This window comes from Arvicola amphibius, chromosome 4 (genome assembly GCF_903992535.2).
Source record: "Arvicola amphibius chromosome 4, mArvAmp1.2, whole genome shotgun sequence".
NCBI classification, from domain to species: Eukaryota; Metazoa; Chordata; class Mammalia; order Rodentia; family Cricetidae; genus Arvicola; species Arvicola amphibius.
The window spans coordinates 73631957-73704045 of NC_052050.1; the positions used below are offsets into that span (position 1 = coordinate 73631957).

Genomic DNA, 72089 nt, shown 5'->3' on the forward strand with positions numbered 1-72089 from the left:
GTGGCACACAAATAATTCCAGCATTCTGGAGGTAGCGGCAAAGAGATAAAAAGTTCAAGGTCATCCTCGTGATAAATATAAGGCCATTCTAGACGATATGGGACTCTGTGTTAAAAATTTAATAAATGAATACATAAACAAATGAGTTTAGTATTTCAAACGTGTACACATGACTCTTGTCTTAATACTGAGATAAGGGAGGATTTCCTTGGAAAATGCCTTTTATATTTAACAATACCCCTTGTCATTGCTTAACCCAGACATAATTGTTCCCTGTCCCTTTAATTTCTTTTAGCTATGCTAAATTTGACTTCACATTCTAGGCTTGCAGAATATACATCTGCTAAATTACTTTTATACCCCTTTCTGCTAAATATTTAGTAGAAAAGTAGAGAAAGGAAAAAAAAAAAACCTTTATGGTTTTAGCCTCAAATCCTGCCAGAAAAGCCTGGCATCACAACCATCAGATATTAACTACTTAGAACTCTTTCATATTTACCCTTCACGTGACCAAGGGCATTTTTGATTAACTGAAGGTTGGGAGTGTGGAATAAGGGGCCTGAAGATGTGTGCTGGGAAACAGCAGGGCCGGACCCACCCCCCGACCCCACCCCCTCTCACCCCCATCCCTCACCCTCCTACCCCACACCTCCCCCCCAGCTTGCCTCTCCTGCGGGATGAGTGAGCCAGGCTGGAGGAGGAAGTGCCTGAGAAATAAGAAGTGGTAAAGGTGTGGTGGCCACATAAGAAGGAACCCTGAGACGTGGCGAGGTGCCAGAAGCCAGGGTTTCCTTTCACATCTGCTACCCAGCTGGCTTCTGATATCCCTTACCGCAGGCTGGGGGAGGGCTGGCCACATGACAGAGTCTGGACTGTGTCTAGGGTGACTGCCCAGTGTCTCTGTCATGGGGTGGGAAATCAGCATGCTGGGGGCTTCCTGAAGGTCTGTGCAGGGGTGGAGCAGCCAGCAGCCAGGCGTGTTAGGCTCAGATGTTCATGTGCTATTTCTTTCTTTTCTTTTTATTTTGGTTTTGGCTTTTTTTGTTTGGTTGGTTGATTTGACTTGTTTGTTTTGGGTTTTTTGTTTGTTTGTTTGTTTGTTTGTTTCCTTGTTTGGGGGGTGGGGAATGGGATTTTTGAGATAGGATTCCTCTGTATAGCTTTGGCTGTCCTGGAACTCACTCTGTAGACCAGGCTGGGCTCTAATTTACAGAGATCTACCTGCCTCTGCTTCCCGAGTGCTGGGATTAAAGGGCACTGCCATGGCCCAGCTTCACGTGCTATTTCTATTTCAAAAGACTTATTAGCTGGGCAGTGATGGTATGAGCCTTTAATCCTAGCACTCACGTGAGTTCGAGGCTGGCTTGGTCTATAGAGCAAGTTCCAGGACAGGCTCCAAAACTACACAGAGAAACCCTGTCGAACAAACAAACAAACAAAGATTTATTTATTTATAGTTATGCATGTGTTTTATGTATATAAGTACTCTGTCTGCATGTATGCTTACATGCCAGAAAAGGGAATTAGATCCCATTACAGATGGTTGTGAGCCACCATATGGTTGCTGGAGATTGAACTCAGGACCTCTATGAGAACGGTCAGTGCTCTTAACTGCTGAGCCAACTCTCCAGCCCCCAGAATTTCTAACAAGACGGAGCACTGGCTCCCACCATCTCTGACTGAAAGATTGGTCACTCTTTTTGTTAGTATTGATTTTTGTACATAGCATAGCTGGCCTGAAACTCACTATGTAGGCTAAGCTGGTCTCAAATGTGCAGTCATCCTCCGGCCTCAGCTTCCTGAGTGTTAGGAGTACAAACATGAGCTACAAGCACTCCTTCTTAACAGACATATTCTGAAGGTAAGGAAGAACCTAAGAGCCACGGGAGTGTTCACCATCATCACCGTTAATGTCTGGTCGATGGTTTTCTCAGTCTCCACCATTACTCAGTCAGCAACATCACAAAGTAATGAGCAACCATTGTCCTGTTCTCCTTGCTCCATTTCTACTGAGGAGAAGGGGCCACAGTTCCAGATCCCAGTTCTCTCTCTCTCTCTCTCTCTCTCTCTCTCTCTCTCTCTCTCTCTCTCTCTCTCTCTCTCTCTCTCTCTCTCTCTCTCTCTCTCTGTGTGTGTGTGTGTGTGTGTGTGTGTGTGTGTGGTTTCTCTGTAACTTGGAGCCTGTCCTGGAACTAGCCCTTGTAGACCATGCTGGCTTCAAACTCACAGAGATCCACCTGCCTCTGCCTCCCGAGTGCTGGGATTAAAGGCGTGGGCTACACGGCCCAGCCACATCCCGGGTCTAATCTATAGTGTGACACCATTCCTGGCCGTCATAATTGCACACAATATATCCACTTGTTGGGCCATCAGTGACTGAAAGCTCCAGGAAGTGGGCTCAGGAGGGATGCTAAGATGGACTGCTGGCATAAGGAGGTTATTCGGAGAGTCATGGACATCATAGAAAAACAGAGGAGAGTCCAATAGGCAGAAATGAGGGGATATCTTCTTAACAGTTCTTGGGAAAGGAGGTGGCTTCACACGGTGGGTCCAGAACTGATTTCTAAGCAACAGGTAGGAAAGAAACACAATGTAGGGCCACACATACCTGCTTTGACATAAACTCACTTCCCCAGGTAAGCAATCCTTGCGCATGGGAGTCCATTAACTAACGACTCGCAGACAGTGCCTGTTGGAGGATGACTGTCTGGGCTGGGTCCTTAGGTTGCCATCATTGTATTTAACCTGATGTACTCAAAAGATTTACATTTAAAAGTGGATTGGATTGTGTACCTCAAAAGACAGGCTGGGATCCCAACCCTAAAGACCTCAGAATATGACCTTATTTGGCAGAGGGTTATAGCAGACATAATTTGTTGGGCTGAGGTCATACTGGAGTACAGTAGCCTCTTGATCAAAAATACCCAAAGTCTTTGAGAAAAGGAGAATGAAGACTGCTGTGGGAAGCTCTTCTATACATGTGTTGCTTCTATTGGTTAATGAATAAAGGTCTGTGATAGGACAGAATAGAGGTAGCTATGAATGCTGGGAGAAAGTAGGTGGAGTCAATGACACACTTTGTAGCCACCACAGGAGACAAATGTGCCGGAAACTTGCTGGTAAACACAAGCCTTGTAGTAAAATATAAAATAATAGAAATGGGTTAATTTAAGTTGTAAGAGCTAGCTAGTAATATGCTTAAGCTGTTGGCCAAATGGTATTGCAAATAATATAGTTTCTGTGTGATTATTTTGGGTCTGGGCAGCAGGGAACGAATGAGCAGCCTCTGATAACAGAAGGCTAGCCTTAAATTTGCTGTGTAGCCCAGGCTAATCCTGATCTCCTAATCCTTCTGCCTCCACTTGTCAAGTGCATATATGAGAAATGTGAGCAGACACATCTGTCAACACATCTGCTTTTAATCAGATGTTTTTTTTTCATTTCCTGTACCACATCTATATTTAATATCCTTAGAACTTTAATTTAAGCCTTTTTTTCTATTGAACACTTGAATGTCTTTATGATTGGTTGCACACTCTACTGGTATTTTATTTAAATAAGTCTGCTCAACTAGATTGATTTCCCCTGCAATTTTTCTACTATTAGAAGAGGCACTTTAATAAGACCATTTATGAAGAATTCTCCACACAAATATTAAAACAGAATTTTATCAAGCATTGAGCTCTAACGTTCCGTTTATAGGAAATGAAACCATCCAAAAAAATCCAAAGTGGGAGGCATTTTAAAGAACTTATCTGGTCTCTTCAATAAGCCAGTGTCGTGGAAATTTGGGGGGTGTCACTGTTATAAATAATAAGAAGAAACATTTTTAAAAACCCCAACACAATCTATTGGTCTTGCTTCATACTGGCATTGAGGAATGGGTTAGGAAAGATGACTGACGGGAAACTGGAGAGGGGAGAGAACACAAGAAGTCTCAGTAAGGACCCGTACTGAGGCCAGTAAGATTGCACAGCAGGCAGAAGCACTAGAATTCTACCCGAGTTCAAGCCTCAGATGAACTCCCAAGAGTTGTCTGACCTTCACGTGCATACTATACAATGCATGAGCCTATCATCTCACACACATACACATATACACATATACACCACAATAATGATAACATTCATCGTAATAGTTCAGACTAAAGAATTACCAAAAGAGTCATATCTCAGTGGGCATGTACAATGCCATGAGTTCAATCCCCAACACTGAACACACAAAAAAATCATTATCATTTTATGACTACTTTCAGAGAGATACAGTGAGTGATTATGTAAAAATGTGTTCTAATATTTTAGAGCTACAATAACCCTAGACTTAAAAAAAAATGGGCTTCATTTTAAGAAGCATCCTACTCCCTAAAAATGTATCTATGGCTTACTTTTTAATAATGCAAAAATGGAATCAAGTTTAGTAAACATTTTCTAATTAACCAAAAGTTAAATGACAGAATGCAGGCAACAAGTAAGTTTAGTATCATTTCAATGCCCTCTAGTCCCTGCCTGAAAATATTGCTTCGATTACTTTCTTAACTTTAGTTTTTATTTTATTTTATGTATGTAGATAGTTTGCGTTCATGTATTTCTGCTGGTGCCCGCAGAGGCCCGAAGGTGTCAGATGCCTGGAACTGGAGCTACAGACGGTTTTGAGTCACCATGTGAAGGCTAAGACGAGAACTCAGGTCCTCTAGAAGAACAGCCAATGATTTAATTGCTAAGCTATCTCTCCAGCCTAAATTCTTTTTTAAAAAATCTATGTATGTCTGTGTATTTATGATGCATGTATATATATGCATCTGTACAGGCATATACAAGCAAGACATACATGTCAGGGGACAACTTCTTGTGTCAGTCCTCCCTTCTGCCATGTTTTGAGATGGGGTTCCTTATTATTGGCTGCTGTGCACCCCAGACAAGCTGGCCCTTGAGGTTCTAAGAATTCTCTTGTATCCCCTATATCACCCAAGAAATACTGTGAGTAGCAGAAGCATTCTACTGCCTGTGGCATTTATGTGAGTTCTGAGGATGCAAATGCAGGTCTTCATGCTTGCATAGCAAGCAATATACCCTCTGAACCATCTCTTAAGTCTGATTGTTTTCCATCTTTCCCAAACAGTTATCATTATTTTGTGTAAACTACTACCCACCTTGATTCTTGGGCTATCAGCAACATCAATACTGTGTATGGTTTGATGTTTTTAAATAAGACAAAATTATTTCAGACTTTAAAAAAAATGAGTCAAGAAGTAGCATGCATAGGTCGAGTAGCTATGCACACCTTTAATCCCTTCCAGCACTGAGTTCAAGTGCAACTAGGTGTGTGTATTGAATTCCTAGGCTGCCAGGGCCACATAGTGAGAATCTGTCCAAAGCACACAAAATAGAAACAGTATGACCAACGACACTCTCATTTATGATTACATTTATTTACTGGTCAATACATACTGCGGAGAATGAGTTACTAAAACAGACTTTGGACAAGATAACTATACAGTTAGAGAATTATTTTTAATTTTTTCTATACTTCTCTATTGTGTGAATTTTGTGATGAGTATGCATTAGTGTATTAGTTAAAACAGTAAATCAAGATAGTATTTAAGTAAAAAATTAATTGACTACTATCAGGACAATCATCCTTGTCTCTAAACATTTACTTGTGATAGTTGTGATTTGCCTTAAGATAATGCTTGGAGAGAAACTTACTGGTTTAGTGTTCAGCATTTCTTCAGAAGTCATCTCAGGTCATCCTTTCGAAATCATGTTGACGGATGATTGCTTCCCATACTCTCCCAGGCCACACTTCTTTGACTCAAAATCTTTTTGTAAGTTAAAATACTAAGCCGGGCAGTGGTGGCACACACTTTAAACCCAGCACTCAGAGGTAGGCAGTCTCTGTGAGCTCATGCCCAGCCTAGTCTATAGAATTCCAGGACAGCCAAGGCTATGCAGAGAAACCCTGAAGAAGAAAGAAAGAAAGAAAGAGAGAGAGAGAGAGAGAGAGAGAGAGAGAGAGAGAGAGAGAGAGAGAGAGAAAGAGAGAAAGTTAAAATACTAAACTCGCAGTATGAAACCTTTTAGACACACCCACATGGTAGAGACTCAATCCTACCAGCAGAGCTTCCTGTACAGCTAGAAATGTGAGTTAGAAGTAACAGTTTGACCTTCTCCCCATCCAATTATCCTGTAGATGCAGGCTGTGAACCCAATGCCCAGCAGAAGCACATGGTGGATATTAGTCTCCTGACGAAGACATGGGGGGACTGACCATGCATTCTCTACCCAGTAAAAGCAGGAAGAGTTCCTGTTTTAGTTACCTTTCCAGTGCTGTGAAGCATGACCAAGGCGACTTTTAGAACAAAGACTTTGCTCGGGGCTTACAGTTTCAGGGGATTAGGGTATCATGGTTGGGGGCAGGGCAGTAGGAAGGAGGGCAAGGCATGGAATGGTAGCTGAAAGCTCCCATCTGATCTACAAGCAGAAGGCAGAGAGAGCTAATTGGGAATGGCATAGGTTTTTAAAACCTCCACATCCTCCCATATGACACACCTCCTCCCAGAGTGACACACTCATCCAAGAATGTCACACCTCCTAATCCTTTCCAACAGTTTCACTGTCTGAGGATGAAGGATTTAAATGTATGAGTCTATGGGAGCCCTTTTGCCTAAACCACCACAGTTCCAAGGATCATTGGTACAAGTATGGCAACCAGCAGTCTCAAAACATCCCAAAGCACTGGACAGGGAGGCTAGTCATCACTGACTTAATCACCTGCCCCCATTTGGAGGGGCATAGTGGGTTTCTTAGCCTCTATGCTCAGAGAAAACAAGGAAAGGGGAGGCAGGACTAGAAACCACTTCTCCCTCCCCACAAGTGACCCGCGAACAAGGCCAAGCGGCATTAAGACAGCAGAGAAGACATGGCTGTCAATGTACCCAGTCTTCCTCCCGCGGTGTAAGCAGCCCCCACTGCTGCTGAGTCTTCACCTATACATACAAGATAGAAGTGGTCTGACAAGATGCTAATTGGAACTTGCTCTGCTGCTATCCTCATTCCCTAGTGCCTTCAAGGCCAGGCAGAGAGCTGATTCACATTCATGTATGAAGACAGAGGGGCAGGGAGCTGATTCTATATTTCTGATTGAAGGCTGGGGGACAGGGAGCTGGTCCTACACCCATGCATGAAGTCAGAGGGGCAGAAGACTCTTCCTCTACCCTTGCATGCAGGATGTAACCCTTGGAGAAAGAGGGGAAGTGTTAGTGACCACTCAAAATGGTCACTACTACTGATGGGAATGTTCACTTAGCCTTGCTATCTGCAAAATGGCAGAACGAGGCCTGGTGATCACAGCTTCAAAACAAAGCCAACCTGCGTTTCTACCCTGTATCCTCTCCACTATTACAGACATGTTGTCTGCTGTGGGAAAAAAATACATAAATTCAGATCTCAGAATCTTATATACATTTTTCAGGATTTTACCAAAAACCAATCACCATAACAAAAATCAGGATAGCCACAATTCAAATTATGGAAAATATGCAAAAACTACTGATATAAATCAAATACTGGAATCTTCCAGCAACGGTTTCTCATCAGTTGTCATTTTAAAAAGTAATGTTTAAATGATTGCAAAGTCTCTTGAAACAAATGAACAAAAATATGTGAGCCTCTTTCCGTTTCTTCAATGAGTCAGTGTTCGTTCAACAGCCTGTTGCTTAGTTTTCATGTATTTGTACAATTTGTAACTGCAGTTTTATTGCATAATGGGCAAAGGACACACATTCTGGGATTTCAACTTCCTGTTCATATTAAAACTTGTTTTGTGACTTAATTCATGAACTATCCTGGAGGCTGTCCCATTAGGTGACAGAAGAAAGGGCTGTTGGACATCAACTCCATTTGGTTGACAGTCTAGTTTAACTCTGATGCCCCTCTGTTGGTTTGTGAAGGGTGGAGGGGAAGGACTCAGGGTTATCTATTCATTGGTCAGTGGATGCTGAAGCCCCACACAGTTGTATTGAAGTTTGTATCTCTCAAAATCTTCCCATCAAAATGGCCATACTACCAACGTGCTTTACAGATTCAATGTAATCTCATCAAAATTCTAATGTACTCCTCTCAGAGCTATAAAAAAACCCAAACAGACAAACTTAAAATGCAAATGCAAGCACAAAAGATCCTGAACAGACAAAGATGTCTTAAGCCAAAAGGACCAAAACTGGACACATCACTATGCCTGATCTTGAAACAGAACAGTAACCAAGACAAAGCAGAGTTAGCATAAAAACTCATGCAAACTGGATGTAATAGAGTTTCCAGAAATTATTTCATGAATCTAAAGCCAACTGGTGGTTGACAAAGGTACCAAAAAATCATATAAGGAGAAAGACCAGCATCTTCAATAAATAGAAGCTGGAAAATGGGGTATCCATATATAGAAAATTGAACTTTATTTTTAGAGAAGGTCTCAAATAGATCTGACTGACCTCAAACTCTCTATGCGCCTGAAGATTGGGCTTCTCCAGGGGAGCCTCCACTCCCCAGTGCTGTGAAGATAGTTGAGTACCAGGACACCTGCTGGAAGAACAAAGAGGTTAAACACTCTGTTCCTCATGTTATATTTAAAAACAAGCAACCAACCAAACAAATAACCTGAAAATGGATCCAAGAGCTCAATGTCAGTCATGAAACCATAAAAAATAAGACAAGAGAAGCAATTCAAGGTGTTTGTATGAGTCCTATTTGTTTTAAATAAAAGATACACTCTTACATGACACAGTGGCCGTCCCATACACAGGTTTCCTTTCTATCACTTCAATTACATAAAGTCAAGCACAATTTGAAGACATTAAATGAACTAGCCCATGAACTATAATATATAATATAATAGCTCATAATTTCTTGCTTGTACACTATTCTGAATAGGATGATGAGTAGGGGGTTTCGTACCTTCCTATTGATGTGAGTCCCCCTCATTGCCCAGCATCATCATGGTGTATGTGCCATATGGGATGTAAGAACTGACTACGACAGTATTTCAGGGCTTGTCTGTACCACCCAGAGTGACCCCACATCCTCAGTGTCCACCAGCATTTCTCTGCAGAGGAAGGCTACTGTATATTATTCACAAATGTGTTCACCCATTCTGTGGACTCTTTATTTTACTTACTTACATTGTTCATTAAAACATTCATTTTGGTTCCTTTTTCCACTTCCCATTTCTTATACTTCAAATATTTTATTATTTATTTTTTAATTTATTCTCTGGCAATTTCATAGTTGAATACAAGATATTGGAATCCTATTTACTTCCCTTCCTCCAACTCCTCTGAGGCTCCTCCCAACGTCATGTCTTTGGGTTTGTTTGGTTATTTTTCATTTGGTTTGGCTTTTGAGACGGGTTCTTTGCGTAGCCCTGGCTGTCCTAGAATTGGCTCTGCAGAACAGATTTCAAATTCAGAAATCTGCCTGCTTGTCTCTGCCTCCTTAGTGCTGGGATTAAAAGTGCATGTCACCACACCACACCACTGGTTTATTTTTAATTAACCCAGACACCAATTACTATCGTCCATTTGAACATGCATATGGAGCCATCCATTGGAGAACCCGCACTCTACCAGGGGCCACACCCACTGAAGAAAATTGACTCTCCTTCCCTAAGGACCCCTTAGATGCTGAAAAGTTCCTCAACTAGGCAAGGGCTTCAGGGGTCTCTCCCCAGCCATGCTGGCTTGATCTTTTGCAGGTCTTATCAGACAGCTACAGTTGCTGTGTCTCAGAAGTGTAATAGCCTTGTCTTATTTGGAAGACACTGTTTTGCCGCAGAATCTACCCCAACCTCCGGTTCTTACAAGCCCCTCCCCCTATGCACGCAAACACTTCCATGCTGTTGTCTGAGCTTTGGGGAGAAGGGCTCTGATAAAGATGTCACTTATTCTTGGAGTGTTAACCAAATGTGAGTCTCTGTATGAATCACCAAGCACCGACTAAAGAAGCTGTGCTGAGAAGGTGCACTAGTCTACAATATAAGGAAATACGTTTAGATGACATCTTGATACTAAGTCCCTTTGGAAGAATAGCTGTAGGCTCTCCCCCAGGGCCTGGGAGACCCCCCAGTCACGGGTTCCTGGCCAGGTTTACTGTACTGCCCTCTTCACATTCTTGATAGCATCCTATGATACACTCAAGGTTTACATTTCGATAAAGTCCAACTTAACTATTATTTCAATTGTTCGTGTTTCCAGTATTATCGCCAAGAACCACTTCAGATTCAAAAATACTGAAATTCGTGCTTATGCTTGACCTTACTTAAAAATTTAAATCCTTCCTGGCTTGGCACATGAAAATTAAAAGTCAAGTGAAGGCTTTAATAAATGTTGGGTAGATCAGGGATGCTACAAAATAAACGTGAATTTTCTATTTTAAAAAGCAGGAGTCTGCGAGGGCAGGAGAGACGCTCAGAGAGGGGATCGTGTACAGTCTGGAAGTTCCAGTTCCTCAGTCTTCACAACGATGAACAATAGATATCCGCAGAATCTGCTCCATCACCGCTCCCCCTCTGCCCCCCAACCTCCTACCCCCACCCCACCCGGCTCAGGCTCAGAGATTCCAAACTCCAGTCTTACAGATAGTTGATGAGATCTGTCAGGACTCTGAGGGCCAGGCTCCCTCTCACTCCTTTCTTCCCAGTCTGAACCAGGCCTCCTGACGTCTGTACCAGTGAGTACCTACATCGGCCTCAAGCTTTCCACAGCTGTCTCTCGGGGCCTTCCCGCACTGTAGTCTCGAAGGCTAAACGGGAGGCCTGAGTTTCAAGATGGCTCCTGAGGAATCAGTCCAATCAAAACCCACAGCTGTGTTTGACGCCTGTGAGAGCTGAGGGCGTGTCCTGCAGAAGGACAGCCCCCCCCTCCCCTGGCTTCCTCGGGAAGCAATTTTTACTTCCTCTACTTCACCAGGAAACTGCAGAGCTGAGACCCCTGGCTTCCCATTACTTCTCCACATCACATGACTTTTATCACATGACCTTTTCCCTCCCACTTCCAGGGAGCCTTTCCCTTTCCTGGTGGGCTTCTGAAACTCAGTATTTCCTTCTTTGGGATAAAGTTTGACTTTTTTTCCTGTTGGAATTAGCCCCATCACAGGCTCACAAAGAGACAGACTCTGGTTGACCATCTAACCCAAAAGTCCCTCCATACTTGATAGTTACTTAAATCAGCTGAAAACCTAACAACACACAAAGAGACAGCCCTGTACCTGAATACTTAGAGCAGCTTGGCTGAGTTTCTTGAACTTGGAAGCTCCAACAGCAAATGAAGCAATAAGCTTTAGTTACCTCACACGTGAAGCAAATGTATTCATCTATAAAGTCAGCCGTGCTGGGCATGGTCATGCAAACCTGCTATTCTGGCACTGAAGGCTCTGAGGCAGGAGGATCACAAGTTAGAGACTAGCCTAACAGTACAGGAAGAGACCATATCAAAACAGTAAAAGCCCAGGGATGGACAAATGGCTCAGCGGATAAGAGCACTTGCTGTTCTCACAAGAGACACTGATTCTATTCTCAGCACCTACATGAGGTGAGTCTCATTTCCAGGGGATCCCACAATCTTTACCTGGCCACCTTGGGCAGGCACACATACCCCACATACACATAAATAGAAATTCAAAAATTTCAACACCCCCCTCAAAAACAAGAACCACGAAGAAAAGAAGGCCTTTCTCTTCTCCTCCTTTCTTTTTCTTCTCCTACCTGTCCCAACTTGCTCTTCTCTGTCTTTCACTTTGGTCATTCTTTCAATGAGTAAGACTGTGTTTGTGTGTGTGTGTGTGTGTGTGTGTGTGTGTGTGTGTATGTGGGGGGGTGTGTGTCTGTGGGAGCACGTGTTGAATGGGGAAGGTGGTTTTGTGGAAAATCTCTGTACTTTCCACTTACTTTTGCTGTGAGCGTTAAATTGTTCTTAAAAAACAAAATCTGCTAAAAAAATGTGACTGGGTCATCATCAAATTATTTTTCGGCTCCTGCAGGTGCAGAAGCTGGTGAGGACCGCCAGCCTGTATCAGCATTCTGCAAAGTAGGGGTCACCTTCGAGCATTTCCCCACAGCACAGTGGGGATTTTCTTCCTTGCTTTTAAAAAAAATGGTTTTTGTGTGGTGAATATTGAGTCCTTTGAAAGTCCAGAGACAGAGTCAGCTAACAGCTGTGCCCCAGCTTCCTGGGGAGCCTCAAAAGCTTGGGAACATGGAAGACTTTCCCAATACTACTTCCATGAAGCCAGACCTGGGACAGGCCTGCTGTCACTGATGTCATACCCTTAGTGCACCTGTCCTCACCCACTGTTGATATTGTCCTTCTCATGTTGTGCATTTGACGTTCTTCTGCAGGACTTAGTTGAGACCTCATGAAAGCACTCCTTCCCTGGTGTTCTCCCCTCCCAGGCCCCCTAGGTCAGTGGATTTTAGTCCAAGGCACACACAGGAATCACCTAAATGGAAACACTCAAGACACCAGCAACTGACATCTGATATCCCAATTAGTGAGTCAGTGGGCAGTTTTCAGCTCTCCAGCTGACCAGGCTGAGCAGTCAAAGCTGCAAACTCCACATCTTACTGAGCCCTTAACACATCCCCAAACTTCTCTGCTCTCCTCCAGCTAATCACAAAAGCAAAGCAAGATGGATATTAAAAAAATGAGAGAATCATAAATATAAAACATGGAAAAATGAAAATAAAATACCATTTAAAAAGTCAAGTTAGAGATCATCACCACTTCAAAGCCTCACAACTAGAAGCTCTGCTCCTGCTGGACCCAAAGTAGTTTGGGCCAAGTTTCGTTATTCCATATTTCCTCCTCTGCCTCCTTCTTAGGCTCTGAGGACCACACAGCCTATAGCTCAGCCTCTCCCCTCCCTTCCTGTCTGAAAATCTCTTTTAATTGCTAATACAAAATGCTATGTAAATAATCAACTTTCCCCTCCTGCCCCATTACCTAAACCAAGCTTGCTATCTTAAAACCATGCTGCTGAAGCAAAGTCTGATATTCTAACACAGTGTGTACTAGGCACAGATGTAAATCTTTACTATATTAAAGTCTTATGGTTTCCAAGAGTAGAACTCCTCTCAAACAGATGTGCTCCCTGGTCCCTTGTCCTCCAGCCCCTGAGAGACTCTCTGCCCATCTCTCCAGTCTCACTTCTCCCCATCCTCCTCCCTCCCTTGATGGCAGACAGACAGAATCTTTAGTCCTGGGGCACAGCTTCCTCTCTGAATACTCCAGCTTCTTCCAGTTCAGCAGCCTCTATATTTGGTAGATTCCTTTCAGGAGACACTCACTTGACTACACATGCCTTTGCTTTCATCTCTAATGCACTCTGTCCTAGGGACAATCCCTGAGAATGGGCTAAAGCTGTTCCCTCTCATATAGAGACTCACTCAGCAGACAGTTCTAGCAGCCACAACCACAGGGTGTGATTGGTTCACAGTGGGGACACTAGATTCTGCTAAGGTCTCTATTTATTCCTCATGCCAGTTTCCTAGTCCCAAAGGACATGATTGGGAAGCCAAGTGCCATCACGACATCCCCCTCTCGGAATGAATAAACAGAATAATGGACCAGAACTGATGTCCCTTTAAATCTATTCTCAGGAACTAGACTTTAGAAAGGGACCCTAGTCCCAGCCCTAAGAAGGGCAAGTAGCACCTGCTTAAATTGTGGTAATTTTTAGCCAAATTTCCAAAGTTGTATGAACCCACCCATAGTAAGATGTCTAGGCTAAAGGAACTGGTGAACTTGAAAAAAAAAACTGTAAGCAGTTGACAAAATGAAGAAACAATAGTTTTTATTAGTGAAAGTGTATACAGCTAAAGTCAAACAGCTACACCATATCTCAACTTCATTACTCTCAAAATTATGCTCATAGCTCATAGAAGGATGGTTCTGTTGCATCATAAGATATGTGAAGTTTCATAAAGTGTAAATATATAGTCAAGTCAACATGAAGGTGCCATACCATGCTTTTCATCCCAGCTCCTGGGATGTGGAGGCAAAAGGATCTGTGAGATACTGAGGCCAGCCTGGTCAAACATAGGGAGTTCCAGCCAATTTGGGACTACACAGTGAGACCATGTTCTAAAAAAAAAATTAAAAACTAAAGTATATTTGTTAAGCATTGTAATGAACTATTCCACAGTAGATTATAGGTAACAGAATAAATGATATCTTGAAAGTTCAAGATTAAAAGAAAATTCAATAAAATCAACAAGACTGATTTATCTATAGGAATAGTTACAAAATTCATCTTGGATCTTTCTATCAATCCTCTCAATTGATGATTTTTACCTATAGCATAACAAAAACACAGACAGCAACTATATCAAAGGGAAACATGATTATTTTAAAGATGTATCAGACAACATACAAAATAGATTCATGGTTGTAATAATGTGAAAATACTTGACTCGGCTCTAACTCGACATTGGCTATTACTACATCTGCTAGGGCGGGAATGTGCACTCTGGAATGTTTTCCACTGCTCAAAGACTTCTCAGTCACCTCTCATTGCAATGACCCCTGTCCACCAGGGTAAGTGTGGACATGATAACAGAAAACAGACGGAGAAAACAGACATAGAAGTTACCTTATTGTTACTATTGACAGTATTGGAGCCCATGGATAAGACATGTCTTCCACTGAGTCCCACGGACTGTCACAGAATGTCACTAGTCACCATGTTCTTGAGTTCAGGCAAGTTTTGGAAATGCTAGGCGGGACAGCCAGACAGATTTCCAGACCCCTTCATGTCTATCATGCATCTCTAGGAAGACTGAAGAGCAGAGTAGGCATCACAATCAGAGCCCTGCAGCCATAGGCAGGAATCAGGAAGGAGGCAGGAGAGTTCAGGGACTGATGGCCCCCTCTGGTGACCTCATGAATGTAGAACTATCTTGAACAAATCTAGAAAAGCTACAAATCCAGGCTCTCATTGCAAAAGGACTATTTTAATGTGTAGTTGCCTCAAATTTAAGAAAAAGAAAATTAAGAAACATCACTGTATACCAAAGAAACCCTGTCCTGAAAAACCAAAAAGAAACAAAAAACCAGAAGTTTAAGCATAATCTTTTTAGAGCATAATAGGAAAGCCCCATTAGGCAAATCCAGAATGCTACTTCCTGCTATGTGACCTACCCCGCAAAATCCCCAATGAGACACATATTCATTTCCTATAATGTAGATTGAGATCCACCCCTGCTCTCCTATGGACTGAGTGTCTCTAACTGGAGTCAGGGCTTATTCAAACTGAAATAGAAATTGATACACTCCTTTTTTTCCTTTTTTTTTCTTTTTTTTATTAAAAATTTCTGCCTCCTCCCTGTCTCCGATGGAGGGGGGAGGAACTTGACACACTCTTGTAATTCTGCTCTTCTCAACAACCAGACTGACAGTGAATATACCAACACAACAGCCTTTGTTAACTCAGCAAAACCAAATACTTCAATGATTGTGACAAACTGATCCACTAGGATAAATATTTTGTCTTTCTTAAATAAATTTAAAAATAAATGACCTGGAGACAATTAGAAATTTAGAACTCTGAAACCAGTGCTAGTCCCAACTCTGTCTCACCTGGAGTAGGAGTTCTCTCAGGCAGAGCCTGTGTCCTGCTCCCCCTTCCCCTTCATCTCTGCATCGCCTCCTTCCAGCTCCTGATTCAGAGCCCAGTGGTGAGAATAGGAGCACTGGGCACCGAGTCAGCCTGCAGGGGAAACAGCACTGATGACCTCAGTCCCTTGGTCCACTATTTTCTTCCCTGATGTCTGCCTGGTCCATACTCACCATGGTAACCTTTCCTGACATGAAACACCCATCCTTATCCTAAGATCAATCCCATAATAAATGTATCATATTTCCAGAGCTATGAGAAAGCACAACCAACTCTAATGGTGACATTAGGCTCCCTTCTATTTATCTATGAGGGAATTAAAAGCTATATGTTCTCATGATTTTATGCCTTGGGGAGGGAAGGGAAAGAGACATTTCCAACTACAATAAAATAGATAAAACATGATCATGAAATACTTCGAAATTCAGGATGCCCCTCCCCTCACTTTTTTTCTTGAACTTTTCAATTCTAATTCTCTCTTAATGGTATTAATAATCAAGGCAGGAATCTATTTCCTGTACTACTGATGTCTATGTTGACTAAAGGAAACACAGAATTCTAAAATGTTCATGTTTGAGAGAATGTACTTCAATGAGTGAGAGACAGAGGCAACGCTGATACAAGAATTCGGATGGCCATTTGAAATACTTCTGCTGAGAATTCTCTGTTTAGTTCAGTACCCCATCTTTAAAATTTGGTTATTTAGAATTTTACTGTCTAATTTCTTGAGTTCTTTATATATTTTGGAGATCAGTCCTTTGTCTGATGTGGGGTTGGTGAAGATCTTTTCCCATTCAGTAGGCTGCCTTTTTGTCTTATTAACTGTGTCCTTTGCTGCACAGAAGCTTCTCAGTTTCAGGAGGTCCCATTTATTTATTGTTGCTCTTAGTGTCTGTGCTACTGGGGTTATATTCAGGAAGTGGTCCCCTGTGCCCATGCATTGAAGACTACTTCCCACTTTCTCTTCTATCAGGTTCAGTGTGGTCAGATTTATATTGAGGTCTTTAATCCATTTGGACTTGAGTTTCGTGCATGGTGATAGATATGGATATACTTTCATTCTTCTACAGGTTGCCATCCAGTTATGCCAGCACCATTTGTTGAGGAGGCTTTCTTTTTGTGGATTAATATCCGGGTCCTCAATTTGATTCCATTGGTCAATGTCTCTGTTTTTATGCCAATAGCAAGCTGTTTTCATTACTGTAGCTCTGTAATAGAACTTGATGTCAGGGAGACCAACATCAGAGCACTGGACTGAGCTCCCAAGGTCCAGTTGAAGAGTAGAAGGAATGAAAATACGAGCAAAGCGGTCAAGACCATGAAAGGTTCATCCACTGAAAAAGTATACCTGAGCTAATGGGCACTCACCAACTCCAGCTGGACTGGGAAGGAACAAGCATAGGACTAAACTAGTCCCACTGAATGTGGTTGACAGTTATACGGCTAGGGCAGACTGAGGGGCCACTGGCAGTGGCACTGGGATTTATCTCTACTGCATGTGCTGGCTTTTGGGGATCTTATTCTCTTTGGATGTATACCTTGCTCAGCATAGATGTAGTAGGGAGAGCCTTGGACCTTCCATAAGGCAATGCTACTTACCCTCTCTTAGGATTAGAGGGGGGTAGGGTGGGAGGGTGTGTGGAGGGAATGAGAGGAGGGGAGAAAGTAGGAATTTGGATTGGTATTTTTTAAAAAAAAATCTAATAAAAAAGAATTAGGATGGTGTGAACCGTGAGTTTGAGTATTAACAGCGGAGGGTCACCCTCTCCACTGCTGGATGAACGGACACAGAAAATAGCCCTGCAGCTGGAAAGGCTGTTTGCGCTGTCAAATCCAGTTGCTGTCTTTGAAGTCTCAGGTAGAGGGCCCCTCAGAGTGCCACTGGGATTCAATCTGTAGGATAAGGACTATCTTCAATTATGTATACATTGTCTTCAGCTCGGGACCGGAAAACCACTGAGTTTTGCAAAGCTCCAATCTTAGAGAAACGAAATGTTACCAGGCTGCAGAGAAAGAGAGAGAGATGTTGAAGAAAGAAAAAGAGGTTACCTTTCCGGTCTAAGCAGAACTTTCAATCATGATGTAATGCTCAGGACTCCAGGAGCCCCATTCACGAAAACTCTAACCACACAGGACCCTCCTATCCTATTATGTCATAGAAAAGTTTGTTTAATAGATAGCTGAAGAATAGTTTTTTAAAACGAGAGAGAGAGAGAGAGAGAGAGAGAGAGAGAGAGAGAGAGAGAGAGAGAAGTAGCTCATATTGGAATCCTTCAAGATACTAATGTAATAAAACACAAAAGTTGGAGATCAAGACAGAGAGATATCTTGGCATCAAAATGAGGTACCTAAGCAGAATGTTCATTTTGGAACTGGGCTAGATGACTTGTGTGTTTACTTTGCACTGTGATGCTTTAGAAAGACTAAGGAGAGCTTGGTTGCCTGAGTGAGATCCCCAGAGCTCACAGAAAAGGCAGAAGGAAAGAACCAGCTCCATAGTGTTGTCCTCTGACCTCCACAGGTGCCACACATTGCCCCTCTCCACATACATACACATCATGCTCACAGTGATACAAAGTTTCCTTTGTTTAAAAAGAAAGAGTTTTGAAACTTGCATAGCATCTAGCCCTCTCACATTAAGCATGGAGTAGAAAACATGTCAAGTCACAAAGCAGCTGTAGCTGCTGCTCTGGGGCACAATTTCAAGACCACTGTATGCCACACATGTGCAGACACAGCCTTCACACAAGCAGCAGGAACTGCACTGGAAGAAATTTGGGGAGAGCACAGCAGGTCTTTGCCTTCCCCTATCCTGACAGCTGTGGGAGGGGCTTCACTTGGAGAGCTCATTCTATACCCATGATCATCAGGGTGGGCACAGTGTGCTGATATTTGAGCTTCTAGAACTCATGGAGGAGCAAATCAGAGAAGAAAACAGACTAACTCGGGGGTGATGCTTTGACAGTGGGGTTTTGTCATTTGTGACCATTTCTACCACTGAAATGTAGAACCAAAATGAGTGTCTCCAATCGGCCACATAGGAACGAACACCTGTGCTGAGAATTCCAAAGGACAAGAGAGAGCAAGCTCCACTCTGCCTGGACAGTCACAGATGAAGGGAAACAGTGTAGGGTCAGGACACTCGTGAGTCATCTTGATATAGCTGACAGAAAATGTCATGGAAAAATGCCTAGAATCTTTTATGTATTGGTTAGTGGGGTTTTGTGGCTTGCTTTCTTGCTTTTTATTTATATTTTATTTATTTATTTATTCATTCATTCATTTACTTATATTCATTTGGTTGTGACAGGGTCTCACTATATTTCCCTGGCTATTTTGTGACTTCTTCAAAGACTAGACTGACTTGAAATCATAGAGACCCACTTGCTTCTGCCTGCTGTGTTGGTATTAAAGGGGTGAGCCACTACACCTGGCCTTATTTATTTATTTTTAGACAGTGTTGCTAGAAGTCTGGGCTGGAATTAAACTTATAGCCCTCCTGTGTTTACTTACTGAGTGTTGAAGTAACAGGTGTGTGCCCCCTCCCCTGAATTCTCCCCTCTTCTTTATGTCCTGCATTTTTTCCAATATTTTCTTTTAAATTAAAAGTGATTAAAAAGTAACTTAGGGGACTGAAGAGTTGATCAGCAGTTAAGGATGCTCGTTGTACAAACCAAAAAAACCAGAGTTCAGATGTTGCCTTAGGTAACAGGTAGAACATCTCCTGCATGCCTGTAACCCAGCACTGAGGGGGAGAGAGACAGGAGGATCGCTGGGGCTCTGGCTGTTGCCAAAGCAAGCAATGTGAACTACAGGTCCCAGGGGTGCTCTCTATCAAAGGAGAGAGGGAGAGAGAGAGGAGGACACTCACTGCCCTACTCTGGCCTCCATGTATGTGTGCTTGCACACACTCATCCCTGTCCTCCCCATGTCCCTGTCCTGTTTCTGCCCCCCTCTACCTATCCTACCCTTATCTTTCTCTCTCACATTCAAAATAAAAAATGTAAATTAAATGTTTAAAAAAAAGATGCCTTACCAATACAGGAACAAAAATTATGAACTAAAATAATGCTGTGTTTTTCCAACTCTAAGGAATGGTCCCTTTCCATTTTCAGAATCCATTAGATTGTTTTATATTATTTCATTTACCAGTTAGATTTATAAGCATGGGCTGCTGAGGTTGAGGCCAGTGTAGTGTGACCTCATATTTATGAACCTGTTTGTTTTTAATCTATAGGATGAGACTAATTATTGTTCCTACCTTATAGATTTATTACTGTGAAGGGAAGGAGTGACTGATAAGAAGAGCTAACTGTATCAGGAATTCTAATGGACTGGTTCAAGAACCAGTCTATGGCTTGACTCTTATGCTTAACATAGACCCAGGTAAGTCTATGGATGGCAGCCTGAAGGACATGGAGTTCTGGCTGAAATACATAGCCCTGTGTCCAGCCAATCTTTAGCCAACTGAAAAAAATTAGATGGCTATAGACTAGGGCAGATAACACTGGAAAGAATAAAAGAGCCCCAAGTATAGTAAACAAGACAAGAACAGTGAAGCCCGGCAAGGCAGACACCAGTATACTGAGTGGAGGGCACTGATGTGGAGACACTGGCCATACTCAGTTCTGGTGCACGCCCGGCAGACTCAGAAACAACCTTCCTCTAAATCTTATGACCCCTTGCGTCTTCCCCAAACAACTCACCACCTAAGCATGTCATCCCAGCACACTTCCTCAAAAACACCCAAGAGGACTTTTGTACTAGATTACATGATTATATTTTGTCAGTTTATAATAAAATAAATACTCAATGAAAGAAGGCACTGAAGGAAACAAGAGTGGATCAAAGTAACTCCTTCCGTACCAGCTCCAGGAATCAAAGCCTACAATTAATTCAATGCCTACCTATAAGAGATTAGAATCAACAGGTCTTCTGTTTCTGTCGTACCATAAATGCAGGGAAATACAGAATGCAGATAACATCTTTGAGAAATGAGGATAACAAGAAAGGGACTCATTAAAATTTATTTTGGGATCCAACCTACAGAATGGAGGCCAACCATTGTGGAACACACCTCTAATCCCAGAGTGAAAGACTCAGAGGCAGGAGGATTGTGAATTCCAGCCTGGCCTAGCTACATGGCAAGTTCCAGGCTAGTCTGGACTGCATAGTGAACCCTGTCTCAAATCAACCAACCCAGCAATGAATCAATTAGTAAAGAATATTTTAGTACAAAAGAGAGCATATTCCCAAGATTGTTATTCAAAAAGATTCAGCACAATCCATGTCACCTCACCTTAGAGACTGCGACTTCTTTCTCGTACAGATGTACCCTATATTGGGGTGGGAGATGGGAGAAGATGAAGAGAAAATTGCACATGTCATCAGAAACATTCATGACACTTTCTCTTAATCAAGGATGTTGTCTCTATTTTTGATTGAACTGTCCCTGGGTAACTTTGGGTAATTTCTTCCTGTCCCCCACAGGAAGAATTGTCTGCCCATTCACTGTCTGGTGTATTCTTCCACGTGACCTAATGCACTAGAGTGAGAGGGGTAAACTTTTGCTCACTGACACAAACAAAAAGACTCATTTTTTTCCTAATGGACTGCCAGAGAACAAACCAGTAAGGGAAAAATAACTTTGAACTAAGAAAGGGAAGGCACTTGGGGTATTTTACTTAATTTCTATAATTCTCCCTTTTAGACACAATCTGATATTTAGCCCAGGCCAGCCACAGACTTTAAGGATGCTGGTATTATAGTCAGTCACATGCCACTAGAGTCACCTTAAATAATCATTTTGGATGAACAGTTTTTAAATAATTAGAGGGAACCATCTGAAATTTGACAGGCATATCCTTATTCCCCATTTCCTGTGAAATAGGCTAGGCTCATTCATGGTGTTTTGTAAAGTCTGTGGCTGAAGTTCATCCACAGAGAATGGACTGCATGGAGAGAAACACTGTGTACAGTTACACAGCTCATGGAAAGGGCCATGTGGACCTGGGTGCCACCTTCCAATAGTCTGTCCCAGCATTGGTCAGGGGGCTGTCCCTTCCATTAGTCTGTCCCTTTCTACTAAATATATTCCAGAACATTCAACAGTATCATTATGGGAAACAAAGAAATCCCAAGAGTGGAACAGGAGAGAACATATCAAAGGTGTTTTAGTGATCTAAAAAAATCTCAAACCTATCAGAAATTTCTTGTGCCGTATATTTAATTTTTTAATGGAGACTATAATGATTCCATTTTGATAGCAATGACTGAAAGACAAAGGACAGGGTTAGGAACAAGAGTGTTGCCAAGCACTGCAGCCTATTCCTGTGAGCCCAGCACTGGGATGTGGCTCCAGGCCAGAGGATCTGGAGCTGGGGGTCATCCTCAGCTACCTAGTAAGGCTAGCACCCATATGGAGTACATGAGATCAAGTTTTACAGAATAGGAATCTTTGGAGACACAGTAGCAATGGTTCAAGGTCACTGAGCAGAGCACCCACCAAGCATCAGAAATCAGCCACAGAGCTTTCTGCATCCTAACTCATCTCTTGGGGAGGAGAGGGTTTGACATGAGAGCCTTAGATCTGGAGATACACAGGCCATGTGAACTCAAAGCCCCCATGGCATGTGCAGGTGCTTAAAGACAGAGAGCCCTGGCTCTCCTTCCTTGGGGACAGCTGTGACATGACTTACTGGTGATAGCCACAGTGCACACAAGCAGGAGCAACAGCAGGGCAGCGATGAGGATGCTGATATAGAAGCCACTAGTCATGTTCTTCTGTGCCTTCCCTGAAGGGATCATGTCCTAAGGAAACAATAAATAAAATAACAGTACAAATAAATAAACAGCATAAACACAGTAGACACCAAGTGAGAGGAAAAGAAAGCACATGCTCGACATTAACCTAGACTCTAGGTTCTAGAGATTCATCTTTGCTTGCCTGTGACTAGTCTGGAATATGCAGGAAGACCCTGAGGTGGTAACGGGCAGTGGAACTCCGAGACAGTGTAAAATCAGTGTCTTTGGTGATGATGGAAACTATGGTGGTCTATGTTGCTCGAGGTGATTACCTGGGTAGAAGCCTCAGCAAAATTCTAATAATGTACTTAATGTGGGTTCATACATCATGTATATGATTATGTCTGCCTTAATAGTCAAAAGGTATTTTCTAAATGTATCATCTTATGGTATAAAAAAGTAGATCATTTCTAAGTTAACTTGCTCTCAGTGTGTTCAGCTCTTAGTCTGGTCCTTCATCACAGACCCTACTTGTCTTGTAAATGCAACTCAAGATTTCATACAAATAATAGCAAATGATCAGCATGGAAGTATATACACACAGACAGACTTGGCAGGTTATATTAAAGTTTTTAGGAATATATTTATGTATTAAATATGAATATATATAATATGTAGTACATAGCATATACAGTTGATAGTTATATGTATGATAATTACATATATTACTATATTACATATAATGTACAATGATAGATAACATATTTTACATATAAGTTAATATTATATATATATTAAAAATTAAAGAAACAGATCATGAATTATAAAGAAAGCAAGAAGAGGGTATATGGAAGGGTTTGGAGGGGGCTGAGAAAAAAGAAAACAATACAACTATATCCAATAACTTTCTAAAAATAGTAGAAAGACTCTGTTCATGGCTGTAGCCTGATTACTACTGTATGATCAGATAGAAATGCAGAATCTCCCTACTGCCCTGGGCCTTTAATAGGACAGAAAATTAGGTAGGCAGAGTAGACAGAACAGAATTGTGGGAGAAAGAAAGCAGAGTCAGGCAGACGCCCCGGTCAGTCGCCATGCTTCTCCTCTCCGAGACAGATGCAAGTTAAGATCTCTCCTGGTAAGCCACCACTTCGTAGTGCTACACAGATTACTAAATATGGGTTAAAGCAAGATTTGAGAATTAGCTAATAAGAGACTGCAACTAATGGGCCAGGCAGTGTTTAAAAGAATACAGTTTGTATGTTGTTATTTTGAGGCATAAGCTAGCCAGGCGGCTGGGAGCCGGGCCCGCAGCTCCATCTACAACAGGTTAGTATACAGAAACTCCGGGAAGAATCATGCAAAATTTAGAATGTCTAAGGACTTAATAGCTTATGTGGAGGTTTGTGTATGGAAAAAAAAATCACTAGTGGGCTCTACAGAGAATGGTCAATGGGCAGAAAAGCAATATAGGGGCAGTAAATGAAATCTTGAATTTAAACATCCTATGTAAGAACCATATTCTTTTTAATTTCTTTATTTTTATACATTTATATGTTCATTCTTCTACAGATTTGAGGCACCATCTCACTATTTAGCCCAAGTTGCCTAATGGTCCAGGCTGGCTTCAAACTTCTGATATCATTAATTAACTTCCTGAATCCTAAGACTAAGGAAGAAGCCAGTATATCTGATTCATGACTTTTTTTCATTTTTAATGCAACTATCTGTAAACCAATTTTATAGACAAAATCTTTAAGTACAAATTGTTTCCCAAAAAACCATAAACGCAAATACAGCTAATAAATTGGAGGAATATGCTTACAGTGTAATTATTCCAAGAGTCGTCTGAGGCTGTCACAGTGTTATTCCAATCTGTTCAACAAGAGAGAAAATTAATTATAAATAAAATAATTTAGATGTTTTTACTATATTTGTAAATATTACCTACAAGGCCAATGTGTCTTATTCATGTAAGGGTGTGATTTAGTATGGCAGGAGATTCACTAGACAACAAATTTTGAACATTTAGGTGTTTGAAGTGTACTTAAAATGTATATTTTATATAACAAGGAATCTATTATTTTCATTGTTTCTATATGTGTATGTATGAAACACAGTGTCCTCTTTCCGCTGATATCTGGCATATATAAGGCTTGTAACATCCTGACAAGGAGCCCCTTAATTACATTTTACAGATGTTGAAGAAGACATCAGATGACAATATATTTCAGATTTTAGCAAATGACAGACATCTCTGCTGTCGGTGTATACACAGTGTCCACACAATGAGTGGAAACAATACCCATCTATGGGAGTCCCCAACAATGGCCAAAGCTGACATTGCCAAGCACGAATAAAGTTGAATGACTCATAGCCCTCTCCTCATACTCAGTTTACTGTGTTTACATTTTACTCTCTGTGAGAGCCCTGACAAGGAGCCAAAGACAATGACTAGGTGTAGGTAGCATCTACAATCTGGGCTCTGTTTATGAGCTAAACCCTTAAGTAAGACCTTCTAGAAATAAGAGGAAGTGATTCAGTAAGGTGAAGCTGAATCAGAGAAAACTTGAACTCAATACTGACCATATTCATTAGCAAAGTGACCTCATAATCAAGGTGCTGCAATAAGCAGTTAGGAATGCATGCATGGGCACTCAACATGGGCAATGTTATTATTGTTATGTGATGGAAGGAGCAGGGAGCAGGAGCGTGAACACTGAGGAGTTCACTTTAGAAATATCGTACTGCCTGTGTAATGAGGATCATTCAACAACTTCTCCCAAGAACTGTGCCTAGAATAGGGGACAAATGGAAAGGTGTGTGTCTCCAAAGGGAATTAAAGACTTTCCCCAATCTACCAGTGACATAAATTACCATGAACTAATGAAATGGGATGGTATGTAAGGTTCTTGGCAGGCGCAGCTATCAAAGGCAGGTAGTGGCCCATGTGATGCCCAAATCCCTTTCAATCCTATTATTTCTTGCTTTTGCAGAATGTTCACCAAGGGAGAGATTCCATGAGTAAGGACTCGCCAAGGAGCCTCACATTACAAGGCCAAAATGCCAGAAGTCTCAGGGAAACCAGAGACCCAGATGCTTCGTTCCCTGCTCCACTCTGCAAAGCTCTCCTCTAACTAGGGTTAGGTGATATGGCATTACAGAACCTGAACCCCCTCCATCCTTCTTCTTCACACCTGGGAACAGTGGCAGATAGTGGCTCCCGCTGCCTTGTGTTTGGATCTAGTTTTTTGTTTTTCTGCCTGGAAACAATTCACACTAAGGATTTCCCTCTCAACATCCAAAGGTCACCATTACCTAATCCTTCCTGGTTCTGTGGGTAAAATTGTGGCTTTAAATTAACTAGAGTCCAGGAAAGCCTAGGAAAAGGTCAGCCACATAGATGAGGAGACCACAGAGAAGCAGCTTCTGAGAATATTGAGTCACTCACACTTGAAAGCATACACACACACACACACACACACACACACACACACACACACACACAACCACCCAGAGTCCTGCAGGACTGGCCCTGTTAGGAGGTACCTCAAGGACACATAAGCCAGCTCTGCACCACAAAGGGCAGCATGTGGCAGTCTCAACTGACTACTGTTGATAACGCCACAGCTGATCAAGTAACAGATGCTAATACAGTTTTAAGGAGAAGTATAGGACCCAACCAGAGTGTAGACAGTGGGACAGAGTGTACCAAGAATCAGAGTCTCAGCGCTGCAAGCCTATTTGGTGCTGCTGTTCGTATACTCAACCCACCTTAGTCCATTTGGGTTGTTACTCCAAAATTGCTTAGAATGAGTACGTTATAAACAAAAGAAATGCATTGGTCATAGTTTTAAAAGAAGTCCCAGATCCAAACACAAGCTGACTGGGTAGCTGCTGAGGGCTCCTTTGTTCAGAGATGATACATCTTGTGTGTCCCAAGGGAGGAAGGGGAAAACCAGCTCCACCAGTCCTCTCACAATGGATCTAACACTGTGCACGAACATCTTACTTTTTTATATCCTAATCACCTTCCAGATGACCTCAGCACTTAATCTACTGCATTGAGGATTACACATTATCAAAGGAAGTTATGAGGACACATTCAGATGACACTGCAACCTCACATTTCCCTTGTGAACCTAAAACTGACAAGGCAGGAGAGGAGACTCTTTGCTATACACATCCTCATCTTACAGTAGCCAGAGTATTTGCCTTCTCCCTAGACTGGGCTTTCAACCCTCACCTGCAATTCTTTAGGAAACAAAATCAACAACAACAAACCCCTAAGACTGCACTAAAACACCCCCAAAAGGTCATATGGATTCACGAACCAACACTTCTCTTCTATCTCAGTTTTCACCAAAATCAATAGCCTATCCATGTTCTCCAGACTCAGCTCATGAGCCCATCCCCTGATGCAGGCAGAAACTAAGTCTTGAAAAGTTCTGCCAACCCTGAGAGACCCTTGCAGTTCTTCAGTGTGTGCAGCTGTCTGGAACCAAGGTGTTTTCTCACAAATCCTATGCTCCCCTGCCTAGTTATAGCCTAGAGGTCTTTGCACACTTGGTGAGAGCCCCAGTCCTTCAGGGTCCTCCTGCTTGAAAGTACTTGAAGGCCAGCAAGAGGAGAGGGAAATCTATACCTCCCATCATATTACCCTAACAATAAAAACAAAAAGCTCTGTGGCTTCTCTTTGCAGAATCCAGCCCTACCCCGGGAAATGCACTGATTTTAGGAAGTTTTGGGAATCCCTCTAAGAGCTCTCTTTTCACTCCTAGATAATAGTGTGAACCTATGCTTGCCTTCAGGATGACAATTTGAAGCATGAACTATATGGCTTCTCTCTAAAATTTGAGCATGTTAAATCATGTCCTAAAATATTGAATTTGATATGTGTTTTTTTTTTATCCCTAAAAGGACATATGATGGACTTTTCATGTTACATGAATAAACTGAGAGATCCTTAAGAAAAACTTTGCAAGGCATCCATTGCTCTTTAAAAGGGTGGTGCACGATGTCTTTCCAGTGAGGATGTGGAAACAGTACACAAACCCTCCAAACATCCCTGTTCATGGCCTGGGAGTCAGAAGAACCAGCTTCCAACTCAAGGGACCAGGGACAGAGTCTGAGCCACTCTCTCTGTCTTCATGACTTCCACCATGAACTTTCAGTTCCTGTCACTATAAAAGAGGGACAGACAGATCACTGCTATATAGGACATAACTGTCAGAGAATTAAGCACTGCTTCATGGAGCATGGTACATGCTGCCTGATGATCAGGAAATGCAAGATGTCAGCTTCCCTGGATGGCCCAGTTTCAGGATGGATGTCAAGAGTCTCCCTACCCTGACTCTAATTCTCAGTTAGTCCTTAGATTTTCAGCACAAAGTCATGTTCAACTGATCCAGATTCCATTAGCTTTGCTAGATCAATGATCCACCTCGGTCTGGCTACTAGTGAATCCTGGGGAACAGAGAGCTGGTGTCCTCCATCTTACTCAGCAGAGGGTGAATGAAACTTAAGACTAGAAAATTACAGATTTTGTGAAGCTGTTGTTGGGACACAGCTAAGAACTCTTCACCTCTATTATACTTATGTCTTGACTCAGTGTCTTGTGTCCCACAGACGCTTATAAGAAGGACTCTGGGTCCTGAACCACATTGGGATTTACCTGGTGTGTGAGTCTGCGTGTGCGCTGGTGTTGTAGGAGCAGAGGTGGAGACTCTGGGTGATGCTGGTACACGTGTGGGTCCTGTTGACAGCGTCGTGGGTCTTTCTGTAGTTGTGGGTCTCCCTGTAGTTGTGGGTCTCCCTGTAGTTGTGGGTCCTGTTGACAGAGTCGCGGGTCTTTCTGTAGTTGTGGGTCTTCCTGAAGTCGTGGGTCTTCCTGTAGTCGTGGGTCCTGTTGACAGAGTCGTGGGTCTTCCTGTAGTCGTGGGTCGTGTTGGAGGACTCGTGGGAATTTCTGGATTCAGAGATCAAGATGAAACAAGGAAGAGTCAACAAGAAGAGAGAAGAGCTTATGTTGTAGCTGTAGCACCAGTGAGAGGCTTTTCCCCACCAAGGCTCCTCCTCTAAACACACATCCTTGTCACTGACCCACTAGGACAGGGTAGAGTAGGGCAATAGAGACGACTCCCCAATAGGAGACAGCTGCACCGACAACACGGAGATGAGAACAGAGCCCAGGTTGCTAAGGACACTTTATAAATGACAGAGCTGTCAGGTCCTAAGATCTCTAAGCATCTCTGTGAGACGGAGAGGGTTGGGGGACTGGGACTTCTCTCAGTGATGACTGACTTCACCCCCAGTTCCAAGGCCCAGCATGTTCCCTTCAGTCAGTCCTGAGAGGACACAGCATACAGCCCTGCATCTTAGCACACACACCCCACACGAATCCAAACATAAATGGGATTTTCACATTTGGGTAGAGAGTGGACATTGTCTTCTATGGTTTCTTACAATCTAACAGAGACAAGGTGAATACCCCTTGTCCAAAACTGCTTGGTACCCAGAGTTTAAGAATTTAAGTCTTCCTTAACAATTTGGAATATTTGTATATAAATAATACCTTATGTGTCAGGTTCAGGTGTAAACATGGATTGATGTAGCAATTTTTAACTACACATTACATATATACCTTAAAAGGTAACTTTATAAACTGTTGATAATTCTGCACGTGATAGTTTCATGGCATTGAATTATTCAGGTGTATTACCAAGTCCATGCTCAAAAGGGTCCAGATTTTAGAGCATTGTAGACTTTTGATGTTTGGATTAGGCAGGTTCAACATACAGTTCACAAATCAACAGCATATGAAGTGCTGTAAGCCCCCAATCAGCTACTGATGATATTCTCAGTGTGCAGGGTTCTAAGATAGGAACTAAGGTAAAGTGGTCCTGGAATCACACAGCAGACAGGACTCAAACTGTCTGTGTCAGCAGACATGTAATCCCTGTAAGTTATTTCCTTCGATCCTAACACTGCTAACTACAAAACAAGACCTCAACAATGAGGAATAGTTGCTTTGAAAACTCTTCTTTATGTGGGATACTCTTCTAATTCCTCAATCCACTGTGTGTTTATCTTTAAATAAAGAAAAACCTATAGTGTTCCTACAAAGGGTAGGGAGATGGATGTGGAGCATCCCCCTTAAATTCAATACATTTATTTATTCATTTATTTGTGTGTTGGTCGGATGTCACAAATGTGGATGTCAGGGGATAACTCTGCAGTCTATTCTCTCTTTCCACCATGTGGGCCCAGGAACTGAATTCAGGTCACCAAGCTTAGCCCTGGGCACCTTTCCCCACTGAGCCAGCTCACAGGCTGCTCTGTGAGGAGGATGCTGTCTGCCCTGCCATTCCAGTAATGGCAGCTATCTCTAGTCTCCCTCCCACACTCCTGCTCTTAATGAAGCTCCTCTCCAGGTTGCAAAGAGAAGAGAAGGCCCTCCTTCCCTGGAAGCTTCTTCATACCCCATCAAGGGATGGACCTCACAAATTGTATGGTTTCTGTCTAATGCTCTCCCTCCCAGCTGGAGGGCTGATCTCGGCCTTGAGGCCTCCTCGTTCTAACAAAGCTCATTGGACGGAATTGTGTGTCTGCATCCTTTCTGGACTAACCGCTGTTGCTCATGCTATTACACTGCCGAGTGACCATGAACAGATACTGGAGGGAACACTCTGCTATCAGGACATTTCCATTGGTCAAACAACACATTGTGTGATATGATGTGATGTGATTTCAAAGGCCCAAGCCAGGGCAGACAGGGAACATAACTCTCCACCTATACACGTGGCCTGTGTAGGGCCCAGGGTTTGGCCACTGACAGGATCAATAGAGACCAGCCAGAAAGTAGGCCCGAGTTGCCATTTACTATAAGACAACATCTGTCTCCAGGAAAGACCGCAAACTGAGACCATCTAGGCACCACCCAGGAACATCCAAAGGGATGTTCTAACATCCCAAAGGAAATACCTAAACTTCCATCCATTGTGGATGAGATCTCCAAAGGTACCTTAGGCTAACACACACCCATCCCCTTTCACCAAGACACCCCTAGACAAATGTCAGCCAGCGAGGGGTCCTGAATCTTATAAACCCCCCACCCCAACCTCTGCCACAATAAAACTCCCACCCCAACTGAGCTCCAGCTTCCCATTCTTGTACAGCTATGTTGGACACGCAGAGGGTCCAAGATTGAGCTTGAATTAAGGCTCTTTGCTTTTGCATGTGGATTCGGATTCCTTGGTGGTCTTTGGGGGACTCCACAAACTGTCCATAGCAGTCCGTGCTCAGCAAGGTCAGCTGATCTTGTGGAAGCCAGCTCATCAGTTCAGCAGCTCCCTGCATGGCCTGCTTTTCAGGTTAGAGCCTTAGTGCTTTTATTGTTTGGGGGATGGGTGATTTAATGTTCTAAGATATAACAACAGAAAAGAAGCAATTCTTAAAATCACATACTTCCAGCTTAAAGCTCCCCACTGTGTTTCAGGATGGAGAATGAATGCAGTTTCATGGACCAACAAGACTTTCCTAAGTACAGTTAGGAAGTGAATCCAGATTTAGTTCATGGTCTTGAATTAAGATTCATTTTAGGACTTCATCTAAGCAAATAAAGCTGTTCAGTGCCTCTAAAGAGAATATTTACGGCTGGGTTTGAGGGCACATGCCTGTGTTCTCAACACTGGAGTCAGAGGCAGGAGGAGCAGGAGAGTATGGCCATCAAAGAATAGCCTGAGATGCAGGAGAGCTTGTCTTTACACAACTCAAAAGCAAGCGTTTATAATCAAACATGTTCATAAGAACTTTGTGTTTCCTTATTCTAGGAAGAGAACAAATTATTAGCAAACAAGGGACACAGCTTACTGACAAGAACTAAGGAAAGGAAACAAAGAAAGCTTACCTGGTTTGATTTCCAATGAAAAGGTCACTTTTTGATCATTGAACCATCCACGAACCTCCACGCGACAACAATACAGACCACTGTCACTCTCGACAGCATTCTCTATTGTCAAGGACACGTTTCCTCCCGAAATATTCCCCTTTAGCTGGTATCTACTGCTCCTCTGATAGGTGACGCGATATCCATTGGTCCAGATAAGTGTGTTCGCACAACGAGAAGACGGGCATGCCCCCTGGCCCCAGCATGTGGTAAAGATCCCACCACGTGTTGAGTAAGTACACGGCAGTGTGACAGGGCGACCCACCACCCCCTTCACTGCTACATTAGAATCCACAGCACCTGTGATATAAAGAAGGGGGGGAAAGGGGAAGAAATGGAGAGTTAATGCCCAACATTTTCCCAAAATGTTGCTGTTGTTCTTAGGAAAAATTATGGGGAGGGTGGGCTGCAGTCCTTCTTTTTTTATTGTTTTGTTTCACTATTTTATTGGTTTGGTTTGATTTTTTTGTGGGTAGGCATGAAAGGGAATGACAACTTAATTTTTGTGGTTGTTATCCTTTGGTTTTCTGAGCCAGGATCTCACTTTGTTGCCTTGGCTGCCCTGGAACTTGCTGCATGAACCGGGCTGACTTCAAACTCCCAGAGCTCCTCTGCCTCTACCTCCCCAATCCTATGATTAAATATCCAGCTTTACTGTTTGAACTTGAAGACTGTAAACATTTTCCTGTTAGCATATTCTTCCTCAGTGTGATCACTTAGTGGATACATTTGTGAGCAAAACGACTTATCTGTGGCATGATATTCGCTCATTATTTTTTCTTCTTCAGAGTGTGCGTGTTTCTTTTGGAGACAGGGTCTTGCTCTATGCCTCATGCTGGCTGAAAACTTACAATCCTCCCATCTCTGCCTCCTGAGTCTGGGGTACTTAGCATGCGCCACTGAGACCAGCTCAAATGTTTCATTTTTGAACATTTTTAAACTTTATTTCAGTAAATAAAATGGGTAATGCTTATAAACCCAGAACTCAATAGTAAATGCAAAACTCCCTTGTATACCCAGAACTCATTTGTATTCCCAGAACTTACTGTGTACCCAAAACTCACTTGTAGTACCAGAACTTGGGAGATAGAGGGAGTAAGATGAGGAATTCAAGGACAACTTCAGCTAATAATCAATTCAATACAGGCCTAGATTTTGGAGATCCTCTCTCAAACCCTCTCTCAGACCCTCTTCTTCCTCCATACTGCTAAGACAACAAAATCACTAAATCTCCCCGACTTCTAATCAAAGAGCAGAGCCAGGGCTTTAGAACAGCAATGTTGGCTTCAATCAGAACTTTAGTAACTTCAAAATCAATATTCAGAAAGGGTTTTAGAAAACCACCTGGAGAGCCAAGCAGTGGTGGCGCACACCTTTAATCCCAGCACTCAGGAAGCGGAGACAAGTGGATCTCTGTGAGTTCAAGAGCTGGAGACCAGCCTGGCCTACAGAGCGAGTTCCAGGACTGGCTCCATAGCCAAGGAGAAACCCATTCTCAAACAAACAAACAAACAAACAACAAAAAAAGGAAAACCACCCAGGAGAGACAGAACATTATTCTGAACTTTATGATTAGCCCTTCACAAAAAACAAAACCAAAAGCTAATCAAAGACAAAGGTCCTTTCTTATAAGTTGATGACATTCTAGAACTTGAGGAAAACCCACTTATAAAGTAAGACCACACAGCTGAAGAATATGCATATGCAACCAATAACTTAAAGATGCAATTTTAAAAACTGAAATAATTACATATAATTTTTGTGGGATGATGGAATAGAATTCCCAATACTAACAGCTTCAAAGGTTGCCTTTAAAGCAACTCTGAGGGCTGAGGATGGAGTTCCATGATACAGTGCTTGGGCTAGCTCATGCTAGCCCCTGTGTTGGATCGCAGCACTGGAAACAAACAAGTAAGCCAACGAAAGCACAAAACAATGAACTATAATACTATCTAACTAATCACTTATCGGCAGGCCTAGGATGAGAGTCTGGAACATGATCCACATAGTCCTAATTGTATAAAATGAGTGTATTCCTTCCTGGGGCAGACATTCCTTGATTTGTCAAATACCATGTTTAGAATCACAAACAAAATAAATGCTTTTTTTACTAAGTCATAGAAATATATTTCTCACCAGTAATCTCAGCTCTTAGGAGAATCTCAGATCTAGAGACAGGAGGATCAGAAGTTTGAGGTGATCCTCAGCTAGCTATGGAGTCGGAGGCTAGCCTGGACTAATTTAGAGCCTGCCTCAAAGACAATTATGGTGGTCCTTCTTTTCCCCCTTCCATAGAAAGCTTTGAATTAGAACATTTTTAAGATAAATAATTGAAAACGGTTTAAACAAGCAAAAATGCACAAAGAAATGGAAAGGCTGTTTTTGATTAGCCATCCTGCATGGAAAACACTGTTTCTGATTTTTTTTTATTAACTATTGACTATCACATGCATGCATGTGCACTTAGGCCATACTTGTGTATCACATGCATGCATATATTATTGCCCCTTGCTTGGCATGTTCTTGGGGATCATGTTTATTTAGCCACAAGTTTTGAAATTTATACAGGTGAAGCAAGTTCTTTGGAGCTATAATTTTCTGGGTCTCTGCTCACTGCATAACCCATGATCAAAAAAGCCCAAGGATTGTCATCTCTTCTGTCACCTCTCACCTCCTCAGCCTCCCCCAGCTCATCCACTCACTTACCTGGGAGAAGAAGTATGAGGCCAGAAATGAAGACTTGAGGATGCATCATGGTGCTGACCTGGAGGACAAGGAGAAGATGCTCTGGTTGCTGTGGCACTCAGCACGCTGTGCCCAGGCAGGTCTGCATTCTGACTGTGACTCACACAGGCCTCTCTGCCACGGACCCCTGTCCTCCCCAACACCCTCTTCTTTCCTGGTTCTTCCTCACATACAGCCAGCAATCTCACTTCTGGTCATGACATAAATAAGGTAGCAAACGGGAAACTGGAGGCAGAGACAAGAGTGTGTTCTCTCGGTAGAACTCTGAGCAGAGGCCAGCCCTCTAATGGCAAAGACGTACTTGCCCTCAGTGGACACAGAGCTGTTTCTGCCCAGTAGATATAGGAGCTGGTCCCTGAATCTCAACCACCTTAATCATAAGCAAGATGTCCTGAGCCAGAATGCTGGTGCACATGGTATCTGAGACCACATTTTTCTGAGGAATGTCTAGAGACACCCAGAAAAACACTGGGTGCAGACCAAAACCTTCCATTCACAGAGCCCCTCCATGCCTAGATTTCCTCCTAGGTAAAATAGCACTAATGTTTGCTCAGCTTTTGGAGAATCTGCTGTTGAAGAAGACAATGGGTTACTTACTCACAGGCAACAAATCCTCATGGAACTCCTTAGGCAACTACTTTTAAACCCAGTTATGGAAGATGTTACGTGTATTCAGATTTCAATATCCGGATTTAAACGTTTGCCTCTTAATTGGTAAACCATAAAAACATGAGTAAGCCTGCCTGGTACTTCATTAACTCTACTTCTAGTCAGAAGAATCCATGACTTCCTCTCAGAGTGGAAACTGTGTCCTGTTACCAGTCTTCAAGATGGTAATAGCTTTCACGAATCTTCCATGAGCTCAGAAAGTCAGGCCTGGGGCCCTGCACTATTACATTAACAGCCCCTGTTCTTAGAAGAGATCAGAAAACTAAGGCTGCAAACTGGTGGCCAAACAATGATCGTAATGGACATCTCAAACATCTTATGTTTTATTGCAAGATAACTCCAGAACATATAAAACCAACATGAGGCACAACTATCTTACTTTTTTTTTATCATGGTTCCAACCATCCTGTCCCTTTACAGTTCTATTGAGGAAGGGTGGTGAATTCGGGCATTCACTATCTCACACAGCTGGCTACCCTTCTTGACACAAACTGTCACTGAGCCATCTCACAGGGTGTCCTATGGCCTACTTGCTCATAAAATGAAGGGACAAACTGTGATGTGAATAGCTTTCCAGGTTCCCAAAGGAAACCTTCTCCACATTCTGAATTCGATGAGTAGCTAGGTGAGTTCTACAATAGAGTAAGTACCTTGCTGATGGCTGGAAATCCTTTTATTTTCTGTCTTTATATGCTTGAGGAGAACATACTAGAGGCCACCAAATTTTGAACTGTAGTTCACTGTAAAAGCCACACCTGTGAAGATCCTGCAGGGAGACTTTGGAAGGATGGGAAGTTGTAATTCAAGAGCCTTAATAGCATAAATTCTCTCTGTCCTCCCTCCAGTGACCATTTACTACCAACCCCTGCATCTCTGCTAACATCCTTGTGACAATCAGGAACAACTTCTGGAATGTATGGTTACATTTTCACACAGTCAGCTTCCACCAACCCCATAGCTAAGAATTATAGAACACCAGAAATCTAGGAAAGAGATTCCTGGGTTCTGTTGTGTCCCATCTGCCTGATGTTCCCACCAGAATCCTTGGTAAATGCATCAATTTATGACTTCCTTTTGTCCTGGGACTATAAACATTCATGTAACCCCTCCACAGTGGAGCATGAAATTCATGGTAAAATAATCTATGCCTCGCTCACTAAAAATTGGATCCCAATAATCCCTATTTCCTTTGGAATAAAAGCAGCATTTTTCTAATTCACTAAAGATTACATCTAAATAGTCCTTGTATCAGGCAGTGCATACACATTCCAGGGGACACACATAGTCAGAGGTCAGATATGGGTAGCTGGTTCTCTCCTTCTAAATGCAGGTCATGGGAGTTGAACTCAGGATTGGTGACCAGCACTTTTATCTACTGAGACATCCCCTGTGCTCAAGGGCAGCATTTGGCACTGTCAAAAGCTAGGAGAACCAATGCTAAAGTGGCTCACACAGAATTAAACCATGCTTCCTTCATTCAAAAGGCAAAGTGTTATAATGCTAGATTTCCTATAACCTAGGACCAGACCAAATCCCAATGTCCATAAGAAGGATTTTCGAAAAGATTTTTATGTCAATGCAATTACCATTAATCAACTAAGGATAGGGGAGTATGATTCAGCAGTAGGGATGTAAAGTATCTAGAATTGTGCAAGCAACCGACCACGGGAAAGTGAGCAACCAACAAATAAATTCACAAACAATGAGACAGCTGTAAATGTGTAATCAGACCATGTCACCCCCCCCCCCCCCCGACAGCCCTACCTCAGCTCTCTCAAGGAGCAGGAAACCCAATTCTTTAACCAGAGTTGTTGCAAATGTCCTGATTATCTAGTCCTTGTCTATCCAGTCCCTGATGATCTAGTCCCTGCCTAAGGGTCAGTTTTGCTTCCCTGACCTCGTGTCCCACAGTCACATGGACTTTCTTTCTAATTCATCTCCTAAGGTTTTGTCTAGGTGATGTTCTGCCTTGGCTCTTCTTTTGCCCCACAATTTTCACTTTTTCTTCCCTCCTTCTAAACCCTGCTTAAAAGCCTGTCTGGATCATTTCCCGTGAACCACGTGATTTCCCGTGAACCACGTGATTCCACGTGAGCCAGTCTGAAGCAGCCATCCATTCCCTCTCAAATCTGAGCTGCTTATGGCTATCACGTTCCTGTTTCTCTGAATATCCATGGGTGTAGGTGTGATAACATGGTCTCTGTATCTTTTCCCTCCTGGCCAGTCCTGCCAAGTAGAATCTTTGTTATTGTTTTCTTTTAGTTTTAGCAGAGCTGACATGATTTTATTAATGAAAAGCAAAAAGGAGCTCCTAAGAGTAGAGGGGGCCCCCAACTGAGGAATACTGGAGTACTCTAGAACTCCCCCTCTTTTCAGACAGAGACTCCTTCCTCTCTCACTCTGTGTCTATCTCTCTCCCTCTCTCTGTGTGTGTACATGGGTACACATGCATATACACACAAAAAAACCACTCACATTTTATATATGTCTTCCCTGTAACTCACTAAAAGTTCCAGTTAAAACTCACAAATTTCTTCCTGATTCCACATCCAGAATTACAAGTTTGTGCCACCATATCCAGTCAATAGAACCTTCTCTGATAAGGGTGTCACTATGGATGAGTTCTGTGAAGTATTGTAGTACCAGTGACTGATTTAGAACTGGAAACATGGCTAGGACAAGAGAGTAAAAATAAAAAATTGAAACATGGTCTTGTATAGACCTGGCTGCACTGGAACTCACTCTGTAGTCCACGCTGGCTTCAAACTCCACCGCCCAAAGTGTTGGGATTAAAGGTATATGCCAACATATGCAGCTAGGTTAAGAAAAATTTTAAAAGATTTGTTTTTTATAATATATGCCTCTGTGTGGCTCTGTGCACTTGAATGCAGGTGCTTGCTAAGTCCAGAGACATCAGGTCCCCCAGAACTGGCATTACAGGTGGTTCTGAGCCACCTGATGTGGACGCTGGGAACTGAACACACATCCTCTACAGGAGCAGTACATGCTCTTAACTGCTGAGCCATCATCTCTCCAGCCTCCGTTTGAGTAACTTCATTTTATTTTTCCATCTAATTTGATCTTAATTATTATTATTAAAAATATCACACATGGCTACAGTGCTGGATGGCACCCAACTGTAGGTTATATATTCCTTTGGGGCAATTTAAGTGTGGAGAAAAAAGATGAACAAATAGAAATTGAAGGGTGTGAGGAGAGACAATGCTTGCAGGGTCAGCAGGGTAAGAGGATAGGAGGCAATCTCTTAAAAACTGACATGTGAGCGTCAGGAGTGTTGGCTTCTACCTGTGATCCCAGCACTCATAAGGCTGAGGCAGGAGCATTGCCATTAGTTAAGGGCAGCGTGATCTACATAGTAAATATCAAGCTAGGCAAGGCTATAGGGTAAGACCCTATCAATAAAGGAAAAAGCAACATGTGGTATAGTTCTGTAATCCCAGAATTAGAGAGGCTGAGGCAGGGGATTGGCAATGCTGAGCTAGCCCAGGCTCTTAAAGAGGGAAAGCATAAAGAAGCAAACCAAAGCAAGTGAAAGGAGAGGCTAAGATCTTAAGCAAGAGAGGTGAAGACCAGAAGATTCCAGAAGTATGGAAAGGATTAAGATGGAAACTAGGAGCTGAGGCATTAATTAACCACAAATACATATGGTTCAGTTTTCCCATACTAGTCCACAGGATTCCACAAATCCAGTTGTTGTTCCTTAATGTTCACAGAGGACATAACCTAGTGGAAGTTATTGTTTTATTTGTTACTTTTGTAATAAACTAACCACTGCTGTCTGTGGATGTGTGTATGCCATGAGGCTCACGGGAAGGGAGAAAACACCTATTGGAAATGGTTTCTCTCCTTCTACCTACTGTTAGGATTTCAGGATCAAACTTGGGTGTCCAGTTGGCCAAGCACTTTGATCCCCTGAGTCTTCTTAGGGATTATGGGATTTTTCTTTGTTGACTTGAGCTTTGCAGTCAACTGTGGAGTCCTTTAAGGGTTACTCATCACTGGTAGGGGAGTACTGTGTGACGACAGGACTCAGGAATGTATCAGAATTCCCAGTTCCTTACTAAAGAGCTTCATTTGTGGGAAACTGGGGCTAACACATCGCCTTAACCCACCTCAGCTGAGTCTCTGTTCTTTATTGCTGCTGCCCACTCTGAAACAGTTCAACTGCTTGAATTTACTTTATTTTCACCAAAGCAAGATGTCATTGGTGCCCCCCCCCCCCCCACGCAATACTAGGTTCTCACTGAATCACTCATTGTACCTCAACCCCACCACTTCATGTTAGGACTCTATCCACAACCAGATCCTGAAATCCCCTCCAAATGGTCTCCTTATGTCCCAGAGCCCTCTGCCAGCCCTGCTCACCCTGGAAGCCAGCCATTTCCCTCACTTCGTACTGTCTATGCTAACACTGGGGCTGCAGAGATGTCTCACAGTGAAGAGGATCGACTGCTCTTGCAGAGGACCTAGTGTGGCTTCCAGCACCAGCCTCAGGAGGCTCACAAACACCCTTAATCCAGCTACAGAGAATCTAACATTGAGAAGGCTTCTGCCTTCACATGCACATATCCACATAGTCACACACATATACACATAATTTAAAATAATAATTTTGAAATCAGAAAGGTAAAGTAGATAAAACTACAAGACAGTCATGTTAACTACTGCAAACACTATTAGAATACTAATTTTTTTTACTGATTTCACATTTATTTTATAGTTATAGGATATAATATGTGGTTTTATGAATTTTGAATATATCAGTGAATCAAAAATCCCTGTTATCATGAAGTTGTATTTATGCAGACAATTAATATGTTAAGAAAAAAAATTTTAATTTAATTCAGATCCAGACAAGGGACATTTGCAGAAACAGGACTGAGCCAATGATCTAGGCCAGAGCAACTCTGAGACAGCAAACTCCACAGAAGCAGGAGCAGATCCAGACCAGGGACATTTATAGAAACAGGACTGAGCCATGACTTAGGCCAGAGCAGGCCTGAGACAGTGAACTCCACAGAAACAAAAGCAGATCCAGAACAGGGACATTTATGGAAACAGGACTGAGTCAGTGACTTAGGCTGTAGTAGGCCTGAGACAGCAAACTCCACAAGAGCAACCTCCACACAGAGTGACAAATGGGGTGACTGGAACCATAGCACTGACTGCACCATGAAGAGCAACCATCTGAGCCTTGGATCCACTGGCACCTGGAAGATTGATCACCAGAGTCACTGACAGCCCCAACTACACCAATCAGAGGAAAAGATCGGTAGACAAGGTAAGAACACATGCAATACCACAAAGAGCAGCATAACACTAATAAAAACTAGTGACCCTACAACAGCAAGACTTTAACAACCAAATATAGATTAAGCAGAAGAAAATGACCTAAAAAAATAACTTCAGGAGAATGTTTGAGGACCTTAAAGAGGAAATGAAAAATTCCCTCAAAGAAATGGAGAAAAAGACAAACAAAAAATTGGAAGATATCTACAAATATCAACAAATCCCTTAAAGTAAACCAAGAAAAAGCAATCAAACACATGAAAGAAACTATTTAAGACTTGAAAACTGAAATAGAGACAATAAAGAAAATACAAGCTGAGGGAATTATTGAAAAAAAATTGTCAGGGACCATTTTCCTAAAGATAGATTTGTCAGGGACCATCGTCCTTACAGGGATAGCAGAGGTCATTGCCCTAAGGATGTTTATGGAGATCCCACCCCACATTCCAACTATATTGAGGACATTCTGTTAACGGAACCCACCCCTTACTCCAATGCTAATGGATCACATCTGTTAACGAAACCGCCCCTTACTCCAATGTTAATGGATCACATGCTTCAGCTTACTCCAGGTGCTGGCTAATGACCTTCAGTTACCCCGGCAGAGTTCCTGCCTACCTACCTCCACCCCATTCAAGGGTATATAAGCTGTAACTTTCACCCCAATAAACGGAGACCTTGACAATAGAATCTTGCTTGGTTTCCTTCCTCTTCTTCAGCCCATGTCTTGCAGGTTAGTGCCCCTTCAGAGGACCCTGAATAGCTGACCCGCCAAGCGGGATTTACAAAAAATCATGGGAAAATAATCAGGAACCACAAATGCAAGCATAAATAGCAGAATAAAAGAGATGGAAGAGAGAATCTCAAGCGCTGAAGATACAATAAAGGAAATAGATTCATCAGTCAAAGAAAACATTAAAATTAACAAAAGCTTAACACAAAATATCCAGGAAATATGGGACCCCATGAAAAGACCAAACCTAAGAATAATAGGTATAGAAGAAGGAGAAGTTCTTCTCAAAAGCAAAGAAAATATATTTAACAAAATCATAGACGAAAACTTTCCCAACCTAAAGAAAGATGTGCCTATGATGATACAATAAGCTTATAGAACACTGATGTGGGATTTCCCTCTATATGCTATGATTACCATGAATTAATAAAGAAACTGCTTTGGGCCTATAGCAGATATAGGGGAACAGAGCTAGGCGAAACTAAAAGGAATGCTGGGAGAAAGGAGGTGGAGTCAGAGAGAAGTCATAGAGCCACTGACAGAGACAGATGTGATGAAGCTTTGCTGGTAGGCCATGACCACATGGTGATATGCATATTAATAGAAATGGGTTAAATTAATAAGAATAATATGCTTATTCTTATTATTCTACCTTCTTATCCAATAAGAAGCTAGAGCTAATGGGCCAAGCAATGATTTAACTAATACAGTTTCTGTGTGATTACTTCAGTTCTGGGAGGCCAAGACGAACAAGCAGCCCACTTCCAACAATAGATGGATAAAAAAAAGTCCCCTCACCACATAATAATCAAAACACTAAACAAACAGAATAATGAAAGAATATTAAAAGCTGCAAAGGAAAAAGGCCAAGTAACATATCTGATAGGCAGACCTATAAGAATTACACCTGACTTCTCAGTGGAGACAATGAAATGCAGACATTAAGCAACCATGGATGCCAGCCCAGACTACTATACCCAGCAAAATTTTCAGTCACCATAGAAAGACAAAACAAAATATTCCACAACAAAGCCAGATTTAAACAATACCTAGCCATAAACCCAGCCCTACCCAAAATACTGGAAGGAAAACTACAACCCAAGAAAGTTGGCTATATCAACATAAACATAGACAATTGATGGTCTCACAGCAGCAAATCCCAAAGATGGGAAAAACATACAAAATAACATCACCAACAACAAAAACTAAATTAACAGGAGATAGCAATCACTGGTCATTCATATCCCTTAATATAAATGGACTCAACTCACCTATAAAAAGACACAGGCTAACAGATTAGATATGAAAACAGAATCCATCGTTCTGCTGCATACAAGAAACACACCTCAACCTCAAAGACAAACATTGCCTCAGAGTAAAGGGTTGGGAAAAGTTTTTCCAATCAAATTGACCTAAGAAACAAGCTAGTGTACCTATCCTAATATCTAACAAAATAGACTTCAAACTAAAATCAATCAAAAGAGACAAAGAAGGATATTTCATATTAGTCATAGGAAAAAACCATCAAGAGGAAATCTCAATACTGAACATCTATGTCCCGAATACAAGGGCACCCTCTTATGTAAAAGAAACACTTTTAAAGCTTAAGCCATACATTAAACCCCGTGCACTAATAGTGGGTAACATCAACACTCCACCCTCACTGCTAGACAGGTCAGTCAGACAAAAAATTAACAGAGAAATATGGGAATTAACAAATGTTATGACTCAAATGGACTTAAAGACATCTATAGAACATTACATCCAAACATAAAAAATACACCTTTTTCTCAGCACCTCATGGAACCTTCTAAGAAACTGACCTCAATAGTCAGAAAAAAAAAGAACCTCAACAGATACAAAAAAAAATTTGGAATAGCCCCATCTTATTGGATCTTATTGGATCACCATGGCTTAAAATTAGAATTCAACAGCAATATTAATTCCAGAAAGCCCACAAACACATGGAAATTAAACAATGATCACCTGATCAATGGGTCAAGGAAGAGATAAAGGGAGAAATAAAAGACTTCCTAAAATTCAATGAAAATGACCACACAACATACCCAAATTTATGGGACACAGTGAAAGCAGTGTTAAGAGGAAAGTTCGTAGCACTAAATGACTACATAAAAAGGATGGAAAAATCCCACACTAGTGAATTAACAGAACATTTGAAAACTTTAGAACAAAAAATAAACAAACTCACCTAAGAGAACTAGACAGCAGAAAATAATCAAATTGAGAGCTGTAATCAACAAAATACAAAGATATTAATCCACACACCTATGAACACCTGATTTTTGACAAAGAAGCAAAAAATATCAAATGGGAAAAAGAAAGTATATTTAACAAATGGTGCTGGCATAACTGGATATCAACATGTAGAAGAATGAAAATAGATCCATATCTATCACCATGCACAAAACTAAAGTCCATATGGATCAAAGACCTCAACAGAAAGCCAACCACACTGAACCTCATAGAAGAGAAAGTAGGAAGTACATTTAAACACATTGGCCCTGGAGACCACTTCCTAAATATAACCCCAGAAGCACAGAAACTGAGAGAAACAATTAATAAATGCGACCTCCTGAAACTGAAAAGATTCTGTAAAGCAAAGGACACAGTCAAGAAGACAAAACGGCAGCCTACAAAATGAAAAAAGTTCTTCACCAACCCCACATCAGACAGATGTGTCTCCAAAAATATACAAAGAACTCAAGAAATTGGTCATCAAGAGAACAAATAATCCAATAAAAAAATGAAGTACAGACCTAAACAGAGAACTCTCAACAGAGAAATCTAAAATGCCTAGAAGACACTTAAGGAAATGATCAACATCCTTAGTCATCAGAGAAATGTAAATCAAAACAACTCTGAGATTCCATCTTATACCTGTAAAAATGGCCAAGATCAAAAACACTGATGACAACTTATCAGTTTTTTATCATAACTTATCAGTTATGCTGGAGAGGACATGGGGTAAGGGGAACACTCGTGCATTGCAGGTGGGAGTGTAAACTGGTACAGCCCCTTTGGATATCAGTATGGCAATTTCTCAGAAAATTAGGAAGCAACCTTCCTCAAGACCCCGCAATACCACTTTTGGATATATATCCAAAGGATGCTCAATTGTACCACCACGTCTTGTGCTCAACTATGTTTATAGCAGCATTGTTTGTCATAGCCAGAACCTGGAAACAACCTAGATGACCCTCAACCAAAGAATGGATAAGGAAAATGTGGTACATTTATATAATGGAGTACTACACAGCAGAGAAAAATGACATCTTAAAATTTGCAGGCAAATGGATGGAGCTAGAAAACATTATATTGAGTGAGGTAACCCAGACCCAGAAAGATAATTTTCATATATACTCACTCTTAAGTGGTTTTTAGACATAAAACAAAGAAAACCAGCCTACAAATTACAATCCCAGAGAACCTAGACAACAATGAGGACACTAAGAGAGACATACATAGATCTAATCTACATGGGAAGCAGAAAAAGACAAAATCTCCTGAGTAAATTGGGAGCGTGGGGACCCTGGGAGAGGGTTGAAGGGAAGGGGAGAGGAAGGGAGGGGAACAGAGAAAATTGTATAGCTCAATAAAATCAATTTTTAAAAAGGGGAAAAAATAATGGGACACGAGTCATCATGCAAAAATCTATCCAAATCCATACTGCTTTGTTGTTTGGAGATCTGCTGTTCCCTCCTAGTTAGGCCAATTCTACATGGTCACCTTTAATCAAGATGATGATGAAATCATGTGGCATCCATTTTTTTAACTCTAGCACAATGACAATTCAAAATCCAAAATGGAATCATGCTTTATGATATCTTTAACATTATCCAAGCACAAAATTTAAGTTATCAATTCCCAGTGTTACTAATTAACTTTTAATTAGTTTGTTTTAATTTTAATAGATTTTAACCATATCTAACAAAATAAACATATAAATCTGAAGTTACAGATGTTCACATAAAAAAATTAATTCAGCAAAAAGCTCAGAGAGGTTAAAGAGGACGGCTGCAGGCAGACAGCAGTCTTAACCATCTTACTCCTGGATGAACAAGTGAACAAAGTGGGAAGACGCAGAAAGCCTAGAACAAGCGAGGGAGCTCTAGTGGTGCCATGGAGGTGTGTGGGTGCAATTTCTACTTGGTTTCTCAGGCCCAAATGGACTTTCTAATACTTTCACAGAGAGGGTGGGGTTTGAGCAAAGCTGAAGACTTAGCCAACCAGAGAGAGATATCACAGGACAAGAAAGAGGGAGGGCAAAGGTCCAGAGACAGGAGAGTGCCTGTGTCAGGGGAGAGGAACAGGGAAGGACACCAGTGCAGGAGAACAGGGAGTGGGAGACAGGGACAAGCTCAGGGGTCACTTTGTGAGGACTGTTCTTTTCACAAGGAAATACAGTGTCATTGCTGGGGTGTGGAGGTGCCAGGACCTGGTGACCTCTGGGGACTGCTCTGACTGCTAGGATGACAAGCAAGGATGCCATAGTTAGGGGTTCTCAACCTGTGGGTCGCAACTCTTTTGGGGTCAAAGAGCCTTTTCACATTGGTTGCATATCAGATATCTTACACATCAAATTTTATGCTGATTCATACAAATGATAAAATTACAGCTGGGAAGTAGCAATGAGATAATTTTAAGGTTGGGGGGGCACCACAACAGGAGGTATTGTATCAAAGTGTCACAGTATTAAAATGGTGGAGAACCAATGCTTTATTGTCTGTTGCAGGCATTCATTGTGGAAGAGGTAACAGAAGGTCACATGATCAATGAACGTAGCACAGTTTGCTCTGTCTTCTGAACCCAGCAGGGACTGTTTTGGTTTCATTGATCACATTGCCTTTTGTTGAAAAGCAGAAGGCTAAACTAGGTATTCTGGGGAATGCCTGTGCTGATGGGGAATGCTTTTTCTGAGTTTTGTTTGTTTGTTTGTTTGTTTTGTTTGTTTGTGTGTGTGCTTGTTAGAGAGAGACAGAAGAGAGAGAGGAAAGAGAGAGAGGGACGGAGACGGAGAGGGAGGGAGGGAGGAAGAGGGAGGAAGGGAGGGAGGGAGGGAGGGAGGGAGAGAGAGAGAGAGAGAGAGAGAGAGAGAGAGGAGAGAGACGAAGAGAGAGACGAGAGAGAGCGCATGCACTGAGACAAGGCCCCAGAAGAGGTGCCCATACACAGGCAGAATCAGCCCAAGGAGCAAGAAGAGCATAAAGACAGAGGGCCTGAAAGTCAAGGTCAAACAAATGCAAAGGCACTGGCAGTGATCCCAAGTCAGAGCTGCAGAGGTCAGAGCTCAGATTGGTCCAGGGACCTTATAGCTGCAGGGCCAGTGACTTCCCACGTGGGAGACATCAGGGGAAATGGGTGTGAGGAAAAAGAAAGCAAGGGAACAGCTGGAAACCCAGAAATAAGTCTGAGAACTGACGCTGTCTACACAGCTGATGTCTAAGCAGCTGGGCGTGGGCTCAAGACCCCTAAGATGGTGACCTTGATTGAATAGAAGTGCCTCCTGAGGGGTGGAATGCTGAAGGTCAGAGCCAAAGTTATCTCAAGGCATCTTAGATCTTTGAATTGCCAGTAGCTACTAAGATCAGCTTCAACAATCTACTTTTAGATAAAACTTGAAATGCAGGCTGGGTTGGCTTCAGCTAGTCCACCCCACCCATTGAGGCTAGGAAGGAAATCAAAGCAACATCATATGACCAAAAATCTCTTTGCCTTGCTGTAGCCCCTGCCTCATGAGCCACCAGTGGGGTTGGTTGATCTTTTCATTTATTTAGTTATTTTTGTAGGGTCTTACTGAGCCTGGAGCTTGTTCTATCCCAGGTTGGTCTCTCACTTATAGAGACCCTCCTCCTCAGAATGTTGGGATTACAGGCATGACCCAACACACCCAGCCCTCCCTCTGTGCTTTGTAAAAACACAAAACTCTGGCTTCCATTTCTGGGACTGTCAAAGTCCACATAAGGCCTGGAAATACAGGTCCATAATCCCAGTTTCTAGCAGGCTGAGGTCAGAGGATCATGAACTTAAAGCCTATCTAGCCTCGTTGAGTAGCTTAGTAAGACCCTGTCTCAAAATAAAAAGTGAGAAAATGAGTTTGGGAGACTGGAGTTGGAGGTTAGTGGCAGAGACCCCTGGAGTCCATGGCCGGCAAACAGAAAAGGCTGGTAAGAACAACAAGAGCGAGCCAAGTATGGGGGTGCACACTTTTACTCCCACAACCAGGAAGCAGAAGCTGACAGATTCCTGTGACTTCTAGGCCAGTCTGGTCTCATCGCAAGTTCCAGGCCTGTCTGAGCTGTATGTGAGACCATGCCTCAAAAATTAATAAATTAATTAATTAAATGGAAATAGAAAGGAATTTCATATAAGTTTTCCAACATTGAATATCACTCATGAATCAAGGATGAATTCATGTCTTAAAGCCACAATCACTCAAATTTCTATCCAAATAAAATATTTTATTACCATCCTAAAGGAAAGTCTATATATTTATATAGTCACAGTTTGATAATACACAGGTGGAGAGAGAGAGAGAGAGAGAGAGAGAGAGAGAGAGAGAACAGGGGAACAGGGACAGCATGATAAACAGGTTTGGGTTTTTTACTTTTTTAATTCAAAATCTCAATCACCCAGGATAGCCTCTAACTCACCCAGTAGCAAAGATGAACTTGCATTCCTCCTACTGCCTGTCTTCCAAGGGTTGGAATTGCCAGTGTTAGGAATACAACTGTTTGACAACATGCTGGGGAGGGGAGTTGGTTTTTTTAATGATAAAATGAACAGGCTAGAAGCTTAGGGAACAGTGCAGCTGGTAGACAACTAGCCTAGGAAGCAGGAAGAAGCCCTGAGCCTGATCTTCGCCTACAGATAAACTAGGCCTGAAGGTCAGCACCTGGGAAAGGGAAGCTCAGAAATTCAAGGTTATCCTCGGCAAAGCTTCATTCTGAAGAAAGCCGAGATTACAATAGGTCCTGTGTCAAAGAAACCTAAGCAGACAGTTTATACATGCCATCCCAGAAGGCAGTGGTGGACTTCCATGAAGATGCCAAGAAGATGCCCAAATATTGGGGTAAAAATCAAATGAATGTTCATTATGATGTATATCTTACACTTTCTAACTCGTGGCTTATTTTGAATAGTTCACAGGTTAAATGGGGGAGAGATTTGAGGGATGGGGCATTTGAAGTGAGGGGAAGTAACAGGTCAGACAGACTGACAGAGACAGCTGAGGGGATGAAGCAGCCTGAGTGAGGGCTGCACAAATTCTCCTCCACACAAATGCATTTACAAAACTCTTCTGAAGGTTTTCTCCAGTTACCACCCTCAATATGTAAATAATTCAACAACTCCCCAGTCACTGAAAAATGAACACCGCCAAGTAGTGGTGATGTACTCCTTAAATCTCATACTTGGGAGGCAGAGACAGGAGGATCTCTGTGAGTTCCAGGTCTGGCTCCATAGCTACTGAGAAACCCTATCTCCAAAAACAAAACAAAATAAGAAGAAAGAAAGAAAGGAAGGAAGGAAGGAAGGAAGGAAGGAAAGAAGGAAGGAAGAAAAGAAGGAATAGGAAGAATGAAAAATGAACACCAAATGCTACAAGCTGCCCACCAACACACACCGGGCACCCTCTTCCACTCTCCAATCCTCCAACTAAAGCAAAACTTTCTTTCCCATGTCTGACCAAGCCCCCAAACCTAACACAGGACCTCAACTCCCAGCAGATCTTGCAAGGCTCTCCCTTTCCTTCAAACAAATTGTTTCTTACAAATAGTTTTACTTTGCAGACCCCAAAAGTCAAGGAACAAGACCGCAAATGTATCCTTGCCCTCACTTCACTGGGCCCATTTCCATGTTATATACAATATTACACATTACTTAGATGCGGGGCTAAATACATAGGGCTTAATCTAAAAGGACCAGACAATTTTCTACAGGTTTCTTCCTATTTCTTATGTTAACTTTGCTTAAGATCACTTTAATAATTCGTCTATGGGCCGGGCGGCGGTGGCGCACGCCTTTAATCCCAGCACTCGGGAGGCAGAGGCAGGCGGATCTCTGTGAGTTCGAGACCAGCCTGGTCTACAAGAGCTAGCTCCAGGATAGGCTCCAAAGCTACAGAGAAACCCGGTCTCGAAAAACAAAAAAACAAAACAAAAAAAAAATTCGTCTATGGAAGTCCATTATTCCATACCACCTTCCAAGAGTTTAAAGAACTCTATTGGATGCTAGCTTCCCCTAATGTCTAGGGACTCACTCCCCATTGTCCTAATGTCCAGCATACAATCCCACATCGCCTCATACGTAATTCTATATGGTACAGAAACTCCAAATCCCTATTGCTACTCTCCTGCATAAGTCTGCAGAAGACTGTACTCACCAGTTAGGTAGGAGAGCCTCGGCTTCTGGTCACAGTCTCTCCTTCCAGTCCTCTGCTGCTCAAGGGCTCTTCCTGAGTTGCCAGTGAATTGCAATTCCATCCTTATCTCCCCGCCACACCTTCAAGTGTTTTGTTTGAAAACTGAGTCACTCCAGTTTTACAATCTTTCTTAAGGAGACCTTAAGAAAATAATTAAAATAGCATTCAGGAAGCAGAGGCAGGTTGATCTTGTGAGTTTCCAGGCCAGCCTGGTCTATTTAGTGAGACTTATTCTCCAAAACATAACAAAACAAAAAAACAAGAACCAAATTTCTGCTGGGCTGTCTCTAGAGCCTCAGCAAAGCTCTTCACCTGAGTGCAGACTCCAGCCTGGAGATCGTGATGACTCTGAGATGGTTGGGAATTGAAAAACCTGGAACAACTTTCTCGCTTGCAGAGGAATATCGTGTAAGGCAGAAGAGACATAGAATATAGAGCCCAGTGAGGGTCCCGGTGCAGAGGCGGAAGTGAAAGCTGACTCCTTATGCTCACTGGTCTGCCATTCAGCTACCATCGTCCTAACACATGCTCATCTAGAGCCCACGTTAATAGTGGATGAGTCTCAGCAAATAAAAGTAGACGAGAGTCTCTGCTTGCAGAAGTGAGAGAGAGAGATGATGCAACTTCCAAATCTGAGCTTCTCCATGTTCTGATGCCCCTTTCCCCTGTACTAACTGGTCTTTGTGGCTTCCACAGTTAGGTACTTGTGCAAGACAGGAAACTGGATGTGATGATTTTCTGTTCTGAAAATAGGAGGTGCTACATTTTCTAAGCAAAATGTTTCCAGGAGGTATTGTAGTTCTCAGGGCTTCCTCTTCTCAAACCAAATAAATAATTAAATACACCACGCGTGGACTTCTTAAAGATGCTGAGAACAGTGTCACATATCTGCTTGAGGCTAAAAATTTCTCCTGGATCATCAGCATCTGAGTAGCTCTAAAGATGCTGCCATCACACTCATTTGGATGAAGACAGAGTCAGGGACATTTCATAACACTAGGTTTTACCAAATGGACTTAGGGTAATCATTGCAGTTTGGATTTGGAGTGTTATTGTTTGTTCCTCTCTCATTCTGAGACAAAATATGAATATAATGCAGGCTAGCCAGAAGCTCCTATGTAGCCAGGCATGACTATAAACTTGCCATCCTCTTGCCTCCCCTTGTGCTGGCATCACAGGTATGTGCCATTGGTTTTTTTTTTTTTTTTTTTTTTTAAATGCTATAAAGTCCCAGGTGGCAGCTGTAGGCAGGCAGCAGACTCTGGGAGCAGCCAGTCCCAAGGCAGAAAGGACTGTGGGTCCCTGCAAGATCCCCGGGGGCCACCCAAGTGGGCGGTGTGAGCCCAGCCCGTCCTGACCCGCTAGCGGGAAGTGCTAGTGGGTCCCGGAGCAGCTCCCTGGGGGGGAGCAGACAGGAGACAAGAGACATGGACAGACACAACATGTTGAATATTTATTCAGGGGGTTATGAAGGGGAAAGGGAGAAGGGGGACAGAGAGGGGGAGAGAAAGGAGAGAGAGAGAGAGAGACAGAGACAGAGAGAGACAGAGAGAGACAGAGACACTTGTGTACACGCCAAGAAAAGACAGGAAGAGAGAGATTCAAGATGGCGGCGAGAGGTCAGGGGTCACCGGGAGTGGGGGAGGCTTGACCCTTAAAAAGCCAAAGAATAATATGTGCCACCACTCATGAGTTTCTGCTGGGCTGAGGGTACAACCCAGGACTCCATATATGCTTGGCAAGTACACTAAAACTGGCCTCCATCCACAGCCAGGATGGCCATTTTACAATGAACTCTACACTCAAATCAAGATGTCCCACAGTCCCTGAGCACCAAGTGAACTGCCCAAGCCAGGAGAGCTCTATAAAATATGTGCTAAGTCTTGTCAATGTCCTTCTCTGGGGCTGTGATCTTAAACAATGTGGACTCCAGTTATTAACAGTGCATGTTTATAGAGGATGGCAACATTTTATTAGAACTCTGTGGCCTGAAAATATCTCCAAGAAGTACATTAAAAAAAAAAAGTATGAAGCAACCTATTCCACAGGTACTCATTTTGGGAAAAACTCGAGACGATGATATAATGGTCTGTTCTGTCCCTTTAAGAGAAAAGCCACTCCCTTCCCTATCTGCTGAGGCAAGTTGATCTGCTTTCAGGCTGAGCCTTCCTTTTTAGTCTCTCTCTCTCTCTCTCTCTCTCTCTCTCTCTCTCTCTCTCTCTCTCTCTCTCTCTCTCTCACACACACACACACACACACACAAAGAGGCAGCTTCTGTCTCTCCCTTCTCCCCACTTCTCCCCTTCCCCCCTCTCTGTCTCTCTGCCTCTCTCTCTGCTCTTGCCCCTTCTCTCCTTCCCCTCCATAACCCACTAAATAAATATTCAACTTCATTCTGCATGGCATACTTATCCGTCTAGGTCTTCACCCGCCACAAGGCTTCCTGTCTGGGACCCGGCTATCTTCGTTGCCAGCCGTGGTCTCTGGACCTGCTGTCCACTGCCTGCTACTGCTTGGTGACCTGTGACATGGTCTTATGGCCCGCTGCCCACTGCTGCCACTCGGGGACCGCAGCGTTTTTGCTGCTGCGTCCCTCGGGGGAACCGCAGCACTTTATTTAAACCACTACAAATGACAACTTATTTACATGCATTTGTCTAGAGGTAGAAATGTCATGAAAAAGACACCAGACTCCTCATCGTGTTCTCTCAGATAGAGAAGCAGCTGTATGCATTTTATCTTTTTATCATTTGACATTGTAAAAGACTCATTAATATATGTTCACAGGATTTTTTTTGTTTGCTTCTCAATTTGTTTAATATGTGTGTGTGTGCGTGCGCGCATGCGTGTGGATACATGTGAGTGTATGCCATATGCATTCTCTTGCAGGCCTGAAGGGAACAATGGATCCCCTGAATCTTGTGTCACAAGCCATTATAGCCCCTCCACATGGGTGCTGGGAAATTCCTCCAGGTTCAGGGGAGGAGCCGCAGGCACTCTGAACTGCTGTCACATCTCTGCAGCCCTACGCGAAACATGTGACATAAAAAGTAGATGAAGGGGCAGCAAGAGCTGCAGCCTGAGCCTTGAACTGAATAAGCAGAGGAAGGAGCTGAGTGACAAATTTATCACCCTGCTTCCTGACAATGTGAGATACAGCTGCTCACATTGCTACTGCTACAGACCCCACCTTGATGTTTATACCCTCAAACTGTGAGCCAAAATACACCCTTTCTTCCTCAGAAGAGTAAACAGAAAATAAGATTTTTTAAGGAAAAGAAAACAAGACTCAAGATTATGTATTGTTACCTAGATGGAAGTGCTTTTATTATTATTTTATTTTCTCAGTCTAATTGCAGCTTGCTTTCTTTCTTTCTTTCTTTCTTTCTTTCTTTCTTTCTTTTTCTTTCCTTCTCTTAGTAACAGATTGCACCAGAAAAATGCCAAAACTCATGTGGAAGGATAGGTGGCTACACACATACAAATGCTACCCTAAGAAACACTTTTCCCTCTACCAAGTAATGCATTAGGTCACCATAGTTTTGGGAATGAACATTAGATTTTGTCACATGTGCCAGACCAGGAAATCATCAATTCCTACTTATGAAGAACCCACTCCATCGGGCCATCCATATTCAATAGCAGTCACTTGAATTTTATTGAACTGAGTTTGTTGGACCAAAATTATCTCAGGGCCTGTGCCTTTAGGTCTATACGACAGAAAAAAAAAGCCTGGCTCGAGTTCAGGGTCTACACTTCTGTATGACAGAGAAAAGCCTGGCTCGAGTTCAGGGTCTACACTTCTGTATGACAGAGAAAAGCCTGGCTCGAGTTCAGGGTCTACACTTCTGTATGACAGAGAAAAGCCTGGCTCGAGTTTGAGTGGGGATGAGACAGCAGAAACTAGGTAGAAGCCCCTCCATACAAAGGGAGCATTTGTCTGCCTCTCATTGGCTGGAGGCATTCCCGCATCACAGTATCTCACTTAACATATTTAAGCTGACAGCTCACAGTAACAAACTGAGTTCCTGCTTTGACTTGACTCACAATCACGGCTGATTGTCCTGCATTGTGGGGCTGTGGAATGGGCAGATAGCACACTCATCTTTTCCTGGGGAATAAGGAGGCTCAGGAAGCCTAGCATGAGTTAAGCAAATATAATGCTAAAAGTTTGTATTTCCAGAGCAGGAGACAAAGACATGGTGAAGTGCTCCTTCCCAGTGCCCTTCAGAAAGCAGTGGCAGCAGCTCTGCTCCCAGCTCCCTGGGTCTCGCTGCTCCATTGCCTGATACTGACCTATGCTGCTGCATTCTCACTTCCTTGAAGAAAAACTCATGAATCTTCTTTCTTTTCAAAAACATTTAAATATTTTATTTCTTATATGTGTATGGATATTTTGCCTACCTATGTGTGTCTGCACACCACACCACATACATGCCTGGTGCCTGAGGAGGCCAGAAAAGAGTCAATCAGATCCTTGGGGACTGGAGTCACAGGCAGTTTTCAGCCATTGTATGGTCACCAGGACTCAAACCCAGGTCCTCTGAAAGAGCAACCAATATTCCCAATGACCTAAGCTTCTCTCCGCCTCTTTATGGGATTGCAACTCAGCAGGCAGGTGCTTATCCTTCCAATAACAGTACAGAAACTCATTTTCACCAACTGTGAGTCAAGCTACAAGTTCCTGTGAACTTATAGTAAATGGATACAAGATGATAAACTCAGGTGGAGAGGGGAAACACGCAGCAGGGGTAGCTTTAGTGCTATCCAGTTTGGCCCAAAAATGCAAGCTCAGGTGCAGACCTGTAAATGACCAAATTCTATCAGCCAGATTTCAGACAATGGCACATCCAATAACTATCATACAGGTATGTGTGCCAACAGCAGAAGCAGAAGAGGATGCTGTCAACAGTTTCTACACAGATCTACAGAGCGAGGTAAGCAGGGCGCATAGGAATGACATACTAATCGTTATGAGTGACTTCATTGCAAGAATGGGATCTGGAGAAAGAATGGACTACTACGGTGTCATGGCAACATATGGATCCGGACAAAGGAATGATAGAGGGGAACTGCTTGACCTCTGCTATGCAAATGATTTGTACAGATCCAACACAAAATTCAAGCAGGCCAAGCCATCAAGATGCTGGATGTGGGAGACCCCTAACAAAAGCACATACAGCCAAACTGACTACATTCTGGTCAGCAGGAAACTCTTAACAAGCATCCAAAAGAGCTGATCATTTCCATTTCCTATTGTTGACTTAGGGTCAGATCACCAACTTGTTATGGTCAGCATTCAGTTGAAACTTAGGAGAGACACGCCAGGCAAGACGAACCAGAAGAGTGATTCACCAACAACTGATGACTCCAGCTGTACAGAAAGTACAAGAGAACTGCTGAAAAGAAGCTGAGGGAAATCGTTAAACAACCCTTTACAATTATAGAAAGCAACTGGGAGAAAGTCAAAAGAGTTACATAGGAGGCTTCAGAGGAGAAGCTTGGTAAAGCAAAAAGGGTAACCCAGTTGAATGGCTTACTGCAGAGATGATCAACCTGACAGAAGAAAGAAAGAAGGACGCTAAAGAGCAAATGAAGAGATAATCTGCAGGTAGCAAAACACCACAACTATCTGTGCAGGGAGGGCAAAAGAAGAGCAAAGAAGGATAGAGAGCTGTATATACTATATACATACATATACATATATATACATATATATATATATATGGAGGTCAAAGAGGCTAGACTACATAATAAAACACATCTTGTTTATGAAGCTATCAGATGGATAACTGCCAGATGTGCTCCTCAGATACGAGTGATTAAAAATGGGCAAGGTTATTTATTAACAGAACGAGGGGAAGTAAAGCAAAGATGGAGACAATACTTTGATGCCCTATACAATGACCCTAATGCTGTCAACGTAGACTACAAGAAACACTTCGGCAGTTAAATAACAGAGACGATGAGGAAATATTAAATACCGACAGAAGAGAGATTGTGGAAACTATCAAGAGAGCAGAATGCAAGAAATGCCCAGGAGTAGGTGACATCATGGTAGAGGAGCTGGAGGTGGCTTCAATAGGCCCAAGGGCCAAGGTGCTTCTCAGCCTCTTCAGAGAGATATGGGAACACGAAGAGATTCCCAAGGAATGGAAGCACTCTGTCATAATCCCACACACAAGAAGAAGGACAAGCTGGACTGCTCAAATTACAGGGGCCATAGCAACAAGATCTTCTCCTCCATTGTCCTGCAAACGATCAAGGACAGAACAGAGGAAAACCTAGCAGAGGCCCAGTGCGGATTCAGAGCTAAGAAGAGCACAATTGATCAGATCTTCACTTTGAGGCAACAGGCAGAAAATATGAAGAATTTAGAAAAGACTTACATGTCTGTTACACTGACCTCAAGAAGGCATTCCATAGCATTTGGAGGAAAGGACTTTGGGAAACAATGAGGTTCTACAGGTACCCAGAGAAAAATCATAAGAACATTAGAAAATGTCTATAAAGATACCTTTGCATCAGTCAAAGTCTGTGGAGAACTAAGCGGTCAGTTTCAGACAATTGTAGGAGAGCTACAGGGATGGGTCCTCTCACCACTGCTCTGTAATATATTCCTGGAGTTAATAAGAGCAGCAGCCCTGGAGGATGAGGAGATAGGTGTGCAGATAGGTGGTTTGCGAATCAATACCTTGTGTTTCGCTGCTGAAAGTACCATGGTAAATGGAGTGGGGGAAGCCAGTGAAAAACTTGGTATGAAAGTAAATATCGCCGGGCGGTGGTGGCGCACGTCTTTAATCCCAGCACTCGGGAGGCAGAGGCAGGCGGATCTCTGTGAGTTCCAGGCCAGTCTGGTGTACAGAGCGAGTTCCAGGACTGGCTCCGCAGCTACTGAGAAACTCTGTCTCGAAAAACAAAAAAGAAAAAAAAAAGAGAGAGAAAAAGTAAATATGGAGAAGGCTGAGATGCAACACGTGGGAAGGGCACACAAGGATTTTAGCATTGTAATAAAGAATCGGAACCTAAAACAAAGGTCAACTTTGTCTGTCTGGGAGGAAACCAGAGTTTAAAGGAGGGAACTATTTCAGATGTCAAGAGACAGATAGGGATAGCAAAGGCTGCATTCCAGCCACTAGGAATGGTTCAGCCACCAAGAGACGTCACAACAACAAAAACAAAACTACAAGTCTATGAGCCACTTGTCTTGAGCTGCCTTCTTTACAACTCTGAAACCTGGATAACGAAACACACCTCAGAACAGAAGCTGAATGTGTTTGCCATGGCATGTCTCAGGAAGATTCTAGGCATCACATGAAGAGAGAGGCAGTGCAATGATGACATTAAGAAACATCTCCATCTGCAGAAGGAAGGAAACTACAGGATATGGGAACAGCACTTGAGATACTTTGGCCATGTTATGAGAATGAATGACGGCGATACCTGAAGACAGCACTGCTTGGAGGAGTGCATGGGATAAGAAAAAGAGGAAGGTCCCAATAAAACACGGGAGAGCATAAAGGAAGACTGCGGAACAGTGGGTATGACAATAATGCAAGCATCTAGGACTGCCCGGGATAAGAACAACTGGAGAACTACCATAAACGGGCTGCCTACATAGGCTTAAGCATTGCTAGGTCATAAATGATGATGAGTCGAGCATTATGTAGGTTCCTGAGGCACGGCAGGTATATTAGAGTTTGTTTACTCTCTAGATTATACAGTTGGATTGGAATGAACTATCCAAGAAATAAACTGACTAGGGATGAGGATGCTTTCTGGACAACAAATGTAATTGGGAATCTGAAAGATACAAGGCAGCCCTGCAAACATTAGAGAGGAGCATCCTAAGAAAGGGAACAGCTATGGCATAGGAGCCAGGACCAGGAGAACTCAGGCTCTCCTAGCAGCAGACAGGAAGCCAGTGTGGCTGAAACAGAGAATCAGGAAGGAGAGGCGGGCTAAGGTGGGAGAGGCCGTCCCCCAGGCAATGGCTGAAAGGCGCCTCTACAACGGAGCAGGTGGGTCCTACTGAGAATCTTAGAGCTGGAATTCTTGGGCTACCAGGTGAGGACTCTGGACTATTAGGAGAGCAAGAGTGGAGCAGAGGCCTCAGTTAGGACACGGATTCCCAGAAGGGAGAGGGAGGAAGGTGAGAGGTGAATGAGTATAAAAACCCCTGGGCTTCCCAGAAGCCTCATGGGAATTGCTTGAGCTCCTGTGGTTTGCTTAATCTGGTTCTGTTTTGTTTTGTTTGTTTGGTCTGCAGCTCTGCTTGTCTTGCACCAGCCTCCTGACTGCTTGGTTGTGGGCGTGTTCCACCACACCCAGCTTAACTGGATTTTTCAGCCAAATTTAAAAAGCAAAACCCAAACTAAAGGGCCCACACTTGAGTAAAAATATACTATTCTTGGGGTTGAGCCTGTAACTAGAGTAGAGTGTTTGGCTAGCCTGGACTGAGGCCTGGGTTCAACACCCGGCATGGTAGTTCATGTCCACAAGGTCAGCACCTGGAAGTTGGAGGCCAAGTCACAAGTTCAAGGGTCAGTACTGTCTCTGTATGTAGAGAATTCAAGGTCAGCCTTAGCTATGTGAGACCCTGTCTCCAAAAAACATTTCTTCGTTTTTGTTTTGTTTTTATTAATTGTCTTGAAATAGAAAAATGTATGTTTAGCTATTATCCTAGATTGCTTTCTATTGCTGTGATAAACGCCATGGCCAATAAAAATTTGGGCACATAGCCGGGCGGTGGTGGCGCACGCCTTTAATCCCAGCACTCGGGAGGCAGAGGCAGGCGGATCTCTGTGAGTTCAAGACCAGCCTGGTCTACAAGAGCTAGCTCCAGGACAGGCTCTAAAGCTGCAGAGAAACCCTGTCTCGAAAAACCAAAAAAAAAAAAAAAAAAAAATTGGGCACAGCTGTCCACTGACTGACATCATCTGAAATATGTTACTGTGTTTTGGTCTTGTTACTCCAAGTAAGATCACACGCTTTGACACATCAGCTTTACACTTAAACTCTAGACCTTCACAGCATGTAATGCCCACATAGGGTGTTTTTGTTTTGTTTTGTTGTTATTATTATTCTTATAATTCTTGCACCCATGTTTGAAATACTAAAAAAGTGAAAAAGAAATATCTATCTATAGAAGATTGGCTTAACAACACACATGCATTTGTTACACCTAACCGTACAAACCCACTTAAATAAAGTGTGTTAACCAAGCCAAAAAAAAAAAAAGGAATTTACACTGAGCAATCATTTAGGAGTAGGTAGAGAAACAACGCCTGATGGGCTGTACTGTGAGTTACAGGAATTAGCCCCTACCCCCATGGTTGTTGAGCACCTGGGATATTGGCAGTCAGGGCTGTGCTGTGTAACAAATGTAAAATGCACACTGAATTCCCAAGACTTACAATGAAAGAGTGTGATTTTTCGATCTATTCTGTGTTGAAATGACGGAATTTAGAGTGCACTGAGCTAAGGAAAGTGAATTCTTCAAATCAATGTACTCCTTTTCTAATTTAAAAATGTGTGTGTGTGTGTGTGTGTGTGTGTGTGTGTTGTTTGCATGCCTGTGTGCCTGTGTGTATGGGAACCTGTACATGCACACGCAGTCCAGAAGAGGGAGTCTGGTGTCCTCTTCTACTACTCTGCCTATTTTCGTGAGACGTGGTCTGATCTCTTCCCAATCTGATGCAGAAAGCAATCACCAGAACAAACAAATAGGAGACAGTCTCATTGTACTTGGCTGCCTTTATGAAGAGCTGCATGAACAAATTCAGTGCACGATAGCTGATCTGCACTGGCCAAGCTGTGCAGGTGTTTGGCTATGTCAGAGTGGATGCAAAGGAAGGAAACAAACATCTGAGTGTAAACACACAGGCATTTGTGAGTCAGAGAGGTAGATCTTTATGAGTTCCTGGCCACAAAGGGCAAAATAGTGAGAACCACCATAAAATAACATAGTAAAAATTTTAAACCACTCACGTTTTCTCAGCTTTATTGGGAATATCAGGTTCCCATGAGTCTTCTGTCTCTGATGCTCTCTGAGTTGGAGTTAGAGGTGTGTGTGTGACACTTGACTTGTTTAGTGGATGCTGGGCTGGGCTCCGTGCTCAGGATTGTACAGTAATGCTTTGAACTGCTGAGTCATCATCTTACAAGCTCTATCTTCTCTTTCGTTTGAATACAGGTAGCAGAGAAATTAAAAATGACTTCTGTAGCTCTCATTGTATTAGCACTGGACAGCACCAGCCTAGAAGTAGAGAACAATTACATGGATGACCAGGATGAGCCCTGGGCAGTGGGAATGCTCAATGGAAAGACAGAATGGGGGATAACAGCGTACACTTCAACTCTGGGGCATTTCTGTTGGTTGGCTGGAGTTTGTTGCTGTTTGTCTTAGTTAGGGTTCTGTTACTCTGTCAAAACACCATGACCAAAAAAGTCAGCTGGGGAGGAAAGGGTTTATTTGACTTACATTTCCACATTGTTGTTCACTGAAGCCAGGACAGGAAACTGAGGGCAGGAACCTGGAGGGGAGCCGCTTACTGGCTTGTTTCCCATGGCGTGCTCAACCTGCTTTCTTGTAGAATCCAGGAGAAGTCCAGGATTGGTACCACCCAACATGGGCTGGGCCCTCCCTCGCTCATCACTAGTTGAGAAAATCTCTTGCAGCTGGATCTCATGGAGGCATTTGCTCAACTGAGGCTCCTTCCTCTCTGATGACTCTAGCTTGTGCCAAGTTGACGCATGAAAACAGCCAGTACATTATTATTTGTTTTGAACAAAGTCTCATGTAGCCTGGGCCAGCCTAGAATTCCCAGTGTAGCTAAGGCTGACCTTAGGCTCCTGACTTTTCTGCCACTGTGTAATAGATTACTAGATTTCAAGTATGCATCACAATGCTCATCTTTCTGCTGCATGCATTTTATTTTTAAAAGTTCAATATAGAGCCAGGCGGTGGTGGCGCACGCCTTTAATCCCAGCACTCGGGAGGCAGAGGCAGGCGGATCTCTGTGAGTTCGAGGCCAGCCTGGTCTACAAGAGCTAGTTCCAGGACAGGCTCTAAAAAAGCTGCAGAGAAACCCTGTCTTGAAAAAAACCAAAAAAAGAAAAAAAAAAAAAAAAGAAAAGTTCAATATAGATTAGCAGTCTTTTTATTTATCTAGCTATTTAGTTTTGTTGATGTGTATATATTTGACTCTGTGTGTGTGTGTGTGTGTGTATGTGTGTGTGTATTGTGTAGAAAAGGTGGTTTTATGGAAAAGCTCTCTACTTTAAACCCAGTTTTGCTGTGCATTTAAAACTAATGTTTTGTTTTTTGAGACAGGGTTTCTCTGTGTAGCTTTGGAACCTGTTGTGGAATTTATTTTGGAGATTAGGCCGTGCTCAAATTCACAGAGATCTGCCTGCCTCTACCTCCCAAGTACTGGGATTTAAGGCATGTGCCACCACCACCTGGCCTGAAACTATTCTTAGAAAACAAAGTCTTTTAAAAAGAAAAATTACCGAGTCATTTTTTCAGCTCCTGCAGGTGCAGAAGCTGGTAAGGACCGCCAGCCTGTATCAGCATTCTGTAGAGTAGGGGTCACCTTCGAGCATTTCCCCACAGCACAGTGGGGATTTTCTTCCTTGCCTTTTTTAATGTTTTTTTTTTTTTTTGTGGGGAAATATTGAGTCCTTTGAAGGCCCAGAGACAGAGTCAGCTAACAGCTGTGCCCCAGCTTCCCAGGGAGTCTCATAAAGACATAAAAGCACTCAGGCCTTCCCAATACCTACCTCCATGAAGCCAGGCCTGGGACAGGCCTGCTGTAGCCTGTAACATAACTAATAAAAACCCAGAGACAGATACAGGAATTTAAACTGAACGTCAGAAAAACAGAACAGCCAGCCACTGGCTCTTACCTCTACCTCAGTCCAAAATGGCCATCATGCCCTCTAAAAATCCTCAGAATGAGACTGGCTGAAACCTGTCTCCTCCCATTTTATATTCTTCTCTAGTGCTGGGATTAAAGGTGTGCACCACACTACTGCCCAGTTTCTATGGCACACTAGTGTGGCTACTGGGATTGAAGGTGTATGTCACCACTGCCTGGTCTGTAAGGCTGACCACGGCGGCTGCTTTAATTCCTGATCCTCAGGCAAGCTTTATTTATTAGAATACAAATGAAATATTAGCCCACATGCCCTTTCCCCTTCTTGGTGTACCCATCCTCACCCATTTGTGATGATATTGTCCTGATTCATGCTGTTTGTTTTATGTTCTTCTGCAGGACTAAATTGTGACATCCTGAAAACATCCTTATTACGTCCTTTCCCCTCCCAGGCTCCCTAGGTCACTGGGTTTTAGTCCAAGTCACGCACATAAATCATCTAAATCGAAACAAACAGGACACCAGCAGCTGACATCTGTGATCCCAATCAGTGGCTCAGTGGGCAGTTTTCAGCTCTCCAACTGACTCAGCTGGGCAGCCAAAGCTGCAAACTCCAGGTCTTGATGAGTCCTTGACACGTCCCCAAACTTTTCCGCTCTCCTCCAGCTAATCACAAAAGCAAAGTAAGATGAATGTGTAAAAGAGAATCATAAATATAAACACAGGGAGGAACTAAAATACAGTACCACTTTTTAAACCAAGTGTAGACTGTCACAGCCCCTGTACCACTACCACCTCAAAGTTTGGTCTCAGCTCCTGCTAGACCCAAAGTACTTAGGGCCAAGTTTCCTATCCCCTCTTCCTCTGCCTCCTTTTTCGGCTCTGATGACCACACAGCCTGTAGACCACCCTCTCCCTTCCCTTCCTTTCTGAAAATCTCTTCTAATCTCTAATACTAGATATGATGTGAATCATGAACCTTCCCCTTCCTGCCCCATTACCCAAACCAAGCTTGTTGGCTTAGAACCATGCCACTGAAGCAAATTCTGATATTCTAACACAGTGTGTACTAGGTAGCCGTTGGGGTTTATTTTGGGGTTAAGCTCATTAAACCTCTCAGGGTCTGGAAAGATTTGCTAGGGCTGGCAAAAACCTGACTAATTGGATCTGAGGGTAAAATTAAATAAATCCACTCACGCGTGTTATCTCTACATGTTCTTTATTCCTCTGGCCGAAGAAGCAGAGAGAAGAAGCATAAGGGGCAATCTCTACCTGGTTTTTAGCTTTTACAGGCATACTTGGGAAATTCCATAAGCAAAACAATGCTATCATGTGCATTCAGAATTACAGAAAAGGGCAGGTACAACCTGACAAAACAGTACTCAGAACAGGTGACACCACCCACCCAGGAAAGAGCTGGTATCCGAGGGGTTATTCCTGACATTCCAAGTCATTAGATAAAGTTACTCTCAACTCCCCTGAACCTGGACTTCACCTACATCCAGACCTGTCTATCTGGTAGGGTCTTCCTATCCTTTTGAAATTCCTACATGATCTGTTAGCAAAGGTAACTTTGTAGGATTGACTCTATGTACATTTGACTGTTAGAACAAAAAGTGAATGTTATTGCTCTAAGGCCCCATGGTATGGGGGAATGGAAAGGTCATTCTCTGATTCCTACTGGAGAAGTTACCCTGCTGAGGTGTTTTAGTAATGAATCCCATTTTGATGGGAGACTCGTGACTTTACAAGGGCTTTACAGATTTGACAGCAACCATTTGAAAGACAAGCGTTCCTGCAATGGTGCAAAGTGGTTTACTCCACGTGGATGTGTGCCTATGCACTTCCCGAGGATTAGTCTATTGCTCCGTCAGCTGTACATTCGCTGTACGGTGCTTGTGGACTCCACCAGATAGCAGATATAAATCTTAATATATTAAAGTGCTGTATTTTCCAGGAGTGGAACTCCTCTCAAACAGATGTGCTCCTAAGTCCCTTGTCACCCAGCCTTTGGGAGACTCTCTGCCCATCTCTCCAGTCTCACTCCTCCCCATCCTCCTCCCTCCCTTGATGGCAGACAGACAGAATCTTTAGTCCTGAGGCACAGCTTCCTCTCTGAATACTCCAGCTTCTTCCAGTTCAGCAGCCTCTATATTTGGTAGATTCCTTTCAGGAGACACTCACTTGACTACACATGTCTTTGCTTTCATCTCTAATGCACTCTGTCCTAGGGACAATCCCTGAGAATGGGCTAAAGCTGTTCCCTCTCATATAGAGACTCACTCAGCAGGCAGTTCTAGCAGCCACAACCACAGGGTGTGATTGGTTCACAGTGGGGACACCAGATTCTGCTAAGGTTTCTGTTTATCCCTCATGCCAGTTTCCTAGTCCCAAAGGGCATGGATTGGGAAGCCAAGTGCCATCACAACATCCCCCTCTCAGAATGAATCAGCAGATTAATGGACCAGAACTGATGTCCCTTTAAATCTATTTTCAGGAACTAGACTTCAGAAAGAAACCCTAGCCCCAGCCCTGAGAAGGACAAGTAGTACCTGCTTAAATTATGGTAATGTTTAGTCAGATTTAGAATGTCCTATGAGCCTACCATAATAAAGAGATGTCTGCACTAAATGAACTAGTAAGCTTGAAAAAAAATGGCAAGACAGTTTTCAAAGTGAAGAAAAAAATAGTTTTTATTAGTGAAAGTGTACACAGTTACAGTCAGGCTGCTACTCAGTACCCCGTCTTCAATGCCCTCAAAATTGTACACACAGTTCTCAGAAGGACTGATTCTGTTGCTTCATAGGACGTGCATTGTCAGGCCATGGTGGCGCACACCTTTAATTCCAGCGCTTGGGAGGCAGAGGCAAGCCAGTCTCTGTGTGTTCAAGGCCAGCCTGGTCTACAGAGTGAGTTCCAAGACAGGTTCCAAAGATAATACAGAGAAACCTTTCTCGAAAAATCAAAACCAATCAAACAAACAAAAAAAGATACGCAAAGTTTCTTAAAGTTTAAATGTATAGTATAGATGGACGTGAAGGTGCCACACACTTTTCATCCCAGCTCTTGGGATGCAGAGGCAAAAAGATCTCTGAGACATTGAGGCCAACCTAATCTACACAGTGAGACCATATTCAAAACAATAAAAGGCAATGTTTATTTATTAACTATTATAATGAACTATTCCACAGCAGATTATAAGTAACAAAATCAATGGTATCTTAAAAGTTCAAGATTAGAAAAAAATTGAATAAAATCAACAAGATTGATTTATCTGTAGGAATATTAATAAAATTCATATGGGATCTTGCTATCATCTGAATTGATGATTTTTTTCTATAGTATAACAAAAACACAAACAGCAACTATGTCAAATATCAAATAGAAACATGATTCTTTTAAAGATGTATCAGTCAGTACACAAAATAGATTCCTGATTGTAATAATATGAAAATCATTGGCTCGGCTCTAATTCGACATCAGCTATTATTACAACATCTGCTAGGGTGGGAATGTGCACTCTGGAATGTTTTCCACTGCTCAAAGTATTCTCAGTCACCCCTCATTGCAATGACCCCTGTCCACCAGGGTACGTGTGGACATAACAGCAAACAGACGGGGACAACAGACATAAGAGGTTACCCTATTGTTACCATTGACAGTATTGGAGCCCATGGATAAGACATGTCTTCCACTGAGTCCCGTAGACTTTCACAGAATGTCACTAGTCGCCATGTTCTTAAGTTCAGGCAAGTTTTGGAAATGCTAGGCGGGACAGCCAGACAGATTTCCAGACCCCTTCATGTCTATCATGCATCTTTAGGAAGACTGAAGAGCAGAGAAGGCATCATAGTCTAAGAGCCCTGCAGCCACCAGGCAGGAATCAGGAAGGAGGCAGGAGAGGGCAGGGGCTGATGGCCCCCTCTGGTGGCCTCACCGCTGTAGAACTGACTTGACAAATCTAGAAAAGCTACAAATCCAAGCTCTCACAGCAAAAGTCCAGTTTTGATGTTTCATGTTTTGAGAGTTGCCTCAAATTTCAGAAAAAGAAAATTAAGAAATTAAAACATCACTATATACCAAAAAAAACCCTGTCTTGAAAGACCAAAAAGAAAAAAGAAAAAAATCAAAATAATTTAAACACAATCATTTTTAGAACATAAAGAGAAGCCTCATTTGGCAAACTCAGAATGCAACTTCCTACTTTCTGACCTCTCTAAGAACCCCCATAAGACACAGACTCATTTCCTAGAACTCTGTGGAACAGCGGAGGAATGTGGATTGAGATCCACCCCTGCTCTCCTATGGGCTGAGTGTCTCTAACCAGAGTCAGGGCTTATTCAAACTGAAATAAAAATTAATACACTCTTGCAAATCTTTTCTTAACTACAACCAAACAGGCAATGAATATACCAACACAACAGCCGTTGTTAACTCCAGCAAAACCAGGTATTTCATTGATTGTGATGAACTGATTCACTATGAAAATGCTTTGTCATTATGAAATAAATTTAAATATAAATATGACCTGGAGACATTTAAAAATTTAGAACTCTGAATGAAACCAGTGCCAGTCCCAACTCTGTCACACCTGGAGTAGGAGTTCTCTCAGGCAGAGCCGGTGTCCTGCTCCCCCTTCCCCTTCATCTCTGCATCGCCTCCTTCCAGCTCCTGATTCAGAGCCCAGTGGTGAGAATAGGAGCACTGGGCACCGAGTCAGCCTGCGGGGGAAACAGCACTGATGACCTCAGTCCCTTGGTCCACTGTCTTCTTCCCTGATGTCTGCCTGGTCTATTCTTAGCATAGAAAACTCTCCAGACATGAAACACCCATCCTTATACAAGATCAACCAAATGACATGTGTATCATATTTCCAAAGCTATGAGAAAGCACAATCAATTCTAATGGTAACATTAGACTCCCTTTAATTTATGAGTTAAATTAAAACCTGCATGTTCCCATGATTTTACCTCTTAGGGAGGGGAGGTGAAGTGACATTTCAAATTACAATAAAATAGATGAAACATGATCGTGAAATACTTCTAAATTCAGGATGTCCCTTCCCTCAGTTTTTTTTTTAAACTTTCAGTCTTATTCCTCTCTTAATGACTTTAATAATCAAGACGAGAATCTATTTCCTGTACTATCGGTGACTATGTTGATTAAAGGAAAAACAAAAATCTAAAATGTTCACATTTGAGAGAACGTTCTGCAATGAGTGAGAGACTGAGGCAGTGTTGATGTAAGAATTAGGATGGTGTGAACCGTGAGTTTGAGTATTAACAGCGGAGGGTCACCCTCTCCACCACTGCTGTATGAACCGACACAGAACATAGCCCTGCAGCTGGAAAGGCTGTTTGCGCTGTCAAATCCGGTTGCTCTCTCTGCAGTCTCAGACAGATGGTGCCTAAGAGGGTTTCTGGGACTCTTTCTGTAGGGTAGGAGTGTCTTCAATTATGTAGACATTGTCTTCAGCTCGGGACCGGATAACTGCTGTGTCTTGCCAAGTTCGGATCTTATTGGCACGGAAAGCTACCAAGCTGCAGAGAGAGAGAGATGTTGAAGAAAGAATAAGAGAAAGAATAACCTTTCAGATTCAAGCAGAATTCATTCATGGCACATGCTCAGGACTCTAGGAGACCCATTACAAAAACTGTAATAGTAACCAGTACCATACAGACCCTCCTATCCTATTAGGTCATAGAAAATTTTGTTTAATAAACATTCAACTAACCAAAATACAGGACTTTAAAAAATCGGCTCATATTGGAATCCTTCAAGATACTAATGTAATAAAACACAAAAGTGGGAGATCTAGACAGAGAGATATTTTGGCACCAAACGGAGATGCCTAATCAGGATGTGCATTTTGGAACTGGGCTAGATGACTTGTGTGTTTACTTTGCACTGTGATGCTTTAGAAAGACTGAGGAGAGCCTGGTGACCTGAGGCCGTCCCTGGAGCCCCCAGAAAAGGCAGAAGAAAGAGCTAGCTCCACAGTGTTGTCCTCTGACCTCCACAGGTGCCACACACCTCCACACACATACACATCATGCTCACAGTGATACAAACTTTTGTTTGTTTAAAAAGAAAGAGTATTGAAACCTGCATAGCATCTAACCCTCTAACAATAAGCATGGAGTAGAAAACATGTCAAGTCACAAAGCAGCTGTAGCTGCTGCTCTGGGGCACAATTCAAGACTACTGTGTGCCACACATGCGCAGACACAGCGTGCACACAAACAGCAGGAACTGCACTGGAAGGAATTTGGGGAGAGCACAGCAGGTCTTTGTACTTCGCCTATCCTGACAGCTGTGGGAGGGGCTTCACTTGGAGAGCTCATTCTATACCCATGATCATCAGGGTGGGCACAGTGCGCTGATATTTGAGCTTCTAGAACTCACATAGGAGCAAAAAACAGGAAGAAAACAAACTAACTCAGGGGTGATGTTTTGACAGTGGAGTTTTGTCATTTGTGACTATTTCTACCACTGAAATGTAGAACCAAAATGAGCGTCTCCAGTCAGCTACGAGGAACGAACACCTGTGCTGAGAATTCCAAAGGACAAGAGAGAGCAAGCTCCACTCTGCCTGGACAGTCACACATGTAGGGAAACAGTGTAGGGCCAGGACACTCGTGAGTCAGTATGACGGAACTGACAGAAAAAAATCATGACAAAATGCCCAAAAACTGTTATGTAGTGCTTATTTTGGTTTACTGGCTTTCTTTCTTGCTTTTTATTTATTTATAATTCATTCATTTGGTTTAGTAAGGGTCTCACCATGTTTTCCTGGCTATCCTGTAACTCCTTACATATACCCGACTGTCCTGAGCTCATAGCCACCACCTGCCTCTGCCTGCTGAGTTGGAATTAAAGGTGTGAGCCACCGCACCTGGCGTTGTTTACGTGTTTTAAAACACTCTGTCTAAAAATAAGTCTGGGCTACTCTTAAACTTATAGTCCACCTGCATTAACTTAGTGTTGAAATAACAGGTGTGTGCCCCCTCACCCAGCTTCTCCTATCTTCTCTATGTGTTGTGTTTTCTCCAATATTTTCTTTTAAGTTAAAACTGATTAAAAGTAGCTTTGGGAACTGAAGAATTGATCAGCAGTTAAGGATGCTTATTGTACAAACAGGAGAACCAGAGTTCAGATGCTGCCCCAGGGGACAGGTAGAACATCTCCTGCATGCCTGTAACCCAGCACTGAGGGAGACTAAGGCAGGAGGATCACTGGGACTTTCTGGCTGTTGGCAAAGCAAACTGTGAACTGCAGGCCCAAGGGAGACTCTGCCTCAAAGGAGACAGTGAGGGATAGAGGAGGACACTCACTGCCCTCCTCTGGCCTCCATGTATGTGTGCTTGCACACACTCATGCCTGTCTTCCCCATGTCCCCATTCCTGCCCCCACCTCTATCTACCCTTAACTTTCTCTCACATGCAAAAGTAAAAATTTAAATCTTAAAAAAAAAAGATGCCTTATCAACTCAGGACCAAAAATAATGGGCAAAAATAATGTTGTGTTCTACCAAGTCTAAGGAATAGCTCCCTTCCATCTACAGAATCCATTAGTTCACTTTATATTATTTAATTTACCAGTTAGCTCTATAAGCAGGGGCTCCTGAGGTTGAGGTCAGTGTAGTGTGACCTCAGATGCTGCTTCATATTTATGAATCTGTGTTTTAATCTGTAGGATGATGCTAAAATATTTCCTACCTTATAGATTTCTTACTGTGAAGAGAAGTGAGTGACAATTAATAAGAACTAACTGTATCAGGCACTTCTAATGGGCTGACATTGGTCATGACCCAGTTCATGGCTTGGCTCTTGTGCTTAAAAAGACCCAGGTGAGTCTATGGATGACTGAAGGACATGGATTTTGACTCCAATACATAGTCCTGTGTCCTGCCAATCTTTAGCCAATTGTAGAAAATTAGATGGCTGTAGACAAGCCAGATCACACGAGAGAGAATAAAAGAGCCCCAAGTACAGTAAACAAGACAAGAACAGCAAAGTCAGGCAAGGCAGACACCAGTGTAGTGAGCGGATGGGACTGATGTGGAGACGCTGGTCATACTGCAGTTTCATTACCCTCCTGGCAGACTCAGAAATGATCTTCAACTAAATCCTCTGCTCCCTTGGGCATCCTCAAACAACCTATCTCCTAGCCCTGTCGTCCCCAGAACACTTCCCTTAAAGCACCTACATGACCTTTCTACTAGCCTATATGATATACTTCATCAGATTTTTATAGACTAGGTACTCAATGAAAGAAAACACTGAAGGAAACAGGAGTGGGTCAAAGCGACTCCTTCCATACCAGCTCCAGGAAGCAAAGCTTACAATTAGTGTCCACCTATAAGAGACTAGGATCAAGGGGCCTTCTGTTCCTGTCCTACCATAAATACATAAATACAGAATGCAGAAAGTATCTCTGAGAAATGAGGGTAACAAGTAAGGAACTCATTAAAATTTATTTGGGGATCCAATGTAGAGAATAAGGGCCAACCATTGTGGAACACACCTGTAATCCCAGAGTGAAAGAGCCTGAGGCAGGAGGATTGTGAGTTCCAGCCTGGCCTAGCTACATAGCAGGTTCCAGGCTAATCTGGACTACATAGTGAACCCTGTCTCGAATCAACCAACCCAGTAATGAATCAATTACTAAGGAATGTTTTAGTAAGAAAAGAGAGTATAGAGAGGAATTCCCAAGATTGTTGGATCAAAAAGATTCAGCACAATCCATGCCAGCTTACCTTAAAGACCCCGACTTCTTTTTCATAAGGATGCACCCTAAATTGGGGTGGGAGGTGGTAAGAAAATGAAAGAAAGATTATACATGGTATCAGAAACACTCATGACACTTTCTCCTAATCAAGGATGTTGTCTCTGTTTATGATTGAACCATCCCTGGGTAACTTTCTGTAATTCCTTCCTGTCCCCCACAGGAAGGATTGTCTGTCCATTCACTGTCTGGTGTTTTCATCCACGTGGCCTAATGCACTAGAGTGAGGGTGGTAAACTTTTGTTCACTGAGACAAACAAAAAGACTCGATTTTTTCTAATAATCCCACAAAGGAAAAATAAACAACTTTGGACTAAGGAAGGGAAGACACTTGTTGTATTTTACTTAATTTTTGTGTAATTCTCCCTTTTAGACATGGTCTGACATGAAGCCCAGACTAGCCACAGACTTGTAGAATGCTGGTATTATAGGCACATGCCACTAGAGCCACCTTAAATAATCATTTTGTATAAACAGTTTTTAAATAATTAGAGGGAACCATCTGAAATCTGGCAGGCATATCCTTATTCCCCATTTCCTGTGAAACAGGTTAGTAATGGGCGCATGCATGGTGTTTTGTAAAGCCTGTGACTGAAGTTCATACACAGGGAATGGACTGCACAGAGAGAAACACTGTGTACAGTTGTACAGTTTATGGAAAGGACCGCGTAGGCCTGGGTGCCACCTTCAAAGAGTCTGTCCCAGTATGTCAGGAGGCTTTTTGCTAACATCTCATTTGCTGCTTCTACTAAGTACATTCCAGAACATTCAACAGTAGCATTATGGGATACAAGTGAGATTCCCAAAATAGGAAAAGAGAGAAAGCATCTAAGGTCTTATAGTCACTAAAACATCTCAAACCTATCTAAAATCTCTTGGGTCATATAGTATTTAATTTCTTCTATGGAGAACATAATGGTAGTATTTTGATGGTAACAGCTGAAAGACAAAGGATAGGGCTATGAACAAGAGTGTTGCCAAGCACTGCAGACTATTCCTGCGAGCCCAGCAATGGGATATTGGAGGCCAGAGGATCTGGAGTTGGGGGTCATGATCAGCTACCAGCTAAGGTCAATACCTGTATGGAGTACATGAGATCAAGTTTTAGAGAATAGGAATCTTTGGAGACACAGTAGCAATGGTTCAAGGTCACTGAGAAGAGCACTCACCATGTACCAGAAATCACCCACAGAGTTTTCTGGGTCCTAACCTATCCCTTGGGGAGTAGATGGTTTAACATGAGAGCCTTAGATCTGGGGATACACAGGCCATGTGAAATCAAAGCCCCCTTGGCATGTGCAGGTGCTTAAAGACAGAGAGCCCTGGCTCTCCTTCCTTGAGGACAGCTGTGACATGACTTACTGGTGATAACCGCGGTGCTCACAAGCAGCAGCAACATCAGGGCAGCAGTGGAGATGCCAATGTAGAAGCCCTTACTCATGTTCTTCTGCTGTTTCCATGAAGGGATCGATTCCTAAGGAAACATTAAATAAAATATTAGTAGCAATAAATAAACAGCAGTAAACACAGGAGACACCAAGTGAGAGGAACAGCAACACATGCTTGACCTTAACCTAGATGCTAGGTCCTAGAACTGCATCTTTACTGGCCTGTGACTTGTCCGGAATATGCAGGAAGACCCAAGGATCTGGGGTGGTAACGGGCAGTGGAACTCCGAGACAGTGTGAAATCAGTGTCTTTGATGATGATGGAAACGTGGTCTATGTTGCTAGAGGCGATTACCTGGGTAGATGCCTCAGTCAAAATTCTAACCTCATGCTTAATGTGGGTGCACACATCATATGTGTGATTACATCTGTTTAATGGTCTGTAAAGTATTCTCTAAATGCATCATTTTAGGATATTAACAGAGTAAAAAGAATCGCTCATGTCTAAGTCAACTGGCTCTCAGTGTGCTCAGCCCCTGGTCTGGTCCTTCACCACAGACCCTAGTTGTTCTGTAAGTGCAACTCAAGATTCCACATCTTCATAAACATTTAATACCAAATGGTCAGCATGGAAACATACACACACTGTTAGACAGTCTTTAGAAGGGCAGGTTTTATTAATGTTTGTAGGAATAAATATATGTAATGAATATGAACATATGTAATATATAATATATAGCATATACAGTTGATTTGTATATACTAAAATTACATATATTACATATTGT

General features: G+C 42.6%; 2 protein-coding genes across 2 annotated transcripts in view; both read right to left on the reverse strand.

Annotated features, from left to right (window-relative positions):
• Positions 1-17547: 17547 nt before the first annotated feature.
• On the reverse strand, positions 17548-34105 carry LOC119811507 (hepatitis A virus cellular receptor 1 homolog). Its single transcript, XM_038325433.1, has 8 exons — positions 34057-34105; positions 31312-31650; positions 28335-28371; positions 28078-28199; positions 24229-24278; positions 22358-22469; positions 20959-20995; positions 17548-17662 (listed from the first exon to the last, which is right to left on the reverse strand). The coding sequence occupies exons 1-8, from the start codon at positions 34103-34105 to the stop codon at positions 17548-17550; spliced, it is 861 nt and encodes a 286-aa protein (XP_038181361.1).
• Positions 34106-66533: 32428 nt separating this feature from the next.
• The window catches only part of LOC119811508 (hepatitis A virus cellular receptor 1 homolog), a 17363-nt gene continuing 11807 nt past the window's right edge, over positions 66534-72089 (reverse strand). The window contains exons 6-8 of the mRNA XM_038325434.1: positions 71276-71387; positions 69885-69921; positions 66534-66666 (exon numbers count right to left, since the gene is read on the reverse strand). Coding sequence (XP_038181362.1) covers positions 66534-66666; positions 69885-69921; positions 71276-71387 — 282 coding nt within the window. The remainder of the gene's footprint in view (positions 66667-69884; positions 69922-71275; positions 71388-72089) is intronic.

Coding starts and splice junctions, on each gene's coding strand:
- LOC119811507 (XM_038325433.1), bottom strand. CDS start 34,105: ATGATGCATCCTCAAGTCTTCATTTCTGGCCTCATACTTCTTCTCCCA. Junction 31,651..34,056: donor CCTCATACTTCTTCTCCCAG/GTAAGTGAGTGG, acceptor TTTATATCACAG/GTGCTGTGGATTCTAATGTA. Junction 28,200..28,334: donor CCAACACGACCCACGACTAC/AGGAAGACCCAC, acceptor CACAACTACAGG/GAGACCCACAACTACAGAAA.